This window comes from Eulemur rufifrons, chromosome 2, assembly GCF_041146395.1.
Source record: "Eulemur rufifrons isolate Redbay chromosome 2, OSU_ERuf_1, whole genome shotgun sequence".
Taxonomy (NCBI): Eukaryota; Metazoa; Chordata; class Mammalia; order Primates; family Lemuridae; genus Eulemur; species Eulemur rufifrons.
In genome coordinates this window covers 58,103,775-58,175,436 of record NC_090984.1, presented here as the reverse complement: position 1 = coordinate 58,175,436, position 71,662 = coordinate 58,103,775, and the positions used below count along the sequence as shown (strand labels likewise).

Below are 71,662 nucleotides of genomic sequence, written 5' to 3'. Positions count from 1 at the left end.
GCATGAAGGTCATTGTGGCTTGAGTATTGCAGGAGGGAGAGGGGTAAGAATTGAAGTTTGTGGCAGGGTAGGTGGTGAGTCAGATCATACAGTCTGCTAGGTCATGACAAGGAGTTAGATTTTCTTCTGTCTGTAATAGGAAACTATTTTAGTATTTGTGATATGATATACATTTTTATAAGGTCAATCTGAGTGTGGTGAGGAGAGTGAGAGAGATTAGAATCAAGATGATCAGTTAAGAAGCTATTGCAGTAGTCCGGGCAAGTAATGAAGCTGATGTAGTTCAGGATGATCATAGTGGGATGGAGACAAATGGGTGAATTTAGGATGAGCTGTGGAGGCAGTTCATAAGACTTGATTCTATGTCTCTGCTGCTGTCTATTCAGTTTCAGGAAAGGATAGATACAGATTGAATATCCCTTATCTGAAATGCATAGGACCAGAAGTGTTTCAGATTTTGGATTCTTTCAGATTTTGAAATATTTATTATATATAAATGAGATATCTTGGGGATGGGACCCAAAGATCTAAACGTGAAATTTAGTTATTTATGTTTCATATATACCTCCTACACATAGGCTGAAGGTAATTTTATATGGCATTTTTGGTAATTTTGTGCATGAAACAAAGTTTTGACTGCGTTTTTTGACTGTGACCCATCACATGAGGTCAGGTGTGGAATGTTTCACTTGTGGTATCATGGTGATATTCAAAAAGCTTCAGATTTTGGAGCATTTTGGGTTTTGGATTTTCTGATTAGGGATGCTCAACCTGTATTGGAAAAACTTTGCCTAAAATACAACAGGAAGACTCAGAGGCATTTCAAAGAGGAGAGAGAATATTTACTTGTAAAAAACGCATGAGAGCCAGAAGATGACTTGACAAAAACAAAACAAAACAAAAACCACAATAAGCATTTAAAGAAACAAAACCCTGCAAAAATACCAAGGTTACCAAGTTCAGATTGGTTTGTTCATGGTGGGAAACGACACCTTTCTAGCACGTTTATCATGTTCACAAAGGTCATGTTGTATTTTCAGGTATCATAGGAAAAATCAGCGGTAAAATTGTTTTTGTTAGGAAGTCCAGTTTTAAGGGTAAATTTCAAAGTATTATTCTTTGAAGACCAGAACCAGGTAGAATAATCTTGTTAACTTTTGGTTTATCTCAGGTTGCAAAGTATTTCCCTTCTGACTGTGGTATGTGAAGTGCTTAGTCATATTAGAAGCCCTACTGGGGCTGGGAGAGACAGAACTGTCATTATGGTGCGGAGACTGGTAGGGGACAACTTGGGACCATGAGAGTGGGCCTTGGGCACTGGTTGCTTTTCCTCCTGATCTTTGGCATTTTGATAGACCTGTCTACCTGCCTACTGTGCCATTCCTAGGTGAGGTAGGAGAATTAGTGTTTCTAGGCCAAGAGCTGGCATGGCTAGCCAATTTCAAATTTTCTTGTCCAGTCTCTCTACTTAATGGTACCATTCTTATACTTCTAGGAACTGGTGGATCAGCTCTATTCATTTCGAGACTGCTATTTTGAGACTCATAGTGTTGAGGATGCTGGGAGGAAGCAACAGGATGTGCGGGAAGAGATGGAGAAGACCCTGCAGCAGATGGAGGAAGTAGTGGGTACGACTCCTAAAGAATGTGCAACCTCCTGCCCTTCACTGAAATGTGATAGAGTTTTGCTCTCTCTCTGTAGACTCTTTGGTATTCTATTTGTGGCTGCTATAGGATTGTACAACAGAATATTTCTTCTAAGGGCCCCTGTGCAGGAAGGCAACCTTTCATTCTCTAAGCTACTTTTCCTAAAATTTGATTATAGCAAATCTCATGAAATAGAAGAACATACTTGTTCGAACTATTGCAGTAATTTTCTTAACTGACCTTTCTGCTTCTAATTTCTTTTACTGTCAGGTCAACTTACTTAATGACCATAGCTACGGTTATCTTTCTAGATCATTACTTCATGCATTTAATGTTATCCTATTGCCTGCCTCTTTGCTCAAGCATTTTTAAAGATTCCTTCTATTAACTAGGTGAAGTCTAACCCCCTTCTTAACCTGGTATTCAATTCTCTATTTTCTCTGTTTTCTACTCATTTCTGACTACACACTTATAGAGGAACTTTCTGTTTCATCTAGGTTGAACCATCTATTCTTCCATGAACATGCCACATGTATTTCTGCCCCTGTGTCTTTGTTTATATCATTTTCCAACCTGGAGGGTCTTGTCTTTTCTTCTCTTGACTTTCTAAAGCCCATTCATTTGGTATACGCCATGTGCTTCTTTTCATTGTTTTAATTTTCCATGTCTCTGCTTTGTCTTCTCCACCAGATTATGGTGCTTTCTGTGTTCCCCATTTACCTAATGTAGTACTCTGCTCATGGTAAGCTTTCAATAAATGTTTTGTTGATAAAGATTTTCCTCAATTCTTTTCATTCCTAGAACTGGCATGCAGTCATTCTTTGAGAGAAAGCGTCCTGGTCTTTAACTTTAAGACTGCCTGAGTTTTTCCATTTTCCTTTGTCTCTTTCCCTTCCTGCTAGGTTCGGTCCAGGGCAAAGCGCAGGTTCTAATGCTAACTGGGAAGGCACTGAATGTGACTCCTGACTATAGCCCTAAGGCTGAGGAGCTTCTGTCAAAGGCTGTGAAGCTGGAGCCTGAGCTGGTGGAAGCCTGGAACCAGCTGGGTGAGGTGTACTGGAAGAAAGGAGATGTTGCAGCTGCCCACACCTGCTTCTCAGGAGCCCTCACACATGTGAGTCGCCTGCTATCCCCTCAGAAAACACAGATGGGAAGAATGATATTCCCTTGATTCTATGAATTTCCCTATGATGTGAATACCATAGTAGTACTGAGTTTGAACTAGAACAGAATCAGAAGGGAAGAACGGTTGGGGAGTAGACCTGGATGAGGAAAATAGGGACGGGGGCTGGGAAAGGAGGAAGGTGATGGGATCAGGTTCAGGGGTAGATAAATAGTGAAGGAAAGTTAGCAACCAAACTGATCCCTGTTGATAGGATTCAAGATACAGATAGCAGCAAGAATTAAGATGAAAACTTGGCCAGGCGTGGTGGCTCACGCCTGTAATCCTAGCACTCTGGGAGGCTGAGGCAGGAGGATCACTCAAGGTCAGGAGTTCAAGATCAGCCTGAGTAAGAGCGAGACCCCATCTCTACTAAAAATAGAAAGAAATTAGCTGGGCAACTAAAAATATATAGAAAAATTTAGCCGGGCATGGTGGCCACATGCCTGTAGTCCCAGCTACTCGGGAGGCTGAGGCAGGAAGATTGCTTGAGCCCAGGAGTTTGAGGTTGCTGTGAGCTAGGCTGACGCCACGGCACTCTAGCCTGGGCAAAAGAGTGAGACTCTGTCTCAAAAAAAAAAAAAAAAAAAAAAAGATGAAAACTTAGATTTAGGAGAAGGATTGAGGTCATGAAAAGGGGAAGTAGAATCAGGAAGGTTGAGTGCATGTCTTTTCCATTTGCAGTGCAAGAACAAAGTCTCCTTGCAAAACCTGTCAATGGTGCTTCGCCAGCTACGGACTGACACTGGGGATGAACATTCTCGCCACGTCATGGACAGTGTCCGACAGGCTAAGCTGGCTGTGCAGATGGATGTCCATGATGGCCGCTCCTGGTGTGAGTTCTCTCAAAAGATCTCCAGCAAGTTTCTAGAGCAGTGGTTCTCAACCATGCATTCATCTGAAACCCATCTTTTGAGTCTGACTCTAGGGGTTAAGCTGGGGCATCTTTGTTTTGAAGACACCTGAAAGGTATTTTGGTGAACCACTATTCTAGGAACTCTTGGATCTTTTGATCCAAGATTATTATTTATTTATTTATTTATTTATTTTTGAGACAGAGTCTCGCTTTGTTGCCCAGGCTAGAATGAGTGCTGTGGCGTCAGCCTAGCTCACAGCAACCTCAAACTCCTGGGCTTGCGCGATCCTACTGCCTCAGCCTCCCAAGTAGCTGGGACTACAGGCATGTGCCACCATGCCCGGCTAATTTTTTCTATATATATTTTTAGTTGGCCAGATAATTTCTTTCTATTTTTAGTAGAGACGAGGTCTTGCTCTTGCTCAGGCTGGTCTCGAACTCCTGACCTCAAGTGATACACCCGCCTTGGCCTCCCAGAGTGCTAGGATTACAGGCGTGAGCCACCGTGCCCGGCCTTGATCCAAGATTAGAGACTGATATTTTCACATAAGCAAGGCTGGGCTTTTGTGTAGTCTGTTTGAATTTTTCTTTGAGGTCCATGTTTGTCTCTCTATCCTAGTGGAATTTTGGGTATACTAAATATAATGTCATTTCAGGTTTGGGTCAAATGTGGGCCTTTCAAGTAGACTTTTGAAGGTGACCAAAATAATTCATATCTTGAACTTAGGCCCTGAGAAGATCCACCGCTGTGTTTCTCTTTCAGATATTCTGGGGAATGCGTACCTTTCTCTTTACTTCAATACTGGTCAGAACCCTAAGATCTCCCAGCAAGCCCTCAGTGCCTATGCCCAAGCGGTAAGTACTTATGGTCACCCAGGCCAGATAAATAGGGGCAGCAACAGAAGCAAGAGCACCATTCAGTCTTCCTAGTGGTCCTTTAGCAAGCAGCATGGGCAGTGTTTGCTGGCATCCCATGTGTGTGGTTTTGCAAAGATGTGTTTGCAGAGGTGACATTTCTTCTTATATCTTAAGTATTAGGAACCACTTGCAGTGTGGTGCATGGGTGCTAGACAGCTCCTTGACACAGGTCCAGGTTTCTTACAGGCATGTATAACCAAATTGCTGAGCTTGCCTCAACATGTTCATCTTTTTCAATGGGAAAAAAGCTTATAAAGTCTATTAAAATAATGTTTACTAATATTTTTGTACATTCATTCTAAAGAAGAATGAAAACTCTAATACTCAAGTGTAAATTAAGTGCTATCACCAAATTAACCATCAGATAATTTGGCTCTGGATTTTCCATGCGCTAGAAGAGAAAATGATATGCAGCCTCTTCTGCGTCATTTCCTAGGAATTATAATATTCACTGGTGTTCATGGAGCTTTGCTTAGGCTTTCAAGCCATTTTTATATCAGTGGACACTTGCATAGGGCTTTCCTTCAGCTTTGGAGTGCCTGATTGCTCCCTGTTAGATGGTTCACATTAGCTTTCTGAGCACTTTTTATCTAGCCCTCATGTTCACCTTTCTTCTTTTGCTTTCTTGCTTCTCTTGACATAGAGAATTGCTTTTTAACTTTTCATTACTTACCTGATCTTTGTGGCAGAATAAAGAATACAACTACCATATATTCATGTTTGCAGTTCAGGGACTGCTGTTTTTTTCAATCTGGGAAATTTAAAGACTAATTTCTTAATTTGGTTAATGTTTACATTTTAAAGAATAGTATGGTGTATATTTTCAAAATTTTATATTTGGCTTCTACTAAATAATTGCTTTTTATAATAACTCTTACTTTTTTTATCCAGACCTGCATTTTTAAACATACCTGAACTAACCATTTAAACAGTTTAAAAAAATTTTTTTTGTTTTTACTTTTTTTTATTTTGACAGGGTCTCACTCTATCACCTAGGTTAGAGTGCAGTAGCATGATCATAGCTCACTGCAACCTCAAACTCTTAGGCTCAAGCGGTCCTCCCACCTCAGCCTCCCGAGTAGCTAGGGCAACCGGTGCACTCCGCCATGCCCGGCTAATTTTAAAAAATGTTTAAAAATTACAGACAGTATCTCACTATGTTGCCCAGTCTGGTCTTGAACTCCTGGCCTAAAGTGATCCTTCTGCTTGTCCTTCTGAAGTGCTGGGATTACAGGTGTGAGCCACTGCACCTGGCCCATTTAAACAATTTTAATTCATGTTGTTTGTACTTTCACAATGTGCCAGACAATGAATAGAATTAAAATAAAATGAACATAGTCATGAACATAGCCAGCAGTTTTTTCACAGTGCATTTCTCTGTCCTCTCCTGTGGTGTCTGGCTATTTATTTTAATCAGAATCAGAATTTGGCTTTCCATGTGTGTTTTAAGGGAGCTTAGATGTAGAAACATGATTCTGCATGTGTCTAGAGCTGGGCTCCTAGGCTTTCCTCATTTATTACCAGCATCTCAGTATTGAAAATTTTTTTTTTTATCAGAATGCTTTCACATATTTCTTCTTATTCTACCTTTATAATACTGTGTGGATAATTATAATCATATTTTAAAGTTGCACACATACAAAAACCCTTACATGCCTGAGGGTTCAGGGACTGAATAATATTCTACACAAGTAGTTATTGTGTGACAGTGTGGGTACAGGTAACATCTTGACAAAAAAGAAACTTCAATTTTTCTAGGAGGAAGAGGTCTAGGACATATTGGACATGGCAGTCCTTAAGGTTGAGACAGAATCCACTGATGACCTTTTTATCCAATTATAGGAGAAGGTTGACAGGAAAGCTTCCAGCAATCCTGACCTTCATCTGAACAGGGCGACGGTAAGACCTCTGGGGTGGTGGTCATCTGAAGGTCAAATAAAGGAGACATCTAGGCCTTAGCCTGTGAGCATAACTGAGTATACATAGAGAGAAGGATGGGTCCAAACTGCAAGAGGAAAGCCACGCTATTTGTAGGAAGAGCTAGCTCAGTTTGACTCCAGTGTCCAGTGGAGTCACTGGAGGGAAAGTAGCAGGGGCTGAGGAGGTGGGAGAATACGTAGAGAGTCGGGGGATGGTTTAGAAGGCTTCTAAAATATTACATATAAATATAAAGGTAGAGTGACTCAATATATGCAGCTTAATAAATTTTAGAATTTGGAAATTAGCTTCTTTGAAATAATTCCATCTTTGGGGTTGTGATCACCATGGTCAGGAGGAAGGATGTAAGGTGTTCAGGCTGTTCATGGTAGGACAGGAAAATAACTGGGAAGGAAAAGTTTATTTTTCTAGATTCTTAGCTCATTGCGCCATTGTTCCCTTGGCATAGTTTGTTTGGATGCATTTATGATTGGGAGGTTTTTGGTTACTTCTTGTACAGTTACATAAATATGAAGAGAATTATGGGGAGGCCCTGGAGGGCTTCTCTCAGGCTGCAGCCCTGGACCCTGCCTGGCCAGAGCCCCGGCAACGAGAGCAACAACTGCTGGAATTCCTGGATAGACTAACCAGTCTCCTTGAGAGCAAGGTAAAGATGTCTAAAGGGCTGAATCCTACTCTGTTTCTGTTACTGGTCAATAAAATAAAAATAGAATAGGTTTAGGAGGTAGTGACCCTATGGAAGTGGGCAGGTAGGAGGGAAGGACTAGATTCTCAAGGAAGATGACTAATTTCTAGCTTCTTATCCATTTCCCCTTCCTTTGCAGGGAAAGATAAAGACCAAAAAGCTGCAGAGCATGCTGGGAAACTTGCGCCCAGCCCATCTAGGCCCTTGTGGTGATGGGCGCTATCAGTCAGCCTCCGGGCAGAAGGTGACCCTGGAACTCAAGCCACTGAATGTGCTGCATCCGGGTGTGAACAGTGGTGCTGTGGTCCTGGGAAAGGTGGTGTTTAGCCTTACCACGGAGGAGAAAGTCCCCTTGTGAGTTTCTTTTGGCTTTCCCTTTTTTCACCCTTCTGAACTAGGCTCTCACTGCCTGGTCTTTCTCTGGCAATCGAGGACATTGTTAGTGGTCACAGATCAGTGTCTTCTGATTCCCTTCTGTGACTGTCCCATGAGTAGTTATTGGCTAGGTGATGTCTAATAACCTCTTGATCAGAGGCTTTGTAGATTCTACCACTGCCCATTTCTCCCCCTGAGTTTGGTGATATGTGGATTTCTACTTCCATAGCTGAAACTTGACAGGACATGTTTTTTTATCAGATGATAACCTCAAAATTTTCCTATGCCTTTGTGTTTTCATGATTATAGAAGTTGAAGGAGGACAAATTCTTAATCCTGTTTGGATTTAGGAATGCTTAGGCAGTTCTGGAAGGTGGGCTTTGAGTTCGAATTTAAGGCCTGGTTGGGAGATTGTCTCAGACATTCAACGAATAGTTATTGAGCATCTAGTATGTGTGTTGTAGGGAGTGAGGGAAATAAAAAGAAATGTAAAGGACCCAGGCAAAGGATGCTCACAGTCAGCAGAGGAGATGAATTAAGAATATTCATTTAGACGGCCGGGCGCGGTGGCTCACGCCTGTAATCCTAGCACTCTGGGAGGCCGAGGCGGGTGGATCGCTCGAGGTCAGGAGTTCAAGACCAGCCTGAGCAAGAGTGAGACCCCGTCTCTACTAAAAATAGAAAGAAATTATATGGACAACTAAAATACATATATATATACAAAAAATTAGCCGGGCATGGTGGCGCATGCCTGTAGTCCCAGCTACTTGGGAGGCTGAGGCAGTAGGATTGCTTAAGCCCAGGAGTTTGAGGTTGCTGTGAGCTAGGCTGACGCCACGGCACTCACTCTAGCTTGGGCAACAGAGTGAGACTCTGTCTCAAAAAAAAAAAAAAAAAAAAAAAAAAGAATATTCATTTAGAGAATTTTTAGATTTTGAAAAATTAGGGTTTAGTGAATGCCATTATCACTCCTTGGTCCTTTACTCACTTTCTAACCCCTGGTTGACTGGTTTCCCTCTCCCCCTCCCCCCACTACCAAAGTTGTTTTTTTCCTAGGATCACCAGTGTTTCTCTAGGCAACTGATCCAGTGGCTTCCACTACATGGATCCATAACATTCTGACCTATCTCTCAGTATTGCCTTTCATATCCCTTCTGTTCCATCCAAATTGAAATACTCACAATTCCCAGTGTATGTCTGAACTTTCTCCGTGGTATTTTCTAGAGGTGTGTGTATTTGGTGAGTTGAAGAGCAAGAAGATAGTTGAGAAAAGTTTACTTAACTAGAGCAGACCCTAGAGCTGAGAGGAATGAGAAACGGATATAGACAAAGGTAGCTTTCAGGGGACCTTGAGAACAAGTAAATATTTTGCCACTCCTTGTTTTCTCTTTTTCTGCCCAAATTTCTAAACTAAATGTTAGATTCCTAGGACTCTGTTTTTGTTCCTTTCCTCTTTTCTCTGTGTACCAGTTTGGCATGTAGTTGCCAACTTTGATCACTTGTCAGTGGTTGCCTGACAAACTACGTGGAAGGATTCTTAGGCTTTGACTGGGTTCGTCAGGAGAGTGCTGTGCTTGAGTGCAGTGTTTCCTGTGAATTCAGGTGTGCCAAGTGATGGCATGAGCACTTCACCATCTCATCTATAGATCATCCTGCTTGGTGATGTCATACAATCCCAAGGCTTTGCTTTGGCTGCTTCCTCTATGCTCACAGGTATACCTCCAGCCCAGGCTTCATTTCCAGGTTTTGGATCCTTATATCCAACTGCTGCCAGGCTCTAGTCAGAAATCTCTAACTCAGTATATTCAAAATATTCACCTTACCTTTCTCTGTAAACCTGTTTCTCCTCCTTGGATTCCCTGTTAATGAATGGTACCACTTCTCCACTCAGTTAATTAAGACTTCTGGAAGTTGTTCTAGACTTCTCCATCCTCCTGCATTGAAGCAATCACAAAGTCTTGTAGGTTTGTGTTTTTGTCCCTCCTTCTCTGTCTCTACTACCTTAATTCAGCCCCTTATCATTTCTCCAAACAGGTCTCTCTGACTCTCTAGTTTTCCTCCAGTGTTCCACAGTGCTGCCAGAGAAGTGTTTTTCAGATATAAATCTGACCGTTGCCCCTTCTTATTTAAGATCTCTTACTGGTACTGAGTACTTATTTGGGGATAGAGTTTGAACTCCATGTCTTAGCTTAGCACTCAATGTCCTTCATGATTTGTTCCCTGCATCTCTTTTCATTATCTTCTGTCACTTTCCCACATGTACCCTTTGTCCCAACTATGAGACTGTTTTGTATGTTTCAAAGAAGAGCTATTTTCATGGCTCTGTGCCTTACATAAAATTACTTTGCCTGGCTAAGCCTCCCACTTCTTGATGTAGCTAACTTTTCACCTCAACATTTTGTTATTAAAATTTTCAAACATATAGCAAAGTTGAAAGAATATTACAGTGAACATCTGTGTACTCAACCACTTGTATTCTACCATGAACATTTTACTAAGTTTATCACATATCTATCTATCTATCAAAGCAAGTTACAGAGATCAGTATACTTTCCTTTAAATACTTTAACATATAATCATTAATTGAGTTCAGTATTTACAACTTTTTCAATGTAAAATTTGCATAGAGTGAAATGTACAAATCTAAGTGTGTATTTCTTAAGTTTTGACAAATGCATATATCTCTATAAACCAACACCCCCATCAAGATAGAGATCATCTGAAGTGAGGTATCACAAGAATGGAAGAATAGGCTCCACATGTACTCGCCATCAAACTGGCACTGACTGATCAACACTATGGTGCTCACATGGTAGTAATATTCTTCAGGGATTGGGGGGCTGGGGGGTGGGTAAAGTCATAACTAATGGACGCAGTGAGCACTGTAGGGGGAAAAGGCATGCCTCAAATCATGGTTTGGGTGTGGCAAAGTCATAACATGTAACCAAAATGCTTGTACCCCCGTAATATCCTGAAATAAATAAATAAAAAGAGATCATTACCTTCACCTCAGGAAGTCCCCTTATGCTCCTTCAAAGTCAATCTCTGTTCCTGTCCCCCTTAGAGTTTATTTTCCACTGAGGATTAGTTTTCCCATTTTAACCCAGCTAATTTTTCATCCTTTAAGATTCACTTTGAGGATCACCTCCTCAAGGGAATCTTTCCTACTTTCCAATTTTGATTTAGATATTTCTCCTCTGGGTTCCCACAGCCCAGCCTGTGGCTTCACTAAATTCAGCACAAGGGAAAAGCTATTCTAGCACCCATCATGCTGTACTGTAGGTGATGATTTTGTTTGACTCCTGCTAAACTATAGGTCATTCATAGTTGAACTGATATCTTACTGCTAAGCACAATGCTTGACACATACATAATGGTCAGTGAAAGTTTGTGAAATTAAACTAAATTGACAGTGATGGTTAGAGGCTTTGGTAACGGTATGATAGTTAAATTGATAGACCAGGAATAGTGTTACAGCTGTAACATTTTGGGCTAGTTCATCATTATTTGTTGTAGGCCTCAGTATGCATGTGTTGTAAATTCTTTGCAAAATGACAGATTGATGAGTTTAAGACAAATGTGAGCTTAGATGTACAAAGTGGATGATGGTACCTGTCATAGGTTTTCTAAGTAAGTAATTGAGAAAGCATTTGTTTATTTTGCTGGTATTGTGAAAACTACTATTTCTGTTCTTCTTTCCTGCCCACATGTCTTTTTTTCCCCCCTCTCTCTCCTAACCTATCTTAACTTGGCAGTACATTTGGCCTGGTAGATTCAGATGGACCTTGCTATGCCGTGATGGTGTATAACATGGTGCAGAGCTGGGGAGTGCTTATTGGGGACTCTGTAGCCATTCCTGAGCCCAACCTTCGGCTTCACCAAATTCAGCACAAGGGAAAGGTGAGTCATGGCTAGGATTCTCTTCCAATTCATGGGCTCTGAAAGTGGAACCAAGCCTATCTCTTTTTAAAAAATATGTATAGAAGTAACGCAGATGTGAGTGTGTGTACATGGTATATATATATGTGTGTGTATGTGTAATTTTTTTGGTATATGTATAGGTTAATTTTTTATATGTGTGTGTATATGCTATATATTTTTTTTATTAAAAAAGAGAAACTACTTGTAAGCAAAAATAAAGTAAAAGATGGACTGAGGTATTATCACTCAGATGTTACTACTGTTAACAGTTTGGTGTATATACCTGAAGTCTTATTTCCTTTCATAAATATATGTACACATATTCATATGTATATTTTAATCATAAATGGATATTATATACAAATATTTGTGAACATATTCTATGTTTTTATATATTTTACCACATCATTTTTGAATTGACACATAGTAGTGATGATGATAGTTAATATTTCCTGAACACTTAACTGAGTGCTAGACACTGTGTTAAGAGTTTAACTGCCAGCATTGCCTCATTCAGTCCTCACAAAAACCTTATGAGTGTAGGTATTTAACCACTTTTTTGCCTTTTAGATCAGGGGTTGGTAAACTGTGGCCCATTAACCAAATCTGACTGACTGCTTGTTTTTGTTGAGAATGGTTTCATTTTTAAATGGAAAAAATTAAAAGAAGTATAAAATTTTATAATACATGAAAATTATAGGAAATTTAAGTTTCAGTGTCCATAATAAAGCTTTATTGGAGCACAGCCACACTCCTTTGTTTGCTGTTGTCTGTGGCTGCTTTTGCACGACAGTGTCAGTGGTGGATCGTTCTGCAACAGAGACCATTTGACCAACAAAGCCTGAAATATCTACTCTCCAGCCTTTTACAGAAAAAGTTTGATGACCACAGATCTAGATTATTTCTAATTTTTTCCTACTATAAAAGTACTATGGTGAACACTTTTATATCTTTGCCCATATCCGTGATTATTTCCTCAAATGATTTGCTAATGTAGAATCCTGGGTCTAAAGGGTGTGCAGAATTCTAAGGATTTTGATACATACTGCCAGATTATTCTTTGGAAAGTTGTACCAGTTAGCTGTTATTACTGACAGTGAATGTGAGAAATTGTTTCCGTGCAGTTTTCATCACAACTTGTGGTAGAAACCTTTGAAAAATTGTTTGCTAATTTTACATGAAAAATATAGCATCAATACTGTTTTTTTTTTTGTTTTTTTTTTTTTTGAGACAGAGTCTCGCTCTGTTGCCCAGGCTAGAGTGAGTGCCATGGCATCAGCCTAGCTCACAGCAACCTCAAACTCCTGGGCTCAAGCGATCCTTCTGCCTCAGCCTCCCAAGTAGCTGGGACTACAGGCATGCGCCACCATTCCCAGCTAATTTTTTTTCTATATATATTTTTAGTTGGCAAGATAATTTCTTTCTATTTTTAGTAGAGACGGGATCTCGCTCTTGCTCAGGCTGGTCTCGAACTCCTGACCTCGAGCTATCCACCCGCCTCGGCCTCCCAGAGTGCTAGGATTACAGGCGTGAGCCACCGCACCCGACCTATCAATACTGTTTTAATTTATATTTTTTATAAATTGCCATTTTTGGTCACTTGCCCATATTCCTGTTAGGACTTTTAAAAAAATTGATTTATGAGAACTTTTTAATTTACTTTACTTTGACTTAAAAGAGCTTGCTTCACACTCTGGTGGAACAATATTTTTTGGGAGAAGATCTTTTAACAATATGTTTTACAACTTAAAATACACTTGAACTGATAATGTGAGCTAATATCTTTTTTATTGTTAGGAGACTAAGCATAATCTATACATTCTGTTTCTTCCTCTTGATATAAAAGGAAGAAGTAACTGTAATTTCTATTTGGCAGATCAGTTTAGGGCTGTATAGACACTTGGACTGAGAATTTCTCAGAATTTCCGCTGGCTCTGGCCGGCTGCTAGGTGTATTTAGTCGATTGTCAAAAAAACACTGTGGGAAAGGACAGATTGTGTGAGATGCTGGTTGCATCCTTTTGTTAGGCAGTGCCAGAAACCTGCCTTTTTTGAATCAGATAACTGTCCCATTCTTGTAGTGACACTACTGGTACCCTAACTGTCCCAGAGTTTCCTTCTGAAGATTAAAAACTTGGGGAAAATTATATCCCCTTTGTTAGCTCAGTTTTATCTAATGTGAGATGGAGGTAGGGGGTGTATATACTGGGAGCAGGGAGGCAGGGGAATTGCAAGTGGTATATCCTCATGCTGGAGTATTTTCCATCTTGGAATCTGTAATAAACCTAGATCTGTCTGCCTTTTCTAGGACTATTCCTTTTCCAGTGTTCGTGTGGAGACGCCCCTCCTGCTGGTGGTGAATGGGAAACCTCAGGGCTCCAGCAGCCAGGCTGCTGCCACAGTGGCATCGCGGCCACAGTGTGAATGATTCCCTGACTTGCGTGCTAAAGAGGGAGTGGAGTAGAGGAGATAAGCCCAAGGCACTCGGCAGCTGGACCAGACACATCTAGTGACTCAAGTGGGATGGGGGGATGTTTAAAATGAAGACTTACCTTCCTCTGCTCTGTAAGACACTTGTGTCTCTTCTGTCTCCCCATCACCACGTTCCAGTTCTCTCCAGGGCCATGTGCTCCCCTGGTATATTTCTCCTGCCTTGTTTACTGCTCTCTGTTTTAAGCTAAGAGCATGAAATTGGTAGAAGTGTTGGGATCTTGCCATGGGACAGAGTCCCCGAGGTTCCTGTTCTTGCCTCCTTCCTGAGCCTTGTGTATATATGATTTCAATATTTATTGCAAAGGGAGGGGGCTTAATTTTTTAATGGCCTGGTTTTTGAGCAATTTTTATTTTTAAAATTTAGGTCCTTCCCCATCTTTGGGGCTGGAACAGAATTAAATTTGTTTGGAAAAAAAATACCGTGTGGTTTGTCCTGCTTCATTCTTTTTAGGCTTGGATTCTTGGTTTTAGGATCACTTCAATCTATTGGAGTAATCGTCTCGAAGCTTGCCTTTTTTTGCGGTCACAACATAAAGGTGAACCGTTGCTACACCATATAGTTCTGTGTGACGAAAAATAGATTCTGGGAGACGCAGCCACTGAGTCGCTGGGCAGCTTCTGTTGCGTCAGCTGCGTGAGGGAACCCTCCGCGGCGTGTTATCGGCGCCGCCCGGGTTCTAGTGCGCCCGGTCGCCGGCAGAGCTCACGCCCGTGTCTCCCGGCTGGTCCCGGGTCCTGGCGCTGTCTCTATGGCGGTTCCGCCCGACGCGCAGACCGGGCCACAGCCGGTGGCCCAGCAGTCGGCTCATGAGGCACCTGCCGGACTTCTGCCGGGGCCAAGTGGTGCGGGGCTTCGGCCGCGGATCCAAGCATCTGGGCATCCCCACAGCTAACTTTCCTGAACAAGTAGTAGGTAATCTTCCAGCTGACGTACCCACTGGCATTTCTGATGGTTGGGCCAGCGATGGAAGTGGAGATGTCCACAAGATGGTGGTAAGCGTAGGATGGAACCCATACTACAAGAACGCAAAAAAGTCCATGGAAGCTCATGGTATGCGTAGCTTTAAAGAGGACTTCTATGGGGAAATCCTCAATGTGGCCATTGTTGGCTACCTCAGACCAGAAAAGAATTCATTTAATTCCTCTCTGTTGTTTTATGAAGTTTTATCATGTTGTTTTTTTCTTTCATTGTGACTTTTTTTAAAAATAATTTTTATAAAGATACAGGGTCTTACTCTGTCACCCAGGCTGGAGTGCAATGGCATGATCATAGCTCACTGTAACCTTGAACTCCTGGACTCAAGCCATTCTCCCACCTCAGCTTCCTGGGAGGACAGGCATGAGCCACCCTGTCTGGCTAATTTTTTTTTATTTTTCATGGAGACATATGTTGCCCAAGTTCATCTTGAATTCCTGGCCTCAAGTGATCCTTCCGCCTCAGCCTGCCAAAGTGCTGGAATTACAGATGTGAGCCACCACGCCCAGCGGAGTTGTGTGTATATTGTGATTTAAATGTATATATATTTTTTCTAATGAGTTTTAATTGGCCCAGCATCTTTTATTAAAGAATAAATCCTTTCCCTACTGGTCTTTAAAGCCCATTCTGTCTTTTAAAAAAAAAAAATTTTTTTTTAAGACAGAGTCTCACTCTGTTGCCCGGGCTACAGTGCCATGGCGTCAGCCTAGCTCACAGCAACCTGAAACTGTTGGGCTCAAGTGATCCTACTGCCTCACTCAGCCTCCCGAATAGCTGGGACTACAGGCATGCTCCACCATGCCTGGCTAATATTTTCTATATATATATATATATATATATATTTTTTTTTTTTTAGTTGTCCGGTTAATTTCTTTCTATTTTTTAGTAGAGACGGTGTCTTGATCTTTCTCAGGCTGGTCTCGAACTCCTGACCTTGAGCGATCCTCCCGCCTCGGCATCCCAGAGTGAACCACTGTGCCCGGCCACATTAAATCTTCTTATCCATGATTTTCTTATTATTCATTAAGTCTTCTCCAATATCTTTCAATATTTGAAAGGTTTTGTGTATCTTTTATTAGATTTATTCCTAGCTACTTTACAGTTTTTGCTGCTATAAGTAGTATTTTTGAAAATGACATTTGCTGACTGTGTATGAGAATAGAAGTAGAATTGGTTATTTTATATGTTTTTTGTAGCCATGACCTCTTTAGAACTCTTTCATTCTAATAATTTGTTGATTCTTTTGGGTTTTCTATGTACAAATAATGACTATTTTATGTCTTCTTTTCCAATCTTTATTTACTTATTCATTTATCTGCACTATTTAGGACCTCTAGTAGCTGAATAGAAGTGGTGATAGTAAGCATCCTTGTCTTGTTCCTATACTTAAGGAAAATACTTTCAATGTTTCATCATTAAGATATTTGTTGTATGTTTTTACATACACTTGTTCTTAGATACTATTTGTTTTGAGTTTTTATCAAAATATTTAAATTTTACCTAATGCTTTTTCTGCACTTATTGAAATGGCAAATGATTTTTTTCCCTTAATCTGTTAATGTGGTGAATTAGAGTGCTCAACTTTCAATCAATAAACCAAACTTGCATTCTTGGTACAAATGTTACTTGGTCAGGATATATTTTTTATACATTGCTGGATTAACTTGAGTAATATTTAGGATTTTGTATCTGTGAGTCACAAGTGATATTAGTTTATGAGCCTGTACTTTTTATTTCTTAATGTATTCTAGTCTGGTTTTGGTATCAAAATTGTATTAGCCTCATAAATGAGTAAAGAGTGTTTCCTCTGTTTATTTGAAGAGCTTATATAAAATTGGTTTATTTTATTTTTTTATTTATTTTGGGTAGAACTTACCTATGTAGTCATCAGTACCTGGCATTTTCTTATGGAAAGATTAACTATTGACTTAAATTCTTTAATGTTTATTGGATTGAATTATTCAAGCTTTCCTTTGAGTCAGTTTTGATATTTTACATTTTTCTAATAATTTATACATTTCATCTAAGTCTTCAAATTTGCTCATCTAAATATATGCTCATCGTGTTCTCTTGCCTGCCTGCCTTTCTTTCTTTCTTTCTTTTATTTTATTTTATTTATTTTTTTTTGTGGGAGCCTGCCTTTCTCCGTCAGGCCAATGCTGTCCAGGAAAGAATGTTCCTCTTCTGTCCGTGACCTGTCAGTCTGTTGAGAATTGGGGAACCACAATGCCTGGTACTGGCAGGTTTGTAGCCTTCATTCTTTCTAATCTTGATCTTTTATATTGAAGACAAAGATGCTATTTTTATTTTCCAATTTTCCAATGAAAATTGTGTCATTCTATGTATAAGCCAGAATCACATTCTCAATTTTCCTAGGATTTGGTTGGTTTTCAGCACACTCCCAGCTCCTAGCAGATTTGCATAGAGCAGGCAACCATGGGGGAAGTTCTCATAGAAAGCTGTGCATGTATATGTGGTGTGGGGTGACAGAATGGGGCATAAGTGGGAATATATGGGAAAAAGGAAACTGCTCTGGCTTCTTACTCCACATGGGAGATGGCATTGTACAGTGGGAAAGAGAATTAGATTTTTGCTCCCTAATTGTAACTTTTTCATTTATTTCAGGAAGTTAAATATACAATGATGTAAAATTAAAAAGTTTAAAAGAATATATAGAGAAAAAGCTTCATTTTCATTCCTGACCCTTAGTTCCCTCATTGGAGTAACTACTCAATTTTTTTTTTTCCTTTTTAAGATATTCTCTCTCTATATAAGCATAGTGGTGTATTGCTTAAAAAAACACAAGTAATGCTGCCTGTGTTATACTAGGCAAATCTCTTGAACTTCAGGATTAACTTCTTTAAATTCCTAAGTGGAAATACTTATACATACTTGGCAAAACCCACAGTGATTTTGTGGAAATCGATCAAGTAGTGTTTGTGAACATGATTTGAAGATCATCAGGTATTTTATAAGTACAGGATAGAGGGGAGGGTAGTCATGGAAGTTTTATCGTCCTACACAAAGGACAGTGAGTCACATGTGATCTAACTTGACAAGAGCGATTCTGAATTGGTAGCAGGGCTGTGTGTCAGCAGCCTTCTGGCTAACTCTACAGGGTATGCTTCTCACATGTCCCGTCCCTCTCATAGCATGTTGGGGTTTCCTTCATGGCTAATCAAGAGATACCACTTGCACCTTAATTGTCAGGTGTATATTCACTTGGGATAGGATGTGGAAATTTGCCAGAGTGTGGGACACCTCTGCCTCCCTCCTCCCCTTTACTCCCTCTTTGTGTTCAGGGAGTTAGTATTGGAACTTGGCTGATGCAACAGTTTGAGTCACTGTCCCTCAGTGCTGTGGGATCTACTCACTTTAATTGAGAGTTGCTGGAATCACTTCTCCCTCCCTCACTCTGAATTCCTTCTCTAATTGGCTCTCAGAGGACCCCAAGTCCTGCTAATCAACCAAGGCAGAGCTGCTGCAGAGAGCCCCAGACCAGCACCTGGGGACCTCAGGTTCTGCTGTGACTCTGCTTCTTTAAGTTTCTTTTCTAATCTGTTAAAACAACTTTGTCTCTGGAGTAGGCCTGGGAGAATAGGGTTCCTTTGGGCATTGCTTTCCCAGAGCTAGCTTGAATGGTGCTAACCTCTTCTGGACTTTGCCAGCTACTGTGTCCAACCTGAACCTTTTTGTCCCTGCTAGCAGAGAGGGGAGAAGATGGTATTCTGTTGAGGTGTCCAAAGTGGGGCTGGTGAATGATGGGAAAAATGAGTTGATGAAATAGCACATCATTTGTGGAATGTTGGCCTCAACATACTGGTCCACATACTGCTTCTCTATTAGCAAAAGGCCTTGTGGAAAGCCTACTTTGTCTGCTTCCGTTTTTCATTGCCCAAAGGAAGGTACATACTAGTTAGGCAGCTTTGGCCAATAATTATCAGGTTACATTAAAAAATTATTTTAAAAATAGACTTTATGTTTTAGAGCAGTTTTAGGTTCACAGCAAAATTGAATGGAAAATACAGAGAGTCCTCAAATATCTCCTCACTCACCTCATGCCCAGCCTTCCTCACTATCAACATCCCATACCAGAGTGGTGCATTTCTTATAATTGATGAACCCACATTGACGCATCATTATCACTCAAAGTCCATAGTTTAGGGTTTACTCTTGGTTTTGTACATTCTGTGGGTTTTGACAAATGTATACCGAATTGTATCCATTATAATGGTATCATACAGAATAGTTTTACTGCCCTAAAAATCCTCCATGTTGTACCTATCCATCCTTCCCTCCTCCCTATCCCCTAGAAACTGCTGTTTTTTTATTGGCTCCATACTTTTGCCTTTTCCAGGATGTCATAAAGCTGAAATTATGGAGTATGGAGCCTTTTCAGGTTGACTTCTTGGGTTACATTTTAAAGTGACATTTAAAAATAATTGATCTTACTCTGTTGCCCAGGCTAGAGTGTAGTGGCATCTTTAGAGCTCACCTCAAACTCCTAGGCTCAGGTGATCCTCCTGCTTCAGCCTCCTCAGTAGCTGGGACTACAGGCTTGTGCCACCACACCTGGCTAATTTTTTAGTAGAGATGGGGTCTTTCTCTTGTTCAGGCTGGTCTTGAACTGCTGAGCTCAAGCAATCCTACTGCCTTGGCCTCCCAGAGAGCTAGGATTACAGGTGTAAGCCACCACGCCAGGCATAAACATATAACTTTTTGGGGGGGCAAGGGCACTATACACAACCTAAACTTTTGTACCCCCACAATATGCTGAAATAAGAATTAAAAAAAAAGAAATGAGAAAAGAAAAAAATATTAGTTTTTAAGCTTGATATCGTTCATGCAATTCTTGATTAAGGCTTGAAATGATGATTTCTTCAACTTTAAGATAATCAGCATTGATGAGAAATGTTCTTTGCATAAGTACATGGTAGCAAATGGTAGAGGGTATATATTGCTTTTTCTATATTTCTATATTTTTCTATAATAGATATCTTTCTATTAATCGTAATTTAGATAATTCAGTTTTTTTTTTCTATTTGAGACAGAGTTTTACTCTGTTGTCTCAGGCAAAGTGCAATGGCATCATCACAGCTCACCTGAAACTCCAACTCCTGGCCTCAAGTGATCCTCCTGCCTCAGCCTCCAGAGTAGCTGGGACTACAGGCTTGTGCCACCATGCCTGGCTAATTTTTTCTATTTTTGGTAGAAACCAGGGTCTTGCTTTTGTTCAGGCTGGTCTCCAACTCCTGAGCTCAAGCAATCCTCCCACCTTGGCCTCCCAGAGTCCTAGGATTATAGGCGTGAGTCACTGCACCTGGCCAGATATTCACTTTTTATAGATCGTTCTTAAGGGTGTGATCATGCTTTGAGTCTCACAGCTTTTCCTTTTTGTCTTTTTTTTTTTTTTTTGAGACAGAGTCTTGCTCTGTTGCCTGGGCTAGAGTGCCGTGACATCAGCCTAGCTCACAGCAACCTCAAATTCCTGGGCTCAAGCAATCCTCCTGCCTCAGCCTCCCGAGTAACTGGGACTACAGGCATGTGCCACCATGCCCGGCTAATTTTATCTATATATATTTTTAGTTGTCCGTATAATTTCCATCTATTTTTAGTAGAGACAGGGGTCTCACTCTTGCTCAGGCTGGCCTCGAACTCCTGAGCTCAAACGATCCACCTGCCTCGGCCTCCCAGAGTGCTAGGATTACAGGCGTGAGCCACCGCACCCGGCCTCCTTTTTGTCATTGACACATGTAATGTTAAAAGGTCTTGTGAGGAAACTTTTAACATTACTTTAATATCTAATCAAATTTTCTTATGTCAAGTATTTAAAAATGGCTAAGTTTTCCTCAAGCATACACCAATATTGCTCTACTAATCTTAATAAATCTTCAAGATTCAAATGATAAAACTTACTAAACATTACTAGCGAACCACTTTTAAGCTTACCCTTAAAAAGTTGTCTTTTGTTTTGAATCTATATATATTTTCAGTACATTAACATAATTAATGTGGGCATTGCCATTTTTGAAAGAGATTATTCAGGTAGTCAGAACTATCAGGTAAACCATTTTTTAAAAATAAACATTTAGAAATAATTTTAGATTTATAGAAAAGTTCAAAGATAATACAGAGAATTTCGTACATTCCTCACCCAGTTTCCCCTATTAACATCTTACATTTCCATTTCTGTTGTATTAATACATTAACTAAGAAGCTAACTAGATAACTGGTATATTACTGGTACTAAATTGCAGACTATATTTGGACTTCACCAGTTTTCCATTAATGTCCTTTGTCCCAGGATCTGTTCCAAGGTGTCACATTTCATTTACTTGCCATGTCTCTCTGTTCTCCTCTGAGTCTGTGACAATCTCTAAGTCTTTTCTTGTTTTTTAATGACTGTGGCAGTCCAGAAGAGTACTGGCCAGGTATCTTGTAGAATGATCTCCATTCAGGATTTGAATTTTTTCCTCATGATTAGACTATAATTATGGGTTTTGGGGAAAATGCCATGCAGGTGAAGTGCCCTCCTTGTCACATATCAGCGGAGGACAATATCCACATGACATCACTGGTGATATTAACCTTCATCACTTGGTTAATGTAGTGTTTTCCAAGATTCTCCACTGTAAAATTAGGATTTCCCCCTTTCCCTGATATTCTTTGAAAATGAGCCACTAAGTCTAGGCCACCTTTGGGAAAAGGGGATTAAGCTCCACTTCCTGGGGGTGTATCTACATATATTATTTGGAGTTCGTCTGAAAGGTAAATTTGTCTCTTCTTTTCCCTGCTGATTTATTTTTCAATCATTTATTTACATCAATCTGGACTTATGTATATATTTATTTCATACTTCAGGTTATCATCCAATACTATATTATTTATTTTCTTATTCAAATTGTTCCAGTTTTGGTCTTGAGAACTCTTTCAGGTTGGCTCTCGTATCACTTTGATATGTTTCTATCCTTTTGAATTTTGAGTGCTTTCTTTGTGGTACTACAAGATGCTCCAAGCTCATTTTGTATTTTCCCTCTCCCAGCCCTAGAATCAGTTATTTCTCCAAGGAGCCCTACTACCTTTTTTTGAAGAATGGTATTTAGAAACCAAGCTCTGGGTGCTGGTGTGCTTATTGCTACTGGGGTATCATTGGTTCTAGGCACTTTCAACACACAGAGCTACATGATATCTGTGTGTATACTAAGTTATGTGTATATCCATATCTATAATTATATCCGTATTTACCCATCTGTATATGAGGTATGTCTGGAAAGTATCCGGCCATGTAATATGTTCTCATTATGTTAACAATGGCTGGATACTTTCCAGACAGACCTCACATATTACACTAAATATGAATTTATACTGATGTCTCTGACTCTAACCAGTATCGCAGAGTTTATTTTCACCTTGCTTTCTTGTAATTTCCTTCTCTAACAGGCTGGTAAGCTGCTGAATAATGGTCCTCCAAAGATGTCCACATCCTAATCCCTGTAACTTTTAGATGTGTTACCTTACATGGCAAAAGAGACTTTGCATATATTATTAAGCTAAAGATAGTGCATTGGGGAAGGTTATCATGGATTATCTGGGTGGGCCAATGTAATTGAAAGGTCCTTGTAAGAAGGAAGCAAGAGAGGCAAAGACAGAGAAGGAATGTGATAGCTAAAGGACAGAGGGAGGCATATATTAAGATTGGAAGAGGCTATGCTGCTAGATTTGAGGGTGGAGGAAGAGGTCATTAGCCAAGGAAGGTAGGTGGCCTCTAGAAGCTGCCAAAGTCAAAGAAAACAGATTCTGCAGAGGGAACCATCCTGGCTGACATCTTTACTTTCACTCACTGAGACTGATTCTGGACTCCTGACCTCCAGAACTGTAAGATAATAGATGTATGTTAAGCCACTAAATTTGTTATAGCAGCAATAGGAAACTAATACAGACAGTGAGAAACCTGACTCCTACCATCCACCATTTATTTACTTATTTGTTTAACCCCAGTACACATTTGAAGAACTTTCAGAATTGTTGAACATACCCCTGTAAACACATTTACCAATTAAAGTACAGTGTTTATGTACAGTTACTTTTGTCTTCAGCCTTAACATTTCCAGTCAAAATGCCATTTTTTGAAGTTATTTAGGTAAGTTCCTCTTTTCCCTACTCCTTCAGTGTGGTTATGTCACACATTTGTAATACAGTTAGATTCATTTGTCACAGTTTCCATTCCTTCTTGGGATTCCCCTACATCCTGGTTGATTCCTTTTTAGTTTGCATACATTAAAGTTCACCTTTTGTGATGTATAGTTTTATGGGTTTTGATAAATGCATAGAGTTATGTATCTACCACCCACCCCAGTACCATACAAAATAGTTCCTTCACCCTGAAAGTTTCCTTATGCACCCTCTTTGGAGTAACCTTCTCCCTCTCCCTCATTCCCTGGTGATTACTAATGTTTTCCATCCCTATAGCCTTGTATCTTCCAGAATATTATATGGATGGAATCATACAATATGTAGTCTTTTGGATTATTCTTTCTAAAATGCATTTAAGATAATCTCTGTTGTTGCATGATTCAATAGCTCATTCCTTTTTATTGTGGAATAATATTCCATTGTATGGATGTACCATAGTCTATCCATTCCCTTGTTGAAAGTGATCTTAGTTGCTTCCAGTTTTTGGTGACGACAAATAAAACTTCTATAGACATTTGTATGCAGATTTTTGTGCGGAAACCAGTTTTTAAATCACCTGGGTAAATATTTGGGAGTATGATAGCTGGACCATGTGGTTAAGTATAAATTTAGCTTTATAGGAAACTGCCAAACTGTATTTCCAAAAGTGGCTGTACCATTTTACATTCCTATCAGCAACAAATGAGAGTTTCTGTTATTCTACATCCTTGCCAGCATTTGTTATTGTCAGTGTATTAGATTTTAACCATTTTAATAGGTATGAAGTGGCAACTCGTTGTATTTTTTTAAAAATTATTATTTCTTTAAGACAGAGTCTCACTCTATTACCTGTGCTAGAGCGCCTGGTGTCAGCCTAGCTCATAGCAACCTCAAACTCCTGGGCTCAAGCAATCCTCCTGTCTCAGCCTCCTGAATAGCTGGGACTACAGGTGTATCCCACTACACCCAGCTAATTTTTTTTTTCTGTTTTTAGTTGCCCAGCTAATTTTTTTCTATTTTTAGTAGAGATAGGGTCTTGACTTTGCTCAGGATGGTCTCGAACTCCTGAGCTCAAGCCATCCTCCTGCCTCAGCCTCCCAGAGTGCTAGGATTATAGGCATGAGCCACTGTGCCAGCCTCATGGTAGTTTTAATTTGCATTTCTTTAATGACATATGATGTTGAGTATCTTTTCATGTGTTTATTTGCCATTTGTATATCATCACATCTTCAAAGTGAGAGTCATTCACATTTTTCAAGTGTTACATCATTTCATAAACTCATGAAATTTGCCCCCAAATTAAAATGAGCTGTTCACTTATCTGTTTCCCGCACCCTACATCGTATGTGCCATGAGTCTTATCATATTTTGAGGAGAAAAGTGAGTGTAAGCACCCTAGAAAATTCACTGAGTTCAACTTTCTCATCTTACAGATAAAGGAGTTGGGACCAGAGAGGTGAAGTGACCTATGTAAGGACACATGGCTAGCTGGTGTAAAACTGGGATTGGAAGCCCCCCATCATTTGATTGCCTGTCCCAACAACTTAACACTTCCTGAGTCCTTATGGGGTAAAAGATTAAATTATTTTCAATTTACTGAGGTATAAAGGTGGGATAATACACTATAGAAATGTTTTAATACTTAATATCAAAAGGTTTTTCTTTCCCCTTGGTCAGTCTTCAGTTAACTAGAAAATTCAATTAATGGATAAACTCCTTTTCTTATTGTGTTTGTGTGGGTTGAAGTTTTCCTTTTATGCTTAAGCAGGCAATGGAAGCACAGTGACCACTAGAGGGCAGCACAGCACAAGTAAGACCATGTTCTACCCTATAATAGGAAATTTGTAGGGCTAAGATTTTTAATCTTTACTTTACTTTTATTTTATTTTATTTTATTTTATTTTATTTTATTTTATTTTATTTTATTTTATTTTTTGAGACAGAGTCTCACTCTGTTGCCCGGGCTAGAGTGAGTGCCGTGGCGTCAGTCTAGCTCACAGCAACCTCAAACTCCTGGGCTTAAGCGATCCTACTGCCTCAGCCTCCCGAGTAGCTGGGACTACAGGCATGTGCCACCATGCCCGGCTAATTTTTTGTATATATATATTTTAGTTGTCCATATAATTTCTTTCTATTTTTAGTAGAGACGGGGTCTCACTCTTGCTCAGGCTGGTCTCGAACTCCTGACCTCGAGCGATCCACCCGCCTCGGCCTCCCAGAGTGCTAGGATTACAGGCGTGAGCCACCGCGCCCGGCCTACTTTTATTTTTGCTTCTAGATTTCTTTGGAAAACACGTTCACATTAAAAAACCCCAACACTTTATTGAGGTATTATTGACATACAAAAAGTTGTACATATTTAATGTACAACTTGATGAGTTTAAGGATAAATATATACCTGTGAAATCATCACCACAGTCTACGCTGTAACCTATCCACCACCGTCAAAAGTTTCCTCCTATCCTCTTATTAACCATTATTATTATTTTGTGATAAGAACACATAACATGTTATCTACTCTCTTATCAAAATTTTAAGTATACAAAACAGTATTGTTAACTATAGGCATTTTGCTGTACAGTAGATCTCTAGGACTTACTCATCTTGTGTAACAGAAACTTTGTACCCTTTGACTAATACCCCCCTGGTTTACTCTCCCCCCCCAATCCAGACAACTACCATTCCACTCTATGCTTCTATGAGTTTTACTATTTTACATTCATCATACATGTGGTATTTGCCCTACATCTGGCTTATTTTACTTAGCAAAACGTCCTCCAGATTCATCCATGTTGTTGCAAATGGCAGGATTTGTTTCATTTTAAGGTTGAATAATATCCCATTGTATGAATATACTGCATTTTTTTTTTTTTTTTTGAGACAGAGTCTCACTTTGTTGCCCGGGCTAGAGTGCTGTGGCGCCAGCCTAGCTCACAGCAACCTCAAACTCCTGGGCTCAAGCAGTCCTCCTACCTCAGCCTCCCGAGTAGCTGGGACTACAGGCATGCATCACCATGCCTGGCTAAATTTTTCTATATTTATTTTTAGATGTCCATATAATTTCTTTCTATTTTTGGTAGAGACGAGGTCTCGCTCTTGCTCAGGCTGGTCTCAAACTCCTGAGCTCAAATGATCCACCCGCCCCGGCCTCCCAGAGTGCTAGAATTACAGACGTGAGCCACCACGCCCGGTTGAATATACTGCATTTTAAGAAATCCGTTCGTCTGTTGATGGACATTTGGGTTGCTTCTACATCTTGGCTATTGTGAATAATGCTGCAATGAACATGGGAGTGTGGGTATCTCTTTTAATTCCTTTGGATCCTGATTCCAGTTCCTTTGGATATACACCCAAAAGTGGGATTGCTGGATCATATAGTAGTAGTTCTATTCTTAGCTTTTTGAGGAACCTCTATACTGTTTGCCACAGTAGCTGCACAAATTTACATTCCTGCCAACAATGTACAAGGGTTTCCTTTTATCCCACCTTCACCAACATTACCAACATTTGTTATCTTTTGTCCTTTTGATAGCAGTCATCCTAACAGTTGTGAGGTGATATCTCATTGTGGTTTTGATCTGCATTTCTCTGATGAAAAATTCACTGATTTAAAGTGTACAAGTCAATAATTTTTAGTATATTCACAAGGCTTTAGTATAATCACAACCATCATCACTATTCTATTTCCAGAACATTTTTATCACCCCCAAAAGAAAGTGAGTACCCATTAGCAGTAGTCGTTTCCCATCCTTTCCTTCTCCTAGCCCATGGCAATTACTAATTTACTTTTCATCTCTATGTATTTGCTTATTGAGGACATTTTATGTAAATGGAATCATAATATGTGGCCTTCTGTGTCTTGTTTCACTTAGCATAATGTTTTCAAGATTCATCCATACTGTAGCATGTATGATACTTAACTCCATTTTAATTACAGAATAATATTCATTGTATGCATATACCACATTTTCATTGTCCTTTCATTAGTTGATGGACAATTAGGCTGTTTTACTTTACTTTTTGGCTATTATGAATAATGCTGCTATGACTATTTGTGGAAACATGTTTTTAATTCTCTTGGGTTTATAACTACAAGTGAAAGTGCTGGGTCATATGGTAATTCTATGTTTAACTATTGCCAAATTGTCTTCTAAAGGGGCTGTACGATTTTACATTTCTACCAGCAATGTGGTAAGAGTTCCGATTTTTCCACATCCTTGCTAACACTTGATATTGTCTGTCTTGTTGATTCTAGGCATGCTAGTGGGTATGAATGGTGTCTCACTGTGCTTTTGATTTGCCTTTTCCTAAGGACTCATGATGCTGAGCATCTTTTCATGTGCTTCTTGGCCATTTATATATCTTCTTTTGAGAAATGTTTATTCAAGTCCTTTGCCCATATAAAAATCTATTATTTTTATGTACTTCTGAATTGCTTAAATTTGTTACAACTAAGGTAAAAATATTTAAAAAACATTTTGTATGCTGGGAATTGTGCTACTGTTGATTCCTATCACACAAAGACTGCCAGGAACACACCTGTAGTCAAAGCTGAGTTTCCTGGCCTGTTGTAATGAGGAAGAAGATATGCAGTGATGAACCATGGGGCATCTCAGTAGCGGGACATTTCAATGTAGCAATTCCGTCTTGTCATTCCAAAAAAGACAGGCTTTAAAACATTTTTCCTGGGTGTTGAAGACCAGTGAATTAGGGTTTAAGTAGTCAGTATCAAAAAGGTATTTAAGCTGGGCACATGTGAGGTAAAATATGTGACCTCTAACTACTCAGACTGAGAACTAAAAGATCTCTGAAAGAACTGACACATCTTGTTCTTCTTTAGAACTTGTAAGTATGGAACATTTTTGGCTCATGAATTTTGAGTAATTCTCATTCCAAACAGTACATTTCTCAAGGCAAGTTTCATGTCCTTATTACGAAGACTATAGATCAGAGGATTAAAGAGAGGAGTCATTACTGAATATACCAGCGTGAGGATCTTCTGCATCAAAGTTGGGATGCCATAGGTAGGACTTACATACATTACCATGACTGTCCCATAGAAGAGCGACACCACAACCAAATGAGAACCACAGGTAGAGAAGGCCTTTCGCCGGCCAGCGGCAGAAGGGACCCGAAAAACAGCTCTGAGCAGCAGGGTATAGGATCGAAGAATGTACATGATAGTGAAAAAGAGGACAAGGGAGCTTTGCATATAAAAAACAAATTCAGTAATAGGAGCTGGGGCACAGGATAGAGCCATCAGTGGGTCCATGTCACACAAGAAGTGATCAATGATATTAGGGCCACAGAAGGGGAGTTGGGAGATGAAGAAAATGGGGATTGGGTATCCAAGGAATCCAGTGAGCCAACAGAAAGACACCAGCATGCCACAGAGCCTTCCAGTCATGATGGCAGGGTAGTGCAGAGGGCGGCAGATGGCCAGGTACCGATCATAAGCCATTACTGCTAGAAAGAGACATTCAGTTGTGCCCAGTGAAAAGAAGAAATAGAACTGGAGGAAGCACCCAGAAAATGAGATGGCCTTGGTCTTGGAGAGGATGTTGGCCAGCATGTTAGGAACAGTGGAGGAAACATACCAGATCTCAAGGAAGGCAAAGTTTCCCAGCAGAAAGTACATGGGAGTGTGTAGTCGTGAGTCGCATCTCACTGCACAGATGATGGCTCCATTTCCCAGCAAGGTCAAGACATAAACCACCAGAAACAACAAGAAGAGGAAAATCTGTGCCTTCCAGCAACCAGGGAATCCCAGGAGAACAAATTCAGTCACAACATGTGTTGCTGACCTGTTCATGGGTCTCAAATCTACAAAGAAAAAAGACATTGGGTGTAATCCAAGTTTCTTTTCTTTCTATATATCTCAAGGACTTTATTGAGAAGGGAACTTGAGCTATACAGAAAAATACATGAGATATTCTGAGACCAGGTGAGTGAGGATAAATCCTATCATATTTTGAAGTGATTGTGGTTCTAAATCTCAGTATTATTTTGCTAGAATCCAATGCAACTAGAATTTTCTATGTCAGTGGTACAAGACAAATTTCTTTTCTTTCTTTTCCTTTGATATTTAGGAAGACCTGTTCAGGTTTTGATTTGTTTATCCAATGTTGATTATGGGTATTCATGCACAAAGTTATCCGTTTTCTCTCATTTAGCCCAACTTGTTATAAAAGAGATGTATTTTGAGGATAGCTGGTATGAGATTGGGTTGGACGTTTGGTAACAGAACAAAATCAGTTGGCTACTGGATGGAGATTTAACTCACACCAGGACAACTGAATTAGTTCTCACAGGCATCACTATTCCCAAGACAGAGGACTGCTTTTAAATTTTCTTTTAAGGGTTTTGTTTTTATATAATTTTATAAACTTCTTCGGCCCCCAGGATTTTCATTTTAAATCTCACTCTAGACAGTTGAATGACACCTAAAAAATCCTTACTAATATCTCCTAACCCAGTCTAGATGGAGATGAGGTCTAACACAATCTCATACCTCTTTCCAAATATCTTTGCTTTAAAGAACAAGCAAGAATATTATTTGTTTAAATACCTCTATTTGCAAGTGTTTTTTTTACACCTACTATACTATACCTTACTTTTCATATTCATATCCCACCTATATGAAATAATGATGTTTTCAACACAAAAATTTAGTTTATTTAGTGAGCTTTATGGATAATAAAAACAAAGGGATTTTCTAACGGAATCTTTGATCAAATGGGGTTTTATCTGCAATTTTATCTGTTAGAATTAATTTTGTTTATTGAAAGGAAGGAGAGGACATTTTCAAATATTTGGACCAGCATGTATTTTTCAGTAGCAACAAAGTTATGTATTTAAGATTTGAATAAATAAAATGTACAAATATATGTGTTTAAACAATAGTAATCTTATAACTGATTAATATTTAAAGTGTGCTGATTAAGTCTTAACAAAAGAATAGCAATTTCAATATTCAGTTTCTGGTTAAATTCAGATCTCTTGCCTTGTGTATTGGAGGTTACCAGTCATAACTTTGTCAGGAATGTAAGAGAAAAAATTTGAAAGGCAATGAGGAACACAGAATTTGAAGGAAGGATCATGTATCATCATCCTTGAGAATGAAGGTTTGAACGTCAATATCACTAGACCCCTGATGGTTTTTAAAGAAGCATAGAAAAAGTTTTCAGCATCCAAGTTCTAAAGTTGTCCAGCTTTCCAGTCAGTGGTGAATTTAAAAGATATTTTTTACCATTGTTCTTGAATAGGGTGCTCAATAGTTGATTTCCAGATTGTTATTTATGAAACATAAATAAATCACTGTCCTGTTACAGGTCAGAGACCAAGTCCAGCCTCACAGATTTAAACCAGGAATCTGAATCATGAGATGTGAGCTTAATGTCCTTTGTTCTGAGAAATGTACCATGCCTGCTTAATGTGAATAACAGTTTAGGAAGCTCTCCATTATACACTGACAACTTCCCACCACATTTCATCTTTTCTACCACTAGACTCTGTAAGAGATTTATTAGCAGCGACATTATTTTTCCCAAAGCCTTTGGGGAAAGTGTAGATAAGTGATGGAATCATCAAAGGGTGGGGAGCTGAATGGAAAAGCTTGAATAATCAATTTTCAGAGTTTCCAGATTGATAGAATAAACTGACTCCACAAAGTTCTGTGTAACCACCTCTGCCCCCCACGAAATCTCCAAAATTACTTTCTGGGTATAGTTAGGTTATTAGAATGGAATATTCACCATTTCATGCCATAAACATACGGTTTCTCATGATTTGAGTTTTCATAAATCATTATTTGAACTATAATCCTAGGGGACCAGCTCTTTCATATACTGTACTTCTTTCAGTACAAGAAACCACCAATCAACACACCAGTCCACTCACCCCAGGTGTGATGGCTTGATTAAATAACATTCTTCCGATGTCCCTTACTTAGTATATTTGTCTTCCACATTAGTCTGAGAGAAGGAACACACCAGGTGAATACTCTTGGAAAGTGAGATTGTTTTCAGAAAGATGATCTCTAACAATCATGAAGTCATAGAATTGGAAAAAACTATACAATGATCTATTCTAACTGTTAATTTTCCAAATATGACTCAGAGAACAGGCATGACTTTTCACCCAATGGATATATGTTCTATATTTCACATATGGAACCTCTACACTATTCTGTTATACTGCCTCCTTTGAGTCTCTCCAGAGAAACAGTGCTAATCAGATTTATAAAGTGAAAGGTACCGTGCAGTGGTTGTAATACAGACCATGAGTCCTTTTCTCTTACTGGCAGCGATGGCTTTCCTGGCTCACCATGGAGAGAGGGATGGGCGTGGTGGAGTCGAACATAACCTCAGCATCAAGCATCTCCTCCTCACTGGCTCTGATGAGGAAAACTCCAGGTCAGGGCATTATATGTGATGCATTGCACTTCCTTCATTTATGGAGACTCCACAGGCTTGTTTTCTAGGAATTTGCTGAGATGTCTAACATGTGAATTGGTGTTAAATCTATGTTTCCTCTCTGGGATTACTGTAAACGCCCATGTGGTCTCAGTGGCCTCCCTGAGTTTCCCCTGGAGTGCATTCTCTTTCCAACCCTTGGGGCTCACCTAGAATTTAGTATGTTAGCCTCTCTCTATATTAACTCTAGTATATTGGCCAGAGTTACTGATACAGAGGAGCCAGGGGAAACACCAAATTTCAGGAGGCTTTCTCTTGGAAAGAGTTTGCATGCCAGTAAGGAATCATGATCTGTGGGCATCAGTGAAATAAACAGTTTTGCCTGTGACTCTAATTCTGAAACTGAGACATGTTTGTAAACAAATCTTTCCTCTCTAGTTTAAATGAGGTACTTTAACACAGAGAAACAGAAAACTATATTCTGCTGGTCACTTAAAAGTTAAATTCACTCAATTTTCTTGGAGTCTTTCACTATAATGACTAGGTGGTTGGTACTGGGTAGAAGCTGCCTTGAGTGACCTGATAATGTCTAAGAAATTAGTGTGGAAGGAATTCCAAAATTGTCTCTATACAGAAATCATTTAATTGATGAATTTAGTTAAATTGTCAGTTTCCACTCTGATTTCACTTGCTGAGTGGGAAATTAGAAACCAGTGCAAATGTGAGAGTCGATTTAGCTTCAGTTTTTTTTAATCATTGGTATTTTACTTTCCTTCTAAAACATTGGAGCTTCTTCCTAGGGTCCTCTTAATCCACTTCTTTAAAAGATGACTTCTAGGAAAAGTGGCAATGATGAGCAGCGAGAAAACCTTCACTGATGGTCAGTGGGCCAGCTTGTGGGTGAAATTGAGATCAGTGACAGTGTACCAGGAGTTCCCAAAATTTAATGTGCACATGAATCACCTGGAGATCTTGTTAAACTGCAGAGTCTGAATCGGGAGCCTGGGCCCTAAGAGTCTGATTTCCTGACGAGCTCTTAGGTAATGTTGAATTTGCTGGTTTGCAGGCCACAATGAGTAGTAATGGTCTAGGCCAGTGATTTTCAACCTTGTCTATACATTAGAATTACCTGGGGGAGTATTTAAAACTACTGATAGCCAGGGTTTATGGCAGACAAATTAAATAAAAGTCTCTGACATCAGTATTTTTTCTACTTCCCCAAGATACAAATGATTCTCAGACTTTAGTGTGCATATGAATCACCTGGGGAATCTCATTGAACTACTGATTCTCATTCAGTAGCTCTGGAGTGTTACCTGAGATTCTGAATTTCTAACTAGCTTCCAGGTGATGCTGCAGTTCTTTGAGTAGCAAGGCTCCACATACAGGTCAATGAACTCATTTAATGAGTAGTGGGGGATATTAAAATCAGGTGGCTTGTATCAACAACTCATAAAAGTTAAGAGAGTCAATTTTCAGCAGGCAGCAGTGGCAAGGCTTAGAGATCAGGACTCAAGCCCCATGAATTAGAATTTCAGATTGGAGAAGTGTAGTGTAAAGGTTATTTCCAGGAAAAAAGATATTCTGATGGCATAGGCTTCTGAATTAGTTCAATTAGTTCCTCCAACTGCTAACAGCAATTCTTGGATGGATGAAAGACTACTACTGATTGATGAGTAACATTCTTCATTCCTTGGAGACAAGAAGTGGGCCACACATAAAGGATCAGGAATCAAAATGGTTTTGAACTTTTGAAGAGTAACAATGGGAGCAAAAAGACAGTGGAGTATGCCTTTAAACTTCTAATAGAAAATTATTTCCAACCTAGAACTCCATACCCAGCTAAAACTATCAATAAATTGTAAGGGATAGAATAAAGACATTTTTAAGACATTCACAGTATTGGAAACTTTCTCTGTCTTGTGCTGATTCTCAAGAAGCTCCTGAAAAATGTGTATCACTGAAATGAGAGAGTAAACCAACAAACAAGACAACATGGAATACAGAAGCACAGGAGATTTAATGCAAGAAAGTGGCAAAAAGAATCTTAAGGAGTGAAGTGAAGGAAACCTTAGGATGGGATTTCTGAACTAGAAATGGATGGAAACTAGTGGAGTATTAATTGGAACAGAATGACTTAAGAGACAAATGCGTTATGAGCGGCCATTTCCAAGATACCAGCTGCCTGTGAAGCGTCCTTTGTATCTGACCCAGAGTCAAGTAATCCCGGCCCAGATTCTTATTGTACATGGCTTGCCTGGACCATGGACTGACAAAGGTCCTGCACATCCTTTGATGCCTTGTTGCCTGAATCAGACAAGGAAACTCATTTGACACCGCAGATGTGTTCTGCCTTCATCTACACCTGAGAATTGGAGGTAGGTCATGAAGGGTCTAAAAGGTAGGTCAAGATGGGTCTTTCTTTCTCACTATATCCCTGTCTGTGACTGCCCCATACTGCATCCCTATCAGTTGCCCAGAATGTGGTCATCCCTGTGTTTTCCAGTACTCATGCATGACCTTGCCCATTGACTTCTCCAGAAAAGAGTTCTTGAAAAACTTTGAGGAAAGCTGAAGTAGACTCAGAGACTTTGTTTAGCTATCATTTAATAGTGATAGTATTCCCCCGCTTTTTATGTAGTTAGATTTGTGTTTGCAACTCAGTTTTAAAAAACTTGCCGGGCGCGGTGGCTCACGCCTGTAATCCTAGCACTCTGGGAGGCCGAGGTGGGCGGATCGTTTGAGCTCAGGAGTTCGAGACCAGCCTGAGCAAGAGCGAGGCCCTGTCTCTACTAAAAATAGAAAGAAATTATATGGACAGCTAAAAATATATATAGAAAACATTAGCTGGGCATGGTGGTGCATGCCTGTAGTCCCAGCTACTCGGGAGGCTGAGACAGGAGGATCGCTTGAGCTCAGGAGTTTGAGGTTGCTGTGAGCTAGGCTGACGCCACGGCACTCACTCTAGCCTGGGCAACAGAATGAGACTCTGTCTCAAAAAAAAAAAAAAGATCCAATGATAAAAAACTATATATGTGTGTATATATACACACACATATAAAAACATTTTATATACATACAGCATATTTTATATTTTAATTGTGGTAAACTACACATAACATAAATTTACTATTTGAACCATTTTAAAGGGTATAATTCAGTGGCATTGAGTACAATCACAATGTTATACAACCATCACCACTAACTAGTTCAGAGAATTTTCATTACCCCAAAAGGAATTCTTGTACCCACTGAGCAGTCATTCCCCATTCTCCTTCCTCCCAGCCCTGGCAACCACTAATCTGCTTTCTGTCTCTGTGGATTTGCCTATTCTGAATAATTTATGTAATAGAATCATAAAATATGTGGTCTCTTGTACCTGGCTTTTATCGCTTAGCATAATATTTTTGAGGTTTATTTATGTTGTATTATGTATCAGTACTTCGTTCCTTTTTACGACTGAATAATGTTACATCATGTAGATATACCACACTTTAAAATACATTCATCAGTTAGGTTGATTCCAGTCTTTGCAATTGTGAATTGTGTTGCAATACACATTTGAGTGTAGGTATTGTTTTTTTAAATTTCAGAATATTACAGGGGTACAAATATTTTGGTTACATAAATTGCTTTTGTACCATTTGAGTCAATGTTACAAAGAGTTAAATCTATGTTCCTATAAAAGTTTTATAATTTTAGCACTTATATTTCAGTATTTGATCAATTTTTAGTTAATCTTTTTATGTGATGTAAAGAGTTCAATTTCATTCTTTTGCATGTGATATCCATTTGTTGTAGTACCATTTGCTGAAGAGACTATTCTTTCTTTATTAAATGGTCTTGTCACCCTTGTTAAAAATTAATTGACCACAGATATCAAGTTTATTTCTAGACTTCCCATTCTATTCTATTGATCTATATGTCTATGCTATACCAATACCACATTGCCTTGGTTACCATAGCTTTGTAGTAAGTTTTGAAATCAGAAAGTATGAGTCCTTTAACTTTGTTCTTCTTTTTCAAGATTGTTTTGCCTATTCTGGATCCTTTGATATTCTCTATGAATTTTAGTATTGGCTCTTGCATTTCTGTAAAAAAAGCCATCGGAATTTTGATATGGATTGCATTGAATATGTAGATCACTTTGTGAAATATTGCCATCTTAGCAATATTAAGTCTTCCAATCCATGAACATAAGATGTTTTTGCGTTTAAGTCTTCTTGTATTTCTTTCACAATGTTTTGTAGTTTTGAGTGCATAAGTCTTATACCACCTTGATTAAATACATTCCTAAGTATTTAATTATTTTTGATGCTATTGTAAATTATTTTGGCCTCTTATTTTCCCTTTCTAATTAGTCCTTACTTGTGTATTAGAAATATAACTGATTTTTGCATATTGACCTTATATCCTGCAACTTTGCTAAATTCATCCATGAGTTCTAGTGGGGTTTTCTTTGGTGTATGTATGGATTCTTTCTGATTTTCTATACATAGTATTGTGTCATGTACAAACAGAGATAGTTTTACTTCTCCTTTTCTGGTTTGAATGCCTTTCATTTATTTTTTTAATGCCAATTTGCTTTGGCTAGAAATTCCAGTAAAATGTTGAATTAAAGTATTGAAAGCAAGCATCGCTGTCTTGTTCCTGATACGAGAGAGAAAGCTTTCAGTCTTTCACTGTTGAGTATGATGTTAGCTGTGGGTTGTTTCTGAATGTCCTTTATCATGTTGAGGAAGTTTCCTTCTAGTCTTAATTTGTTGAGTAGTTTTATCATAGAAGGGGTTGAGATTTGCCAGTTGTTTTTCTAAATCAATTGAGATGATCTTGTATTTTTTCCCCTTCAATCTCTTAACGTGGTATATTACATTGATTGATTTTCTTATGTTGTATCACTCTTATATTCTTGGGATAAATCTCAATTAATCATGGTGTTTAGCTTTTTAAATATATGGCTGGATTTGATTTGCTAGTATTTTGCTGGGGATTTTTGCATCTATATTCATAAGAGACACTGATTTTGTAATTTTCCTTTCTTGTGATATCTTTGTTTATCAGGGTGATTCTGGCTTCTAAGAATACTTAGAAAGTATTCTTTCCTTTTTTATTTTTTGGAAGAGTTTGAGAAAGACTGATGTTAATTCTTTTAAAATGTTTGGTAGACTATACCATTGAAGTGATGTGGTCCTGAGTTTTCTTTGTTGGTAGTTTTTTGCTTATTGATTCCATTTTTCTACCTATTATAGATCTATTCAGATTTTCTATTTCTTCTTGAGTCAGTTTTGGTAGTTTCTGTGTCCATTTTGTCTAGGTTCTCTAATTTGTTGGCATATAATTGCCTGTAATATCCTCTTACAATCTTGTTTATTTCTGTAAGACTAGTAGTAATGTTCCCTGTGTGTTTCTGTTTCATTAATTTAGAAAGTGTTCTCTCTTTTTTTCTTAGTCAGTCATTTAAATTTTTTTTTTAATTTCCAAATATTAAGGGGGTACTAATGTTTTAGGTTACATGTATCGCTTTTGTAACGCTTAAGTCCCAGCTAAAGATGTGCTCGTCACCCAAATAGTGTTCATATTACCCATTGTGTAGGTTTTTGCCCCTCTCCACCGCCCCCTCCCTCCTGGTTGATTTCCACTGAGTTTTACTTCCTTCTGTGCTCACATGTGCTCATCAGTTAGTTCCAATTTAAAAGGCAAAAGATTTACACAATCTGAAGAGAAACCAGAGTGTAGTTCCAATTTAATAGTGAGTACATGTGGTTGTTTCCCCATTCTTGAGATACTTCATTTAGGAGAATGGTCTTCAGTTCCATCCAGATTGTTGCAAAAGGTATTAATTCATCTTGTTTTATGGCTGAGTATACTCCATGGTATACATATCCCACATTTTATTAATCCACTCATGAATTGATGAGCACTTGGGTTGATTCCACATCTTTGCAATTGTAAATTGTGGTGCAATAAACATTCTAGTGCGGGTGTCTTTTTGATGAAAAGTCTTTTTTTCCTTTGGGTAAATACCCAATAGTGTGATTGCTAGAGTGAATGGTCAGTCTACTTTTAGTTCTTTGAGAAATCTCCATACTGTTTTCCATAGATGTGGTACTAATTTGCAGTCCCATCAACAGTGTATAAGCATTCCTTTCTGCATCCGTGCCAGCATCTACTGTTTTTGGACTTTTTGATAAATGCCATTTTAAGTGGGGTAAGGTGATATCTCATTGTGGTTTCAATTTGTATTTCCGTGATGATTAGTAACATTGAGCATTTTTTCATATGTTTATTTAGTCAGTCTTTTAAAGGTTTGTCAATTTTATTGATCTTTTCAAAGAACCAACTTTTGGTTTTATTGGTTTTCTCTATTGTTTTCCTATTCTCTGTTTTGTTTATCTTTGCTCTAATCTTTATTATTTCTTTCTATTAGCTTTGAATTAGTATGATAGCTCTTATAATTACTTTTAGTATTAATACATGATCTCCTCATTCAGATATTGGAACGTCTAGTATAATCATTTCTCAATATCCACAAAGGATTGGTTCTGGGACCTCCTGCAGATACCAAAATGTATCATGCTGAAGTCTCTTATATAAAATGCTGTAGTATTTGCATATAACCTGTACACATCCTCCAGTGTACTTTCAATAACCTTCAGATCACTTATAATACTTAATATAATGTAAATAGCTCTTATACTATATTGGTTAGGGAATAATGACAAAAAAGTCTGTACATATTCAGTACAGATGCATTTTTTTTCCCAAATAGTTTTGATCTGCTGTTGGTTGAATCCATGGATGTGGAACCCATGGATACTAAGGGTCAACTGTGTAGTCTAATACTAAAATTTGAATTTTTTATCCAAATTAAAACTTACCCCTCCAAACTGAGTCTGATTCAGGCTTGATCTGCTTCTTTCCCTCTGACTTTTCTCTTTTCCTCTCTTACATTACTATGCTTCCTCTGATTACTTGAGGTTTGGGGTAGGGGAGAAGAAAAGGCAAAAAGACTCTTCCTTGACTAGTAAAGGTGTGATCAGGTATTGCTGCTTTACAGGTTTAACAAAAGTCTGAATGTTGATTTTTCTTACCTGAAATATTTTCTTTTTATGAGATGGGCTCCCCAAACAGCAGTTCTCTGATGTGGGCAATGCTTCACTGGCTGTCTATTTATGACGTCTTTCATCTTTGGATTTGGGTGACCCACTTAACGTAGACTCACTTTGGGATTGCCTTGCTTCTCCAAGTAGCACTTTTGGCTGGGATCCCTTTTAAGACGGTCCAAGAAGGTTACTTTCTGTGAGGTCTAACTAGGGAAAATGTGGCTATTCTATATTTGCTTTATTATGGGTGGGGATTTAGTTTTCTCCTGCTACAGCCCATCTTTTCCTGCTCTGCTCTCAAAGCAAGCTCTTTCAAAGTCTTTAAATTTTTCCAGGTCTAAATCGGGAACTGTCCAGGTGTCCCTCAAACTTCAGAGGACAAGGTGAAGCCCTCTAAGTGGTTCTCTTGATGTACCCCTCACTTCACTTAGGGGGACTGCACACTAAAAACTCTCAACAAAGGTATCCTCATTCATGGCTTCAATCTAACTTTCAGCCTCCACTTGTACACTGTTGATGAGGGTGATGAACTAAGAATTGTGAAACTGAATTTACAGTTTCTGAGTGTGACCAACAATGATGTGTTGCTAAAAGTTCAGGACAACAGGCAGATTGTTATGTGTCTTTTTAAAGAAATGATAGACAACTATTTAGGCAAATAACTAATATTATTCATATGTCTAAACAAAATTTTGTGGATAGAGATTGCACGTGGACAATGTCAAAACCTTCCTGGAAGTAGATATTAAAATTTTTAAGTTTTATTTTTACCATGTATTAGGGACCAATCTCTTCCCAGGGAACACATTTCTGAAACTAGAAGCTCATTGAAATATGATCAGATACATGAAGAGTTTTGCTTTGCACGAAAGGACTGTGATGGCTATGAATAAAACCAAGGTAGTTTGTATTGAAGGAAGAGGATGATTCCTCCACTTGCAGAGTGTCATTGGGTTATACAAAACCTATTCATACGTTCTGGATAATTCTTATTCTACAAAAGACATGATAGAGGGCATATTTCATATCCTTGTTGCGTAGGCTATAGATGAGGGGGTTTAAGACTGGTGTTACCATAGAATATAGCAGTGTGATGATCTTATGCATAACAACTGAGTTGCCAGATGGGGGACTCACATACATCACCATTATGGTTCCATAGAACAGAGATACCACTACCAAGTGGGAGCCACAGGTAGAGAAGGCCTTTCTCTGTCCGGCTGAGGAAGGAAGCTGAAGCACAGCTCTGAGTACCAGGATATAGGACCCAAGGATGTACAAAAATGTGAGAATGATGATAAGAGAGCTCATAGAATGGAAAACATGCTCTATGATGGGTGTAGGGGCACAGGACAATGCTATCAGTGGGTCCACATCACACAGAAAGTGATCAATGATGTTGGGACCACAGAAGGGTAGTTGAGAAATAAAGAAAATGGGAATCAAATGTCCAAGGAAACCAATGAGCCAACAAAGAGACACCAATATGCCACAGCACTGGCCAGTCATGATGGAGGGATAGTGCAGTGGGTGGCAGATGGCCAGGTACCGATCATACGCCATGACACAGAGGAAGAAGCATTCAGTTGTGCCCAGGGAAAAGAAGAAGTAAAACTGAGTGAAGCAGCCAGAGAAGGATATGGTTTTAGTTTTGGAGAGAAAATTGACCAGCATGTTGGGGACTGTACAGGTCACATACCAGATCTCTAGGAAGGAGAAGTTGGCCAAGAGCATGTACATAGGGGTATGGAGTCGGTGGTCCCACCTCACTGCACAAATGATGGCCACATTCCCAGTCAGAGTCAAGATGTAGACCAGCAGAATCACTGAGAAAAGGATGATCTGCATTTTCCAGGGACCAGGAAAGCCCAGCAGGACAAACTGTGTCACAGTAGATATCCCTGAGTTATTCATGGTGCCCAGACTGTGGAGAGAAGACAGATAGATAATGACAGTTTACTTTGCTGCTGAGGCATCTTGAAGCTTTTCTTGGGATAGGGAGTTTGACTCATGCAGGCAAATGTATTGGATATTCTAGAAGTCTCGAGCAAATCCCAACCTATTCTGATGGAGTCCTCTGGCCCTGATTCTTTGTAAATTCCTGCCTGTTTGAATTTTCTGTGGCAGTGATCAAAAATCAGTTCAATTTTATCTTTTTTTGATATAAAGAAATCTTGAAATAGAGGCAAAAATGGTTTTATACCTAAGTTGTTTTTCAGTGAAAGCTGTTCATATATAGCAATTACTTAGTGCTATTCACTTAAAAATATGAGGACATATATGCTATCATTTTTTTTTTTTTTTTTTTTTGAGACAGAGTCTTGCTCTGTTGTCCCTGCTAGAGTGCCATGGCATCAGCCTAGCTCACAGCAACCTCAAACTCCTGGGCTCAAGCAACCCTCCTGCCTCAGCCTCCCGAGCAGATGGGACTACAGACATGGACCACCATGCCTGGCTAATTTTTTCTATATGTATTTTTAGATGTCCAAATAATTTCTTTCTATTTTTAGTAGAGACGGGGTCTCGCTCTTGCCTAGGCTGGTCTCTAACTCCTGAGCTCAAACGATCCACCCGCCCCGGCCTCCCAGAATGCTAGGATTACAGGCATGAGCCACTGCGCCCAGCCAAATATTAAGCATTTTAAGATATAATAAGCAGCATTTTAAGAAATCTGTTCATCCGTAGATAGATGTTTGGGTTGCGTCTACGTCTTGGCTATTGTGAATAATGCTGCAATGAACATGGGAGTGTGGGTATCTCTTTTAATTCCTTTGGATCCTGATTTCAGTTCCTTTGGATATGTATCCAAAAGTGGGATTGCTGGATCATATAGTAGTTGTATTCTTAGCTTTTTGAGGAACCTCTATACTGTTTGCCACAGTAGCTGCACAAATTTACATTCTCACCAACAATGTACAAGTGTTTCCTTTTATCCCACCTTCACCAACATTACCAACATTTGTTATCTTTTGTCCTTTTGATAGCAGGCATCCTAACAGTTGTGAGGTGATATCTCATTGTGATTTTGATCTACATTTCCCTGATGAAAAAAATCACTCATTTAAAGTGCACAAGTCAATAATTTTTAGTATATTCACAAGGCTTTAGTATAATCACAACCATCAACACTATTATATTTACAGAACATTTTTACCACCCCAAAAGAAAGTGAGTACCCATTAGCAGTAGTCAGTTTCCCATCTTTTCCTTCCCCTAGTCCATGGTGATTACCAATTTACTTTTCATCTCTATGTATTTGCTTATTGAGGACATTTTATGTAAATGGAATCATAATATGTGGCCTTCTGTGTTTGTTTCACTTAGCATAATGTTTTCAGGATTCATCCATATTGTAGCATGTATGATACTTAACTCCATTTTAATTACAGAATAATATTCATTGTATGCATATACCACATTTTCATTGTCTTTTCATTAGTTGATGGACAATTAGGCTGTTTTACTTTACTTTTTGGCTATTATGAATAATGCTGCTATGAATATTTGTGGAAACATATTTTTAATTCTCTTGGGTTTATAACTACAAGTGAAAGTGCTGGGTCATATGGTAATTCTATGTTTAACTATTGCCAAATTGTCTTCTAAAGGGGCTGTACGATTTTACATTTCTACCAGCAATGTGGTAAGAGTTCCGATTTTTCCACATCCTTGCTAACACTTGATATTGTCTGTCTTGTTGATTCTAGGCATGCTAGTGGGTATGAATGGTGTCTCACTGTGCTTTTGATTTGCCTTTTCCTAAGGACTCATGATGCTGAGCATCTTTTCATGTGCTGCTTGGCCATTTGTATATCTTCTTTTGAGAAATGTTTATTCAAGTCCTTTGCCCATATAAAAATCTGTTATTTTTATGTACTTCTGAATTGCTTAAATTTGTTACAACTAAGGTAAAAATATTTAAAAAAAACATTTTTGTATGCTGGGAATTGTGCTACTGTTGATTCCTATCACACAAAGACTGCCAGGAACACACCTGTAGTCAAAGCTGAGTTTCCTGGCCTGTTGTAATGAGGAAGAAGATATGCAGTGATGAACCATGGGGCATCTCAGTAGCGGGGCATTTCAATGTAGCAATTCCGTCTTGTCATTCCAAAAAAGACAGGCTTTAAAACATTTTTCCTGGGTGTTGAAGACCAGTGAATTAGGGTTTAAGTAGTCAGTATCAAAAAGGTATTTAAGCTGGGCACATGTGAGGTAAAATATGTGACCTCTAACTACTCAGACTGAGAACTAAAAGATCGCTGAAAGAACTGACACATCTTGTTCTTCTTTAGAACTTGTAAGTATGGAACATTTTTGGCTCATGAATTTTGAGTAATTCTCATTCCAAACAGTACATTTCTCAAGGCAAGTTTCACGTCCTTATTACGAAGACTATAGATCAGAGGATTAAAGAGAGGAGTCATTACTGAATATACCAGCGTGAGGATCTTCTGCATCAAAGTTGGGATGCCATAGGTAGGACTTACATACATTACCATGACTGTCCCATAGAAGAGTGACACCACAACCAAATGAGAACCACAGGTAGAGAAGGCCTTTCGCCGGCCAGCGGCAGAAGGGACCCGAAAAACAGCTCTGAGCAGCAGGGTATAGGATCGAAGAATGTACATAATAGTGAAAAAGAGGACAAGGGAGCTTTGCATATAAAAAACAAATTCAGTAATAGGAGCTGGGGCACAGGATAGAGCCATCAGTGGGTCCATGTCACACAAGAAGTGATCAATGATATTAGGGCCACAGAAGGGGAGTTGGGAGATGAAGAAAATGGGGATTGGGTATCCAAGGAATCCAGTGAGCCAACAGAAAGACACCAGCATGCCACAGAGCCTTCCAGTCATGATGGCAGGGTAGTGCAGAGGGCGGCAGATGGCCAGGTACCGATCATAAGCCATTACTGCTAGAAAGAGACATTCAGTTGTGCCCAGTGAAAAGAAGAAATAGAACTGGAGGAAGCACCCAGAAAATGAGATGGCCTTGGTCTTGGAGAGGATGTTGGCCAGCATGTTAGGAACAGTGGAGGAAACATACCAGATCTCAAGGAAGGCAAAGTTTCCCAGCAGAAAGTACATGGGGGTGTGGACTGGGCACGGTGGCTCACGCCTGTAATCCTAGCACTCTGGGAGGCCGAGGCAGGCAGATCGCTGGAGCTCAGGAGTTCGAGACCAGCCTGAGCAAGAACGAGACCCCATCTCTACTAAAAATAGAAAGAAATTATGTGGCCAACTAAAAATATATATAGAAAAAATTAGCCAGGCATGGTGGTGCATGCCTGTAGTCCCAGCTACTCGGGAGGCTGAGGCAGTAAGATCGTTTAAGCCCAGGAGTTTGAGGTTGCTGTGAGCTAGGCTGAAGCCACGGCACTCACTCTAGCCTGGGCAATAGAGCAAGACTCTCTCTCAAAAAAAAAAAAAAAAAAAAAAAAGAAAGTACATGGGGGTGTATAATCGTGAGTGGCATCTCACTGCACAGATGATGGCTCCATTTCCCAGCAAGGTCAAGACATAAACCACCAAAAACAACGAGAAGAGGAAAATCTGTGCCTTCCAGCAACCAGGGAATCTCAGGAGAACAAATTCAGTCACAACATGTGTTGCTGACCTGTTCATGGGTCTCAAATCTACAAAGAAGAAAGACATTGGGTGTAACCCAAGTTTCTTTTCTTTCTATATATCTCAAGGACTTTATTGAGAAGGGAACTTGAGCTATACAGAAAAATACATGAGATATTCTGAGACCAGGTGAGTGAGAATAAATCCTATCATATTTTGAAGTGATTGTGGTTCTAAATCTCAGTATTATTTTGCTAGAATCCAATGCAACTAGAATTTTCTATGTCAGTGGTACAAGACAAATTTCTTTTCTTTCTTTTCCTTTGATGCTTAGGAAGACCTGTTCAGGTTTTGATTTGTTTATCCAATGTTGATTATGGGTATTCATGCACAAAGTTATCCGTTTTCTCTCATTTAGCCCAACTTGTTATAAAAGAGATGTATTTTGAGGATAGCTGGTATGAGATTGGGTTGGACGTTTGGTAACAGAACAAAATCAGTTGGCTACTGGATGGAGATTTAACTCACACCAGGACAACTGAATTAGTTCTCACAGGCATCACTATTCCCAAGACAGAGGACTGCTTTTAAATTTTCTTTTATGGATTTTGTTTTTATATATAGTTTTATAAACCTCTTCTGCCCCCAGGATTTTCATTTTAAATCTCATTCTAGACAGTTGAATGACACCTAAAAAATCCTTACTAATATCTCCTAACCCAGTCTAGATGGAGATGAGGTCTAACACAATCTCATACTTCTTTCCAAATATCTTTGCTTTAAAGAATAAGCAAGAATATTATTTGTTTAAATACCTCTATTTGCAAGTGTATATTTTTTTACACCTACTATACTATACCTTACTTTTCATATTCATATCCCACCTATATGAAATAAAGGAAATGATGTTTTCAACACAAAAATTTAGTTTATTTAGTGAGCTTTGTGGATAATAAAAACAAAGGGATTTTCTAAAGGAATCTGATCAAATGGGGTTTTATCTGCAATTTTATCTGTTAGAATTAATTTTGTTTATTGAAAGGAAGGAGAGGACATTTTCAAATATTTGGACCAGCATGTATTTTTCAGTAGCAACAAAGTTATGTATTTAAGATTTGAATAAATAAAATGTACAAATATATGTGTTTAAACAATAGTAATCTTGTAATTGATTAATATTTAAAGTGTGCTGATTAAGTCTTAACAAAAGAATGGTAGTTTCAATATTCAGTTTCTGGTTAAATTCAGATCTCTTGTCTTGTGTATTGGAGGTTACCAGTCATAACTTTGTCAGGAATGTAAGAGAAGAAATTTGAAAGGCAATGAAGAACACAGAATTTAAAGGAAGGATCATATATCACCATCCGTGAGAATGAAGGTTTCAACGTCAATATCACTAGACCCTTGATGGTTTTTAAAGAAGCATAGAAAAAGGTTTCAGCATCCAAGTTCTAAAGTTGTCCAGCTTTCCAGTCAGTGGTGAATTTAAAAGACATTTGTTTACCATCGTTCTTGAATAGGGTGCTCAATAGTTGATTTCCAGATTGTTATTTATGAAACATAAATAAATCACTGTCCTGTTACAGGTCAGAGACCAAGTCCAGCCTCACAGATTTAAACCAGGAATCTGAATCATGAGATGTGAGCTTAATGTCCTTTGTTCTGAGAAATGTACCATGCCTGCTTAATGTGAATAACAGTTTAGGAAGCTCTCCATTATACACTGACAACTTCCCACCACATTTCATCTTTTCTACCACTAGACTCTGTAAGAGATTTATTAGCAGCGACATTATTTTTCCCAAAGCCTTTGGGGAAAGTGTAGATAAGTGATGGAATCATCAAAGGGTGGGGAGCTGAATGGAAAGCTTGAATAATCAATTTTCAGAGTTTCCACATTGACAGAATAAACTGACTCCACAAAGTTCTGTGTAACCACCTCTGCCCCCCCCCCCCCCCCGCCCCCGCGAAGTCTCCAAAATTACTTTCTGGGTATAGTTAAGTTATTAGAATGGAATATTCACCATTTCATGCCATAAGCATACGGTTTCTCATGATTTGAGTTTTCATAAATCATTATTTGAACTATAATCCTAGGGGATCAGCTCTTTCATATACTGTACTTCTTTCAGTACAAGAAACCACCAATCAACACACCAGTCCACTCACCCCAGGTGTGATGGCTTGATTAAATAACGTTCTTCCGATGTCCCTTACTTAGTATATTTGTCTTCCACATTAGCCTGAGAGAAGGAACACACCAGCTGAATACTCCTGGAAAGTGAGATTGTTTTCAGAAAGGTGATCTCTAACAATCATGAAGTCATAGAATTGGAAAAAATGGTACAATGATCTATTCTTTTTTTTTTTTTTTTTTTTTTTTTTTTGAGACAGAGTCTCACTCTGTTGCCTGGGCTAGAGTGAGTGCCGTGGCGTCAGCCTAGCTCACAGCAACCTCAAACTCCTGGGCTCAAGCGATCCTACTGCCTCAGCCTCCCCAGTAGCTGGGACTACAGGCATGCGCCACCATGCCCGGCTAATTTTTTGTATGTATATATTTTAGTTGTCCATATAATTTCTTTCTATTTTTAGTAGAGACGGGGTCTCGCTCTTGCTCAGGCTGATCTCGAACTCCTGACCTTGAATGATCCACCCGCCTCGGCCTCCCAGAGTGCTAGGATTACAGGCGTGAGCCACCGCGCCCGGCCTAATGATCTATTCTAACTGTTAATTTTCCAAATATGACTCAGAGAACAGGCATGACTTTTCACCCAATGGATATATGTTCTGTATTCCATACATGGAACCTCTACACTATTCTATTATACTGCCTCCTTTGAGTCTCTCCAGAGAAACAGTGCTAATCAGATTTATAAAGTGAAAGGCACTCTGCAGTGTATCACAGCAGTGGTTGTAATACAGACCATGAGTCCTTTTCTCTTACTGGCAGTGATGGCTTTCCTGGCTCACCACGGAGAGAGGGATGGGCGTGGTGGAGTCGAACATAACCTCAGCATCAAGCATCTCCTCCTCACTGGCTCTGATGAGGAAGATTCCAGGTGAGGGCATTATATGTGATTCATTGCACTTCCTTCATTTGTGCAGACTCCAGAGACTTGTTTTCTAGGAACTTGCTGAGATGTCTAACATGTGAATTGGTGTTAAATCTATGTTTCCTCTCCGGGATTACTGTAAACCCCTGTGTCTCTCCCCACGTGGTCTCAGTGGCTTCCCTGAGTTTCCCCTGGAGTGCATTCTCTTTCCAACCCTTGGGGCTCACCTAGAATTTAGTATGTTATCTTCTCTCTATATTAACTCTAGTATATTGGCCAGAGTTACTGATATAGAGGAGCCAGGGGAAATACCAAATTTCAGGAGGTTTTCTATTGCAAAGAGTTGCATGGCAGTAAGGAATCATGATCTGTGGGCATCAGTGAAATAAACAGTTTTGCCTATGACTCTAATTCTGAAACTGAGACATGTTTGTAAACAAATCTTTCCTTTCGAGTTTAAATGAGGTACTTTAACACAGAGAAACAGAAAACTATATTCTGCTGGTCACTTAAAAGTTAAATTCACTCAATTTTTTTGGAGTCTTTCACTGTAATGACTAGGTGGTTGGTACTGGGTAGAAGCTGCCTTGAGTGACCTGATAATGACTAAGAAATTAGTGTGGAAGGAATTCCAAAATTGCCTCTATACAGAAATCATTTAATTGATGAATTTAGTTAAATTGTCAGTTTCCACTCTGATTTCACTTGCTGAGTGGGAAATTAGAAACCAGTGCAAATGTGAGAGTCGATTTAGCTTCAGTTTTTTTTAATCATTGGTATTTTACTTTCCTTCTAAAACATTGGAGTTTCTTCCTAGGGTCCTCTTAATCCACTTCTTTAAAAGATGACTTCTAGGAAAAGTGGCAATGATCAGCAGTGAGAAAACCTTCACTGATGGTCAGTGGGCCAGCTTGTAGGTGAACTTGAGATCAGTGACAGTGTACCAGGAGTTCCCAAAATTTAATGTGCACATGAATCACCTGGAGATCTTGTTAAACTGCAGAGTCTGAATTTTTTTTTTTTTTATTTTTTTTTATTTATTTTTTTTTGAGACAGAGTCTCACTCTGTTGCCCGGGCTAGAGTGAGTGCCGTGGCGTCAGTCTAGCTCACAGCAACCTCAAACTCCTGGGCTTAAGCGATCCTACTGCCTCAGCCTCCCGAGTAGCTGGGACTACAGGCATGTGCCACCATGCCCGGCTAATTTTTTGTATATATATATTTTAATTGTCCATATAATTTCTTTCTATTTTTAGTAGAGACGGGGTCTCACTCTTGCTCAGGCTGGTCTCGAACTCCTGACCTTGAGCGATCCACCCGCCTCGGCCTCCCAGAGTGCTAGGATTACAGGCGTGAGCCACCGCGCCCGGCCAGAGTCTGAATTTTGATATGGATTGCATTGAATATGTAGATCACTTTGTGAAGTATTGCCATCTTAGCAATATTAAGTCTTCCAATCCATGAACATAAGATGTTTTTGCATTTAAGTCTTCTTATATTTCTTTCACAATGTTTTGCAGTTTTGAGTGCATAAGTCTTACACCACCTTCATTAAATACATTCCTAAGTATTTAATTATTTTTGATGCTATTGTAAATTATTTTGGCCTCTTATTTTCCCTTTCTAATTAGTCCTTACTTGTGTATTAGAAATATAACTGATTTTTGCATATTGACCTTATATCCTGCAACTTTGCTAAATTCATCCATGAGTTCTAGTGGGGTTTTCTTTGGTGTATGTATGGATTCTTTCTGATTTTCTATACATAGTATTGTGTCATGTACAAACAGAGATAGTTTTACTTCTCCTTTTCTGGTTTGAATGCCTTTCATTTATTTTTTTAATGCCAAATTACTTTGGCTAGAAATTCCAGTAAAATGTTGAATTAAAGTATTGAAAGCAAGCATCGCTGTCTTGTTCCTGATACGAGAGAGAAAGCTTTCAGTCTTTCACTGTTGAGTATGATGTTAGCTGTGGGTTGTTTCTGAATGTCCTTTATCATGTTGAGGAAGTTTCCTTCTAGTCTTAATTTGTTGAGTAGTTTTATCATAGAAGGGGTTGAGATTTGCCAGTTGTTTTTCTAAATCAATTGAGATGATCTTGTATTTTTTCCCCTTCAATCTCTTAACGTGGTATATTACATTGATTGATTTTCTTATGTTGTATCACTCTTATATTCTTGGGATAAATCTCAATTAGTCATGGTGTTTAGCTTTTTAAATATATGGCTGGATTTGATTTGCTAGTATTTTGCTGGGGATTTTTGCATCTATATTCATAAGAGACACTGATTTTGCAATTTTCCTTTCTTGTGAAATCTTTGTTTATCAGGGTAATTCTGGCTTCATAAAATGAGTTAGAAAGTATTCCTTCCTTTTTTATTTTTTGGAAGAGTTTGAGAAAGACTGATGTTAATTCTTTTAAAATGTTTGGTAGACTATACCATTGAAGTGATGTGGTCCTGAGTTTTCTTTGTTGGTGGTTTTTGCTTATTGATTCCATATTTCTACCTATTATAGATCTATTCAGATTTTCTATTTCTTCTTGAGTCAGTTTTGGTAGTTTCTGTGTCCATTTTGTCTAGGTTCTCTAATTTGTTGGCATATAATTGCTTGTAATATCCTCTTACAATCCTGTTTATTTCTGTAAGACTAGTAGTAATGTTCCCTGTGTGTTTCTGTTTCATTAATTTAGAAAGTGTTCTCTCTTTTTTTCTTAGTCAGTCATTTAAATTTTTTTAAATTTCCAAATATTAAGGGGGCACAAATGTTTTAGGTTACAGGATCGCTTTTGTAACGCTTAAGTCCCAGCAGGTGTGCTCGTCACCCAAATAGTGTTCATATTACCCATTGTGTAGGTTTTTGCCCCTCTCTACCGCCCCCTCCCTCCTGGTTGATTTCCACTGAGTTTTCCTTCCTTCTGTGCTCACATGTGCTCATCAGTTAGTTCCAATTTAAAAGGCGAAAGATTTATACAATCTGAAGAGAAACCAGAGTGTAGTTCCAATTTAATAGTGAGTACATGTGGTTGTTTCCCTATTCTTGAGATACTTCATTTAGGAGAATGGTCTTCAGTTCCATCCAGATTGTTGCAAAAGGTATTAATTCATCTTGTTTTATGGCTGAGTATACTCCATGGTATACATAACCCACATTTTATTAATCCACTCATGAATTGATGAGCACTTGGGTTGATTCCACATCTTTGCAATTGTAAATTGTGGTGCAATAAACATTCTAGTGCGGGTGTCTTTTTGATGAAAAGTCTTTTTTTCCTTTGGGTAAATACCCAATAGTGTGATTGCTAGAGTGAATGGTCAGTCTACTTTTAGTTCTTTGAGAAATCTCCATACTGTTTTCCATAGATGTGGTACTAATTTGCAGTCCCATCAACAGTGTATAAGCATTCCTTTCTGCATCCGTGCCAGCATCTACTGTTTTTGGACTTTTTGATAAATGCCATTTTAAGTGGGGTAAGGTGATATCTCATTGTGGTTTCAATTTGTATTTCCGTGATGATTAGTAACATTGAGCATTTTTTCTTTTTTTTTTTTTTTTTTTTTTGAGACAGAGTCTCACTCTGTTGCCCAGGCTAGAGTGAGTGCCGTGGCATCAGCCTAGCTCACAGCAACCTCAAACTCCTGGGCTCAAGCAATCCTCCTGTCTCAGCCTCCCGAGTAGCTGGGACTACAGGCATGCGCCACCATGCCCGGCTAATTTTTTTTCTATATATATTTTTAGCTGTCCATATAATTTCTTTCTATTTTTAGTAGAGATGGGGTCTCGCTCTTGCTCAGGCTGGTCTCGAACTCCTGAGCTCAAACGATCCGCCCACCTCGGCCTCCCAGAGTGCTAGGATTACAGGCGTGAGCCACCGCGCCCGGCCTTATTGAGCATTTTTTCATATGTTTATTTAGTCAGTCTTTTAAAGGTTTGTCAATTTTATTGATCTTTTCAAAGAACCAACTTTTGGTTTTATTGGTTTTCTCTATTGTTTTCCTATTCTCTGTTTTGTTTATCTTTGCTCTAATCTTTATTATTTCTTTCTTTCTATTAGCTTTGAATTAGTATGATAGCTCTTATAATTACTTTTAGTATTAATACATGATCTCCTCATTCAGATATTGGAACGTCTAGTATAATCATTTCTCAATATCCACAAAGGATTGGTTCTGGGACCTCCTGTAGATACCAAAATGTATCATGCTGAAGTCTCTTATATAAAATGCTGTAGTATTTGCATATAACCTATACACATTCTCCAGTGTACTTTCAATCACCTTCAGATCACTTATAATACCTAACATAATGTAAATACTGTGTAAATAGCTCTTATACTATATTGGTTAGGGAATAATGACAAAAAAGTCTGTACATATTCAGTACAGATGCATTTTTTTTCCCAAATAGTTTTGATCTGCTGTTGGTTGAATCCATGGATGTGGAACCCATGGATACTAAGGGTCAGCTGTGTAGTCTAATACTAAAATTTGAATTTTTTATCCAAATTAAAACTTACCCCTCCAAACTGAGTCTGATTCAGGCTTGATCTGCTTCTTTCCCTCTGACTTTTCTCTTTTCCTCTCTTACATTACTATGCTTCCTCTGATTACTTGAGGTTTGGGGTAGGGGAGAAGAAAAGGCAAAAAGACTCTTCCTTGACTAGTAAAGGTGTGATCAGGTATTGCTGCTTTACAGGTTTAACAAAAGTCTGAATGTTGATTTTTCTTACCTGAAATATTTTCTTTTTATGAGATGGGCTCCCCAAACAGCAGTTCTCTGATGTGGGCAATGCTTCACTGGCTGTCTATTTATGACGTCTTTAATCCTTGGATTTGGGTGACCCACTTAACGTAGACTCACTTTGGGATTGCCTTGCTTCTCCAAGTAGCACTTTTGGCTGGGGTCCTTTTTAAGACGGTCCAAGAAGGTTACTTTCTGTGAGGTCTAACTAGGGAAAATGTGGCTATTCTATATTTGCTTTATTATGGGTGGGGATTTAGTTTGCTCCTGCTATAGCCCATCTTTTCCTGCTCTGCTCTCAAAGCAAGCTCTTTCAAAGTCTTTAAATTTTTTCCAAGTCTAAATCGGGAACTGTCCAGGTGTCCCTCAAACTCCAGGGGACAAGGTGAAGCCCTCTAAGTGGTTCTCTTGATGTACCCCTCACTTCACTTAGGGGGACTGCACACTAAAAACTCTCAACAAAGGTATCCTCATTCATGGCTTCAATCTAACTTTCAGCCTCCACTTGTACACTGTTGATGAGGGTGATGAACTAAGAATTGTGAAACTGAATTTACAGTTTCTGAGTGTGACCAACAATGATGTGTTGCTAAAAGTTCAGGACAACAGGCAGATTGTTATGTGTCTTTTTAAAGAAATGATAGACAACTATTTAGGCAAATAACCAATATTATTCATATGTCTAAACAAAATTTTGTGGATAGAGATTGCACGTGGACAATGTCAAAACCTTCCTGGAAGTAGATATTAAAATTTTTAAGTTTTATTTTTACCATGTATTAGGGACCAATCTCTTCCCAGGGAACACATTTCTGAAACTAGAAGCTCATTGAAATATGATCAGATACATGAAGAGTTTTGCTTTGCACGAAAGGACTGTGATGGCTATGAATAAAACCAAGGTAGTTTGTATTGAAGGAAGAGGATGATTCCTCCACTTGCAGAGTGTCATTGGGTTATACAAAACCTATTCATACGTTCTGGATAATTCTTATTCTACAAAAGACATGATAGAGGGCATATTTCATATCCTTGTTGCGTAGGCTATAGATGAGGGGGTTTAAGACTGGTGTTACCATAGAATATAGCAGTGTGATGATCTTATGCATAACAACTGAGTTGCCAGATGGGGGACTCACATACATCACCATTATGGTTCCATAGAACAGAGATACCACTACCAAGTGGGAGCCACAGGTAGAGAAGGCCTTTCTCTGTCCGGCTGAGGAAGGAAGCTGAAGCACAGCTCTGAGTACCAGGATATAGGACCCAAGGATGTACAAAAATGTGAGAATGATGACAAGAGAGCTCATAGAATGGAAAACATGCTCTATGATGGGTGTAGGGGCACAGGACAATGCCATCAGTGGGTCCACATCACACAGAAAGTGATCAATGATGTTGGGACCACAGAAGGGTAGTTGAGAAATAAAGAAAATGGGAATCACATATCCAAGGAAACCAATGAGCCAACAAAGAGACACCAATATGCCACAGCACTGGCCAGTCATGATGGAGGGATAGTGCAGTGGGTGGCAGATGGCCAGGTACCGATCATACGCCATGACACAGAGGAAGAAGCATTCAGTTGTGCCCAGGGAAAAGAAGAAGTAAAACTGAGTGAAGCAGCCAGAGAAGGATATGGTTTTAGTTTTGGAGAGAAAATTGACCAGCATGTTGGGGACTGTACAGGTCACATACCAGATCTCTAGGAAGGAGAAGTTGGCCAAGAGCATGTACATAGGGGTATGGAGTCGGTGGTCCCACCTCACTGCACAAATGATGGCCACATTCCCAGTCAGAGTCAAGATGTAGACCAGCAGAATCACTGAGAAAAGGATGATCTGCATTTTCCAGGGACCAGGAAAGCCCAGCAGGACAAACTGTGTCACAGTAGATATCCCGGAGTTATTCATGGTGCCCAGACTGTGGAGAGAACCAGATAGATAATGACAGTTTACTTTGCTGCTGAGGCATCTTGAAGCTTTTCTTGGGATAGGGAGTTTGACTCATGCAGGCAAATGTATTGGATATTCTAGAAGTCTCGAGCAAATCCCAACCTATTCTGATGGAGTCCTCTGGCCCTGATTCTTTGTAAATTCCTGCCTGTTTGAATTTTCTGTGGCAGTGATCAAAAATCAGTTCAATTTTATCTTTTTTTGATATAAAGAAATCTTGAAATAGAGGCAAAAATGGTTTTATACCTAAGTTGTTTTTCAGTGAAAGCTGTTCATATATAGCAATTACTTAGTGCTATTCACTTGAAAATATGAGGACGTGTATGCCATCTTTTTTTTTTTTTTTTTTTTTTTGAGACAGAGTCTTGCTCTGTTGTCCCTGCTAGAGTGCCATGGCATCAGCCTAGCTCACAGCAGCCTCAAAGTCCTGGGCTCAAGTGATCCTCCTGCCTCAACCTCCTGAGTAGCTGGGACTAAAGGCATGTGCCACCACGCCCTGCTAATTTCTTTCCATTTTTAATAGAGATGGGGTCTCACTCTTGCTGAGCCTGGTCTTGAACTCCTGACCTCAAGTGATCCTCCTGCCTCGTCCTCCCAGACTGCTAGGATTACAGGCATGAGCCATCATGCATGGCCGTACGTCGTCATTTTTAATAGATTTACATCTGAGACTTTATGGATTTGAATGATTTTTGCTGTCACATTATTTCACACTCTTTCTTTCTGGAGCCACTTCCATTAGGAGAATATATTTTTACCAAATTTTTTTAGTAATACCAGGAGAAAGTCAACACGAATGTTTAGATCATAAAATTTTTTTTATATTTTGCTGTTTCCCACTTCAAGTCATTTATATTATACTCTAGGTAATTTACAATTTAGTATTTAATTATTTGTTTTTAACAATAAAAAGTCACTATTATTCAACTCCTGATTATTAATTTCACATGATAATTTGTCATGCTTCATATACATTTAAAAAGAAATATTTCCTTAAAGATAAATATATAAGATGTATGGGAGAAGAAAACTACAATCACCAAGAGATTCTTTTCTAAAGTTCTTCTTATTACTGTGGTCAGAATTTTCCCTTAAAATTGACTATTTGGAAGATCTTATTTTAGTCCACTTAAAAAATAACCCCCAATATTCAAAATAACAAGATAAAAGAGAATCAAAGATAGATATTATTTCAAAAAATAATTACCCGTGTTCCAAAATTTGCTCTTATTTTCTTTAGAACACCATCACCGAAGAAGATATATTTTCAAGAATCAAATATGGGTCTGAGAAAAGTGCAATGATAGCTTAAACATACTGGAATCTTCCAAAAGTTTTTAAAAAGGACCTTTAACTTTTTTGAATGACAAGAGGAAAATTTGCCTTAAATATATGTATATATATATTTTTTGTGGAGACAGGGTCTTACTCTGTTGCCCAGGCTAGAGTGTGGTGGTGTCATCATGGCTTACTGCAACCTTAAGCTGCTGGGCTTGAGTGATCCTCCTGCTTCAGCCTCCTGTGTAGCTGGGACTACAGGGGTCCCGTCATGCCCTACTAGTTTTCCTATTTTTTGTATTTTTGTAGAGGCGAGTTTGCACTGTGTTGCTTAGGTTGGTCTTCAACTCGTGGCCTCGAGCAGTTCTCCCACCTTGGCCTCCCAAAATGCTGGAATTACAAGCATGAACAACCACACCCAACCCTTAAATTTTTTTTTTTTTTTTTTTTGAGACAGAGTCTCGCTCTGTTGCCCGGGCTAGAGTGAGTGCCGTGGGGTCAGCCTAGCTCACAGCAACACAGCAACCTCAAACTCCTGGGCTTAAGCGATCCTACTGCCTCAGCCTCCCAAGTAGCTGGGACTATAGGCATGCGCTACCATGCCTGGCTAATTTTATATATATATATATATATATATATATATATCAAAAATATATTTTAGTTGGCCATATAATTTCTTTCTATTTTTAGTAGAGACGGGGTCTCACTCTTCCTCAGGCTGGTCTCGAACTCCTGACCGCGAGCGATCCATCCGCCTCGGCCTCCCAGAGTGCCAGGATTACAGGCGTGAGCTACCACACCCGGCCCCTTAAATTTTTTAATTGAAGTAGTGTACATATAGTATTTGATAGAAGTGGTATATATTTAGTATTTATAGTACTCACTGAACACAATCAAATAAAAAAAAACAATCTATTATAATATATAATCTAATCTAACCATGGAGTTATATTAAATAAGATACATATATTTATGATTATGCAGCTGTTGCAAGGTCAACAAATTAGTAATACATAAAGTGAGACATGAATCTCCCCATCTAGAAGCAAACACAACCTTCCCGTTGAGCTGATTGTGTCAAAACAGGTTGTAGTCTCGAGGACAAGAAACCAAGAAGAGAGGGAAACTTAAAGGTGAGAATAAATTTTTAATTTTTGGAACTAGGATGATTATGAAGAGGTAAACTAAGTCTGCACTGATAGTCATTTAGGTGAAAAATCATGAAAGAATGGTTCTCCACTGTGCATGCTCTACACATTCTCTGTTGTTTCAAGCAAGAAACCCCTGTCTTCCACAAGATAAGAAAGCAATGATGCAGAGAGCAGCCACTTACCCTTGGAAGAGAGAAGCAGCAACAATGATTCTAAAAACTCAGATTCATGGACTTTAACCCTAAACCCAAATGCACAAGACTGAGCATTTAAGCTATAAGACTGTATTTAAGCTATAGACTACTCTTTTTGACATTAAAAACAACAAACAAATGAAAACGTTGCAGAAAAACTATTAGCCACAGGGAAAGCATGGTAAATGAATTTCACGAAGAATTTCTAATGTGACTGTAAGAGGCAGTTCCTAATATACTCACTATTAAACTCTATGTGAGACCTTAGTCCTCATATACATGGACTTGATTCTATCCTTTCTTCTTTTTTTTTTTTTTTTTTTTTGATGTCACTTATCTTGAAGGTGCAGGTGAGGAACGGAGTGGACAATAAGGGGAGAATTGAGAGAGAAGATTAAAAAAATTCCAAATTTCTCTTGTTTTCAGTCCCAGGGGATAAAACCAGTTCCATACTATTTTGCTGAAGATCTCTACAAAAGTCATACAATTCCTGGTGCCTTAGCCACTTCCTGAGAAGAAGAAGAACTGTGGATGACTTTGGCACCATTTAGTGCACTTATTTTGGAAAGTGTGAATTGCATGGTGATCTAAACATGCTGAGGGATTTTTGTTCTTTTGGTTCTTGAACTGAAAGAGAAACCAATATTCTTTGATACAGTCTCTTGAGCATATTGAATGAACAAGTGTATAGGTGAGGAGGCTCACCTGGGGTGCCCATCATGGACGATGTCCCCTACACACCAGGAAGCTTTCCTAGAGCATCCTGGAGAAAGCCTGTAGGGAGGCCACACAGATTTTCTCCTTCACTGGCTCTAACGTGGAAGTCCTGTGTGAGAGGTTCAGGAATGCATTATTCACTCCTCTCGCACCCTGTGATGCTGGTGGCTTGTTTCTCACTGAGTGTGTTGAAATCATATGTTGGTCCTAATTTATGCTTAATTTTAGCCACTGTTGAGAATTCTCAAATCTCTCTTCATGTGATCCTATAACTTTCCATGGTGTCCCTAGGGACCTTCTTACTTCTTGCCTGGGGGATTTCATTGATATTTTTCATAATTTACCAGTAGGGACTATTACGAATTATGTGCTACGTTAACTCTGAGGAGACCCCATGGTCTCCTTAAGTTTGTGCTTCTTAAACAGGGTATGTGATTTTGTGCTATGGGACATGTAAAGCTCCAGATTAAATGTTTTCCTGAAGGGCCAATTTTACTTAGATAATTACCTATTGAACAAAGATGTGTGTACTATAAATTGCAAAGTACAATTTGTGATAATTTTTAAAATAAAATTTTGAATTTCAAAGAAATATTATCCCTGAATGCTCCATGTTTGGTAACCACTGGTGCCAAACATGCTTTGTTGGAGAGATTGAGAAACACCATGCGAGAGCATTTCATCACCTAACGCCGGCAGGTTCGTCTTCCTTGAAACACCTACTCTCACTATGAAGTGGCCACAGCTAAAAGGGTGTATTCTCATTTAAAGCAGATTGGCCTCTTAGCTGATGGCCTTTTGTTTCAGCATAGCGTTTCTGTACCAAAATGGAATTTGTTCTTGGCCCAATTTTCTTGGAATAGTTTTCTAATTGAGATTTTGCCCCATAGCCTCTGAGAGGTATCTGTTGCTCTGTGGTTGACATGGAAACTGCTGTGTACAAATAAAAATATGTTTAGGGCATATTCGTTATTACTAGTGATTTTGGGGTTGTCACGACTGATTTGGGGAGGAAGCACTATGAGTAAAAGATATCCAGTGGGCAGTAAAGGTGTTTGAAGTTAAAGAAGAAGACTGGTCGTGGTGAAGTGCAAGACTTACACAGTGGATCAGGAGGAGAGAAGATGACTGGAGCAGCCTATTGAGTGAGGGCTTTGAATGGCAGAAAGGGGAGTTTGTACTTTAAGGGACAGGGTGTGAAGCACATTCTGGTCTTGGTGTGAAAGACTGCCTCAAACAATGGAAGATGTCTATTATTAGTGTTTTTGTTTTTTTTTTTTTGGTGTGGCTTTTTGCTTCCTTGTCTTTAAGAATATTTATTTTCTGAATTTAAAAGATTGCACTCTCTTGAAAGGCTTCAGGTACACACAATTGATTCTTTCCATTAGCTAATATTAAAACCAGCAAAGGTACATCACAGAAAAAGAATATATATGTACACCCCCAACCCCATATAATTACTCAGTGAGGCCGTGCATGTTTAAAATGCTTTACTGAGCATTTATCATTGACGAGCTAAGGAACTGTGAAAGATAAGTCTGTCTACTTGAGTGTGAGCCAGAACATACTTATTGAAGCCGTTCTCTGTGGTTAGTATAAATAACTCAGGTCAGAAGTGACCAATTCAGCTTCTCTTCTGAAGATGTCTCAGTTTTGGGTAAGTGTTAATGCCAGGACTTTCTTTAGGGCATTTTTCATGTCTTTGTTTCGGAGACTATAGATAAGGGGATTTAAGAGCGGAGTCACTACTGAGTATACCAGAGTGAAGATCTTCTGCATTCCTGTTGGGTTCCCTGATGTTGGGCTCACATACATCACCATGAGGGTTCCATAGAATAGAGACACCACGGTTAGGTGGGACCCGCATGTGGAGAAAGCTTTAGTTCGACCAGCACCAGAGGGAACATGAAGCACAGCTCTGATGACCATTGTGTAAGATCCCAAGATGAAGAGGAAGGGCCCCAAAATAATCACTGAGTTGAAGGTGTAACAGAGAAGTTCAGTGGAAGGAGCAGAGATGCAGGCCAGTGCGAACAATGGGCCCGGGTCACACACGAAGTGATCAATGATGTTGGGTCCACAGAAGGGAAGTTGGGAGATTAGGGTAATGGGGACTGGATAGCAGAGAAATCCACTCACCCAGCATACACAGACCAGGGTTACACAGACTCTCCTAGTCATGATGGAGGGGTAGTGTAGTGGGCGGCAGATGGCCAGGTACCGATCATAAGCCATAACTGATAAGAAGAAACACTCTGTTGTACCCAATGAGAAAAAGAAATAGAACTGGAGGAAGCAGCCAGAGAAGGAGATGGTCTTAGTCTCAGAGAGGATATTGACCAGCATGTTTGGGACAGTGGAGGAAACGTACCAGATCTCTAGAAAGGCAAAGTTTCCCAAGAGGATGTACATGGGTGTGTGGAGCCGCCTGTCCCATTTCACAGCACAGACAATAGCCCCATTCCCCAGCAGCGTGAGGACATAGAGAGCCAGGATTAATGAGAAGGAGAAGCTCTGCATCTCCCTTTGACCTTGGAAACCCGAGAGGATAAACTCAGTCACAAAATGCATCGTTCTGTTGCGGGGTTCCAGAGCTGTTAGAAAAACAGAAGTAGGCAAGAAATGAATAGTAGTAAACATTTGTAGATTTTTCTAACACATGGTGGAAAATATACTAAGTGTTTTTGCCTATATTATCTTATTGGGCCTTCCTAATGACCCTTTGAGCTGTAGGGAGGTATTCCTTATCTTTCTCTTTTACAGATAAGGTAACCAAAGTTCAGAGAGATTTAAGGGATTCATTTATGGTGCAAAGCCAGTAGCTTCTAGATCCACTGGCGTATTTGGAGATTGCTTTGGAACAAACCTCACTTCATTTCAAATGTTTCTATAACCCTGAGTCTCAGTAATGTTTCATCTTTCATAGTAAAATCATTACCCCTTGGATATCCTACATACAAGTATAAACTTTGGACATGTCCCTTTACTTTGAAACAAAATTGAATGTAAATGTAAAGCAAAAATAGCTACTAAATTCCCTTCTAGACAGAGGTTCCTATGTAGAAGTCCAATGAAAAGTAGATAAGTCCAATGAAAAGCAGATAAGTGGGAGTCTTGAGTTTCCTTCCTTTTGCTGCTCTTAGGGAGATGCGCCGGAACCCCTAAGAATCTGTAAAATGGTTTGAAAGCTACATGTCTACTTCCCTCTAGATCACATTCTCACTGATGGCATCTGGATTTGCTGAATAATCCATCCGATTGCTCTCCTAAGGAGCTGTTCTCTCAAAGCACTTCTTTATGTTGAGCAAAATTTGTCTTCTTTATTACATGTGTTGATCCTGGGGCTTCCCAAGTCAACAAGCAAACTTCCACTTTGTTGAAGCTACACAAACTAAGTCTAATTCCTTTGCCATGATGGTGAGGATGAGGTCTTAAATAACTGAAGGCAGCTGTTGTGTTCCCTATGCATAATTCTTCTTCAAGTCACCATTTTCCCTGGCTTATTTCCCACCCGCTGCAAGTTGCACTATTCTACATCACAGCTCAGCTCTTGAGGCATGTTGCTGTTGGGTAAGTCAATTTCTCTAGTAATAAAACCATGTGCCTTCGTTTTTCGTAGGAATTAAGCCCTAAACTCTGTAATCGTCTTGCTTTCACCTAAGTTAAATAATCAATAAAAGTGTTGTCTTAGGATGTGCAGAGATCAGAAAGATCTTGCTGATATTGGCTGAAGTAGAAGTGGAGACAAAACTAAAAACCTGGATATTTTACTAATAATCTTCTCAAAACTATTGGTTCAGGCCTATTTCTATGTCCTCAAGTTTCCTGGTTAAAATTTAGGATCTTTGGCTGGGTAAACCACCATCAATATTTTAAATTTAGTAACATATTGACCTTAAAAGTGGGATAATTGACCATATGATTTATTAATCTCTCTGTTAAGATACTTACGAAGTTCCATCCTTATGCCATGTATACAATCTGCAGAGAACAAGAGGCCTGCCTCTCACTACTTGATCAAACCTGGAGCAAATTCAAAAAGATGAATGTTTTATTGCCAAGGTAATTCTGGATATTCATATTAACAATATTTTTAGAATAAAAAAAATTCTTTAATAAACATGATTTTTATGAAATGTAAATTTAGTCCAAGTACTTTAGTTTAATGTGTTATAATGACCACATGTATCAAAATTTCTAGGAGAGTTGTAATTTCATCATTTATTTTTCTTTCTTTCTTTCTTTCTTTCTTTTGTTTTTTGAGACATAGTCTTACTCTGTTGCATAGGCTAGAGTGTAGCCGTATGATCATAGCTCACTGCAACGTCAAACTCCTGGACTCAAGTGGTCCTCCCACTCAGCCTCTGGAGTAGCTGGAGGTACAGGTGAGCACCACCATGCCTGGATAATTTTTTTTCTTTTTTTTTTTTTTTTTTTAGTAGAGATGGGGTCTCCCTCTTGTTCAGGCTGGTTGCAGACTCCTGGCCTGAAGCAGTGCTCCTGTGTCAGGCTACTAGAGTGCTAGGATTATAGGCGTAAGCCACCACACCCAGCCAAGAATTGTAATTTCAAATATACTTTCCATAATTATACCTGTATTTGCCAGAACACATGCTATCATTTTTGATTGAAAAATATGGTTATTGGGCTTGCAATAAAAAATAGGTTAGGTGCTGAATTTAAGTTGTAGCATTTGATCCATTTATTTATTGAGGCATTTAACAAATGTTTATTTACTGATTATTATATTCGTAGCAGTATGCTAAGATCTGAGGTACAATAGTGAACGTACAAAACAGAATTCCTCCCCTTTTTAAACTTATGCTTTATAAAAACAATCAGACTGCCACCTATGTCTGTACAGTCATGTGCATAGACAAGGGATTCCTTGAGCTATATGTTTTGCAGCATGCTCAAGAGTATGCTGTGGGCTTGAAGAAAGATATTTATTCCAGGCCGGGCATGGTGGCTCACACCTGTAATCCTAGCACTCTGGGAGGCCGAGGCGGGAGGATGGCTTGAGCTTAGGAGTTTGAGACCAGCCTGAGCAAGAGCGAGACCCCGTCTCTACTAAAAATAGAAATAAATTATATAGACAGCTAAAGATATATATAGAAAAAATCAGCCAGGCATGGTGGCACATGCCTGTAGTCCCAGCTACTCGGGAGGCTGAGGCAGGTGGATTGCTTGAGCCCAGGAGTTTGAGGTTGCTGTGAGCTAGGCTGATGCCATGGCACTCTAGCCCGGATAACAGAGTGAGAGTCTGTCTCAAAAAAAAAAAAAAAAAAAAAAAAAGATATTTATTCCAGTTAGAAATAAATAAATCTATGCAGTCCAGGTGGTATGATAAATTTTATTTGGCATAAATTAGATATTTTGGGCTTTGCAAGACAGTAGGTAGAGAGACATGAGACATGAATTAACTTACTCTGCTCACAGGCCAGGAAGTTCTTAGCACCAAGAAGAGAAATTTAATTCCAACTCATGCTCCTTGACCTGGAACCAGACCTCGTAAGTCTTGACTCCCACCTGATTATTATTTGACTTCATAATGTCCAAGGTCTTGTTGACCTTATTTGTGCTGCAGTGAAATTTTAGTTATCTATGGAATAAAGGTTCAGAGAAAGATGGAAAAATAAACTTCACAGATAATTTGAAATCTCACTGCATCAATTTCTGTTGCCCCTACCTGCAGCGTACATCTAATAGTAGCTCAAATGGTAAAGTTAAATTCACCTCTTTTGTCTTACTACTCCCCTCAAGTGGTAGTACAGATGGGCAACTGGGGAGAAGAGGAGGGACAAAGAGCTTGGGCTGTTCATTCTGTATGAACTGATAAGGGAGCCAGATCCTCCTCCATAACCCCCCACCCCCCACCCCACTTGCTGGGAATTTAAGCCACTTGCCCAGGGAAGAACACTTTTAAAATTATAAATGCAGAGGTTCTTTTAAATATTTATATTTTTAAGGTTAATCTGTAGGTAAATGCAAAGGAAAAGGGAGTTTGCTGTCCTACTTCCTTCACAGTTTCCACTTGCCATGGGTCACTTGTCAACAACTCTGAAAAAGTAAGAACAGCCTGCTTTAATTTTTCCTGCTGAAAGATGATCTGTCAATAAAAACTTCACTGACTAATTTTGCAAAGTGGTATGAAACTCATGCTACATTCTATCTGAAGGGAACTTAATGGGCCTCCTAAAATATCCAAGATCTTTGAGCCCCATTTTCCTTAAGTGAGCTGTACAGTGGGAACACTGGGATACCTGAGTGAGCCCTTAATGGGACTGTATAACCCTGGAAACTCTTTAGGACTATGTTGGGAGAAGAGAAGTGAAGGGCCTAACATGTTGTTCCTGCAAAGAACAAAGGAACAAAGAATTACCAGATTTATAGAAGAACCACATATTCTTAGCATCTGACAGTAGTGAAAGCACAGAAATGTGGTGCACTGATGCAGGCAGACTTTCCTCACATACCTGATAGCATTTCTGGCTCCAAGAGGAAGATATGAGAGAAGCTGCAGACACAAGAGTCTCCTCCTTTACACAGTGTTAAAGCTGTGTCATGGATGGAGAGTATTAATTGTGGCTCCAAAAACTTGCTTTCTTTAGTACTCTGAACCAAGTGAAATATGTTTTTTATGTCAGTGATTATTAAGAGTTTACTGGTCTCTCCTAAATAGGATCCATAGTTCCCCAGTGTTCGTTGGGAGGGACTTACTTCCTGTGCCTGTATTTCTGTGTATGCACTTAATTCTACCTATATCTGTTTATATTTTCCCCAGTGGTTTGACTAGTGAGACACAGAGGCAGGATAAGTATCTAAGAAAGGCTGGGAAAACTTTCGTCTACGTGGAAATATCCTCCCTCTAAGGAATTGATCTACCTGCAAGGAGGGGAGAGGTTGATGGAGGAGGAGGAGAGAGAAAGAAAATATATATGTGTATCTAAGTGTATGTGTTGTGTGTGTGTGCATGTGTGTGTGTGATCATCTCTCCAGAATAGACCTGCTTCATTCTTTTTTTAATCCATGTAATTGGCAAACATTTATCACATACCTACTATGTGTGTTCTGGGTTAAACACTGAATACACACAGATAGAAACCAACAAGGTCAAGACTTCATGGAGATTACATACTTGTTTTTTTTTTTTTTTTGAGACAGAGTCTCTCTTTGTTGCCCGGGCTAGAGTGAGTGCCGTGGCATCAGCCTAGCTCACAGCAACCTCAAACTCCTGGGCTTTCAGTGATCCTACTGCCTCAGCCTCCCGGGTAGCTGGGACTACAGGCATGCGCCACCATGCCCGGCTAATTTTTTCTATATATATTTTAGTTGTCCATATAATTTCTTTCTATTTTTAGTAGAGATGGGGTCTCACTCTTGCTCAGGCTGGTCTTGAACTCCTGACCTTGAGCGATCCACCCACCTCGGCCTCCCAGAGTGCTAGGATTACAGGCGTGAGCCACCGCTCCTGGCCCATATACTTGTTTTGAGTTCAAATATACAGAGATATGAAGCAAATTTCTATCATATAATTTGAACTAGACCTACTTTGTTCTCAGTGCCTAACCTGATTATTCACTTAGATTAAAAAATTCTTTGTCTATACATAGTTTACTTAATTTTGTTATATTCAACATAAGACAAAGAATTTCCTTTTTCAATTTTAAGTATAGTTTGAACACATTTGTTTGAAAAAGTTCAGTCTTCTGTAAAAGCAGATTTGTAAGGCTGTTGACTGTCATGATGCAATATTAGTAAAAGTTTAGCATTATGAATAGTTCAGAGGTGGGAAATACTAATTCTATCAGCAATATCAGGAGAAAGAGGACAAAGAAATTGAGGCAGAGAACCTGAGGAGGAGATTAATTCAATCATAGCAAGAGCTCAAGAAGAGAACACCACTGAGTTGAGGGGTAAGGCTGGGTAAGTGTAGACTAGATTCTTAAAAATGTAGTCCCTGAAGAGATAATCCACACAATGGGAGAAGATATTTGCAAACTACCCATCCGGCAAGGGATTAATAACTAGATTGTATAAGGAGCTCCAATAACTCAATAGGAAAAAATAAAATAATCCAATTAAAATATAGGCAAAGGACCTGAATAGATATTTCTCAGAAGAAGACATAGAAATGGCCAACAGGTGTTTGAAAAAATGCTCAACATCATTAGTCATCAGAGAAATGCAGATCAAAACTATAGCGAGATATCATCTCAACCCAGTTAAAATGGCTTTTATCAAAAAGACAGGCAATAATGAATGCTGGAGAGAATGTGGAGAAAGGGGAATCCTTGTACGCTGTTGGTGAGAATGTGAATTAGTGTAACCACTATGGAGAACAGCGTGGAGCTTCTTCAAAAAACTAAAAATAGAACTACCATATGACCCAGCAATCAATGAACAAAATTTGATATCACAACAAAGTAACTATAATCAACAATAAGTTAGGGTATACTTTAAAATAACTAATGTGGAATTGGAATGTTTATAACACAAAGAAATAGTACATGCCTGAGGTGATGGATACCCCAATTACCCTGATTTGATTAATTCACATTCTATGCCTGTATCAAAACATCACATGTACCCTATGAAGATAAAAACTATTATGTACCCATAATAATTAAAAAATAAAAAATTAAAAAAAATATAGCCCCTATACCAGAAGTATCAGCATCACTTGAGAACTTGTTAGAAATACATGTTCTCTGGACTTACCCAGACCTAGTAAGTCAGAAACTCTGAATGCGGGGCCCAGCAATGTTTTAACAAACTTTCCAGGTGTTTCTAATGCATATTGAAGCTTGAGAACCACTATGAAAGATGATAGAACATTAGAGTCTGGGGTAAGGATGGGTGTATTTGAAACAGCTTCTAAGCATGGGAGGGATTTCGATAGGATCAGGAATTAGTTGAGCATGATTGGGAGAGAGGGTTAAGAATGATATTTGAAGGGATAAATGGCACTTGGAACTCAGTTGCAGGTGATGTGTGTTGGACTAAAACTTAGGTATCTAGAAAAGCAGGATTAGATTTAAGCATCTGGAGGGGCTTTTGAAAGAGGTCTGGGATAGGCAGGAAGTGGTGGGGAAGATTATTCAGATGTCATATGAAATGAAGAGACCTGAGTTAAAAAGGAGCACTGGGTGGGAATGAAGTTGGACATAAAGAGAAAGTGGTGGGTTAGTAGAAAACCATGACACAGACAATCTGGCTCCTAGTTCGAGTGTTTTCACTCATGAGCTTCAAGAGCTTAGTGACCTCCAGTTTTTTCAAATATTAAATACATACTCATCTTCCCTGGGTACCTCATGGGCCTGATATAAGGATGGAATGAAATAATGAATATAAAAATATTTGTAAATGTCTATACAATTATAATTATGCATAAGTGTAGTTTGAGAGCCTCAAGGGTGGATTTCTAACTTTCTGTTATCTCTTAATATTGTCATGGAAACATTCCAGAATTAGAGTTTTCTTTTTGTGTCTAAGGGGACTTTCTGTTCCTCTCGGACAACCAAGCTCCCTGGCTTTTTTCTCCTCCCCAAATATATATCCTCAAGGACGGGTTATGGATACAAAGTCCTTTAAAAAGAAACAACAATTTTTAATTTGACAACTAGAAATAAGAGTTTTTAAAATCCCATGCCTCTCTCTAGTCTATTGTCAACAAACCAGTGAGAGGGATGACCCTTTTATAATATAAATAAGATTATGGTGGTGGCTCACACCTGTAATCCTACCACTCTGGGAGGCCGAGGCAGGAGGATCGCTTGAAGTCAGGAGTTCGAGACCAGCCTGAGCAACAGCGAGACCCCCGTCTCTACTAAAAATAGAAAGAAATTATATGGACAGTTAAAAATACATACATATAGAAAAATTAGCTGGGCATGGTGGTGCATGCCTGTAGTCCCAGCTACTCCGGAGGCTGAGGCAGAAGGATTGCTTGAGCCCAGGAGTTTGAGGTTGCTGTGAGCTAGGCTTATGCCACGGCACTCTAGCCCGGGCAACAGAGTGAGACTCTGTCTCAAAAAAAAAAAAGAAAAAGAAAAAAGAAAAAAAAAAGATTATGTTGCTTCCCTGCTCAAAACTTCCAAAGTCTTCCCATCTCATGAAGTCAATTAACTATAAAACGTTAATGAAAGAAACTGAAGAAGACACAAATAAATGGAAAGATATTCCATGTTCATGGATTAGAAGAATTAATATTGTTAAAATGTCCATACTACCCAAAGTGCCACAGTGATTTACAGATTTAATGCAATTCTCATAAAAAATTCCAAAGTGGAAAAAACAGTACTAAAATTCATATGGAACCACAAAAAGCCCTGAATAGCAAAAGGAACTAGCTAAAGCATCATACTACCTGATTTTAAACTATACTACAAAGCAACAGTAATTAAAACAGCATGATACTGACATAAAAATAGACCCTTGGACCAGTGAAACAGAATAGAGAGCCCAGAAATAAACCATGCATATACAGTCAATTGATTTTTAACAAAGGTGCCAAGAATACACATTGGAAAAAGCACAGTCTCTTTGATAAATGATGTTGGGAAAACTTGATTGCCATATGCAGAAGAATGAAATGGGACCCTATCTTACTCTGTACAAAAAGCAACTCAAAATGGATTAAAGACTTAGACATAAGATCTAAAACTGTAAAAGTAATAGAAGAAAATATGGGAAAAACTACATGACATTGGTTGGGGCAATGATTTTTTAGATTTGACTCCAAAAGCACAGACAACAAAAGCAAAAATAGACAAATGGGATTACATCAAACTAAAAAAACTGGACAGCAAAGGAAACAATTGTCAGAGTGAAGAGACAACCAACAAACTGGGAGAAAATATTTAAAAGCCATACATCTTATAAAGGTTTAATATCCAAAATGTAAGAATATCAAACAACTCTATAAAAAGAAAACAAGTAATCTGATTAAAAAATGGGCAAGGGACCTGAATAGACATTTCTAAAAAGAAGGCATGCAAGGCTGGATGCAGTGGCTCATGCTTGTAATCTTAGCATTTTGGGAGACTGACGGGGGAGGATCCCTTAAGGTCAGGAGTTTGAAACTAATCTGGGCAACATAGTGAGACCCCAGTCTCTGCAAAAAATAAAAATACTAGCTGGACGTGGTAGCATGCCTCTATAGTCCCAGCTACTTGGGAAGCTGAGGCAGAAGGATTGCTTGAGCCCAGGTGTTTAAGGTTGTAGTGAGCTATGATGATGCCACTGCACTCTAGCCTAGCCTGGGCAACGCAGTGAGACCCTGTTAAAAAAAAAAAGAAGACATACAATGGCCAAGAGATATATGAAAAATGCTCAACAACACTAAAGATTAGGGAAATACAAATTAAAACCACAGTGAGATATAACTTTGTGCTTGTCAGAATGGCTATTATCAAAAAGACAAGATAATAAATGTTGGTGAGGATGTGAAGAAAAGGCAACCCTTGTATACCGTTGGTGAAAATGAGAATTAGTATAGTCATTATGGAAAACTGTATGCAGTTCCTTAGAAAACTAAAAATAGAACTACCATATGATCCAGCAATCCTACTTCTGGGTATTTACCCAAAAGATTGAAATCGGTATGACGAAGAGATGTCTGGCACTCCATGTTCATTACAGCAGTATTCATATTAGCCAAGTTATGGGATCAGCCTATGTGTCCATCAACAGATAAATAGATAAAAAACATGTGGTATATATACAAAATAGAACACTTGCCAGCCTTAAAAAAGAGGGAAATTTTGTCATTTGCAACGATGTGGATGGAATTGGAGAACATCATGCTAAGTGAAATAAGCCAGACACAGAAAGACAAATATTGCATGTTTTCACTTATATGTGGAATCTAAAAATATCAAACTTGAAGAAGTAGGAGAGTAGAATGGTGGTTACCAAAGGCGGGGGCGGCGGGTGGATGAGGAGATGACTGTCAAAAGTATAAAGCCTAAAACAGGAGGAATAAGTGTTTTTGTTTCTTGGAGATATATTGCACAAAGTAGTGAATGTAGTAAATAATAATGTTATTGTGCATTTCAAAATTGCTAAGAGGATAAATTTTAAAGATTCTCACTATAGAAAATAAATATTTGAGGTGATGGATATATTGAATAGCTTGATTTAATTATTCCACATTGTACTCATAAATCGTACTATCACTTTGTACCCCATAAATACATGCAATTATAATCTGTCAAATTATAATTAAAAAAGATTTTTACTATGATTTACAAGCTTCTACACAATTGAGAACCCTATTCACTTTATGACTTCATCCCTAATACTCTTTCTCTTAATCTCTCTACTATAGCCAAACCAGCCTCCTTGCTGTAACTTGGACACAACCCTGCCTCAGGATCTTGTGGAGAACTTGCTTCCTTCCCTCTGCCTGGGTGTCTACATGTCCCTCTGCTCAGCTGTCTACATGGCTCATTTCTTCATCTTGTTCAAGATTTTGCTCCAATGTTCTCTTCTCAATTTAGCCTTCCCTGGTCACCTTATTTAACACTTCAGCTCTTTGGTCTACATTTCCTGCCCTCTTTGCCTTTTCTGAATAGCACTTATCACTCTCTCTGACATGCTATATATTTTACTTATTTATTTATTTTTTTTCATTTCTTTCTATTACTTTTTATTTTATTTTTATTTTTTGTTTGTTTTTCAGCTCATTATGGGGGTACAAAAGATCAGGCTATATACATTGCCCATGCCTTCCCATCCCCCCGAGTCTGAGCTTCAATTGTGTCCATTCCCTAGACAGTGCACATCACACTCATCATGTAGGTGTGCACCCCTCCCCTCCCCCCACCCCATCCCCCCCAGTCAGAACTTCAAGCGTGTCCATTCCCCAGGCAGTGCGCATCGCCCTCATCAAGTAGGTATACACCCATCCCTTCCTTTACTTATTTTTTAATTGTCTCTCCCCTGCTAGAAATTAAACTCCATGTGATAGTGGTTTTGACCATTTTGGTCATAGTATATCTTTAGTGCCTAGAAGAGTGCTTAGAACATAGTAGGTACTGAGTTAATATTTGTTGAATAAAAGAATTACTACTATTTTGTCATGTTAAAACATATACTACTTATATTAATATAAGCATGAAACTTTTAGTTGTCTCTAGTCTAGAAGACTTTCAACCATCAAGAACCAAGAGTGCAAGAAAATGTGTCAGGCATTTAAACTTCATCCTTTTTTAAAAATTATTGAACTGTGTTAAGAACTGCCTTAAGTATACCAATGGTGACTCATGATAACTGCTCTTCTACCTTCCACCCCATCCCCCAATAATCACAACTATACAGTATGAAATAGCACAGACAAAATGCCCTCACAGCTGCCCTACTGGAGTCACCCATGTTGAAAATGTGGTTGTTACACATGGAATGTAATATGAATCAACCCTGGTTTAGCTCTGCCAGATTAGTTGAGGAACAAAACAATGAGGGACCCCCCCCTGAGAAAACATATCTTCTTTAAAGTGTGTATTGGAGAAGTAGCAGCAGAATCTTTTTTAATTAGTCTTTTGTGTCTGGACAATGGTTTGCTGGTCTCATGTAGATTACCTTGTGCTCACACTATCCTCAGGATTTTCTTCAATGCAGCCTTCATCTCTTTGTTTCGTAAGGTATAAATCAGGGGGTTCAAGAAGGGAGTCACCACAGAATAGAACAAAGTCATAATCTTCTGAAATGCAGCTGGGTTATCAGTGGTGGGGCTCACATACATTGCCAAGAGGGCCCCAAAGAATAAACACACCACTGTCAGATGAGATCCACAGGTGGAAAAGGCCTTCTGCCGGCCAGCTGCTGAAGGGACTTTTACCACAGCTCTCAGCAAAAGAATATAGGAGCCAAAGATGTACAGAAGAGTGAGGATGATAATGGGGGAGCTCAGGATGTAGAAGACGATCTCAGTGGTAGGAGCTGGGGCACAAGACAGAGCCATCAGTGGGTCCATGTCACACAGGAAGTGATTGATGATGTTGGGCCCACCAACATTCATCTTTTTCTTCTCAAGAAAGTATCTAAAAAACAAATTTCTAAAAAATCAGTCATAATGTCCTCATTTTCATTTCTAATTTTTATTTGAGTCTTCTCTCTTTTTTTCTTAGTCAATCTAGCTAAAGTCTTGTCAATTTAGTTCATCTTTTCAAAGAACTGCCTCTTGATTTTGTTCATTTCTCTGTTGTTTTCCTATTTTCTATTTTATTTATCCATGCTCTGATATTTATTTCCTTCCATTTGCTAGTTTTGGATTTACTTGGTTCTTTTTTTTGAGAAAGGATCTTGCTGTGTTGCCTGAAGTAGAGTGTAGTGGCG

The 71,662-nt window shown here is 38.9% G+C and overlaps 6 protein-coding genes across 6 annotated transcripts in view; 1 reads left to right on the top strand and 5 right to left on the bottom strand.

Annotated features, from left to right (window-relative positions):
- TTC5 (tetratricopeptide repeat domain 5) overlaps positions 1-14,336 on the top strand; it is a 16,798-nt gene extending 2,462 nt beyond the window's left edge. Inside the window, exons 2-10 of the mRNA XM_069462771.1 lie at positions 1,496-1,628; positions 2,549-2,760; positions 3,493-3,643; positions 4,428-4,519; positions 6,425-6,481; positions 7,020-7,166; positions 7,345-7,559; positions 11,336-11,480; positions 13,809-14,336. Of these exons, the coding sequence (XP_069318872.1) occupies positions 1,496-1,628; positions 2,549-2,760; positions 3,493-3,643; positions 4,428-4,519; positions 6,425-6,481; positions 7,020-7,166; positions 7,345-7,559; positions 11,336-11,480; positions 13,809-13,928 (1,272 nt within the window). The 3' untranslated portion in view covers positions 13,929-14,336. The remainder of the gene's footprint in view (positions 1-1,495; positions 1,629-2,548; positions 2,761-3,492; positions 3,644-4,427; positions 4,520-6,424; positions 6,482-7,019; positions 7,167-7,344; positions 7,560-11,335; positions 11,481-13,808) is intronic.
- A 13,267-nt stretch (positions 14,337-27,603) lies between these two features.
- Positions 27,604-28,983, bottom strand: LOC138377653 (olfactory receptor 11H4). Its single transcript, XM_069462769.1, has one exon. The coding sequence runs from the start codon at positions 28,981-28,983 to the stop codon at positions 28,009-28,011; it is 975 nt and encodes a 324-aa protein (XP_069318870.1). The 3' UTR covers positions 27,604-28,008.
- Positions 28,984-39,391: 10,408 nt separating this feature from the next.
- LOC138377637 (olfactory receptor 11H7) lies at positions 39,392-40,952 on the bottom strand. The gene has a single exon (XM_069462768.1). It carries the CDS (start codon positions 40,570-40,572, stop codon positions 39,628-39,630), a length of 945 nt encoding a protein of 314 aa, XP_069318869.1. The 5' UTR covers positions 40,573-40,952; the 3' UTR covers positions 39,392-39,627.
- A 2,028-nt stretch (positions 40,953-42,980) lies between these two features.
- Positions 42,981-44,318, bottom strand: LOC138377623 (olfactory receptor 11H4-like). The gene is made up of 2 exons (XM_069462750.1): positions 44,124-44,318; positions 42,981-43,760 (listed from the first exon to the last, which is right to left on the bottom strand). Exons 1-2 carry the CDS (start codon positions 44,316-44,318, stop codon positions 42,981-42,983), a joined length of 975 nt encoding a protein of 324 aa, XP_069318851.1.
- Positions 44,319-52,995: 8,677 nt separating this feature from the next.
- LOC138377625 (olfactory receptor 11H7-like) lies at positions 52,996-53,964 on the bottom strand. Its single transcript, XM_069462764.1, has one exon. It carries the CDS (start codon positions 53,938-53,940, stop codon positions 52,996-52,998), a length of 945 nt encoding a protein of 314 aa, XP_069318865.1. The 5' UTR covers positions 53,941-53,964.
- Positions 53,965-58,969: 5,005 nt separating this feature from the next.
- LOC138377616 (olfactory receptor 11H6) lies at positions 58,970-59,962 on the bottom strand. Its single transcript, XM_069462736.1, has one exon. The coding sequence runs from the start codon at positions 59,960-59,962 to the stop codon at positions 58,970-58,972; it is 993 nt and encodes a 330-aa protein (XP_069318837.1).
- Between the last annotated feature and the right edge of the window lie 11,700 nt (positions 59,963-71,662).

Excerpts from the sequence above, each read along its gene's own strand:
- LOC138377653 (XM_069462769.1), bottom strand. The coding sequence starts at position 28,983 with ATGTCTTTTTTCTTTGTAGATTTGAGACCCATGAACAGGTCAGCAACA.
- LOC138377637 (XM_069462768.1), bottom strand. The coding sequence starts at position 40,572 with ATGAATAACTCAGGGATATCTACTGTGACACAGTTTGTCCTGCTGGGC.
- LOC138377623 (XM_069462750.1), bottom strand. The coding sequence starts at position 44,318 with ATGTCTTTCTTCTTTGTAGATTTGAGACCCATGAACAGGTCAGCAACA. Across the intron at positions 43,761-44,123 it reads TGAGATGCCACTCACGATTA|CACACCCCCATGTACTTTCT; the intron begins TACACCCCCATG and ends CCGTGCCCAGTC.
- LOC138377625 (XM_069462764.1), bottom strand. The coding sequence starts at position 53,940 with ATGAATAACTCCGGGATATCTACTGTGACACAGTTTGTCCTGCTGGGC.
- LOC138377616 (XM_069462736.1), bottom strand. The coding sequence starts at position 59,962 with ATGTTTACTACTATTCATTTCTTGCCTACTTCTGTTTTTCTAACAGCT.